The sequence below is a fragment of the Sarcophilus harrisii genome, chromosome 1, assembly GCF_902635505.1.
Source record: "Sarcophilus harrisii chromosome 1, mSarHar1.11, whole genome shotgun sequence".
NCBI classification, from domain to species: Eukaryota; Metazoa; Chordata; class Mammalia; order Dasyuromorphia; family Dasyuridae; genus Sarcophilus; species Sarcophilus harrisii.
Genome location: NC_045426.1, coordinates 342,608,365 through 342,669,781, shown reverse-complemented (window position 1 = coordinate 342,669,781; position 61,417 = coordinate 342,608,365). Strand labels below are relative to the sequence as shown.

General features: G+C 36.8%; 1 protein-coding gene across 1 annotated transcript; it reads left to right on the top strand.

Annotated features, from left to right (window-relative positions):
* The first annotated feature begins 6,079 nt into the window (after nt 1–6,079).
* C1QTNF8 (C1q and TNF related 8) lies at nt 6,080–27,191 on the top strand. Its single transcript, XM_003763110.3, has 3 exons — nt 6,080–6,493; nt 20,028–20,246; nt 25,099–27,191. Exons 2-3 carry the CDS (start codon nt 20,036–20,038, stop codon nt 25,644–25,646), a joined length of 759 nt encoding a protein of 252 aa, XP_003763158.2. The 5' UTR covers nt 6,080–6,493; nt 20,028–20,035; the 3' UTR covers nt 25,647–27,191.
* Nucleotides 27,192–61,417: the final 34,226 nt, after the last annotated feature.

Here is a 61,417-nt window from a genome sequence, read left to right as displayed (position 1 = left end):
ATGAATAGATAGGTGGAAAAAGATTTTGATGAAGCTCATATTCATTTATTTTCTTTATTTATTTTTACAGGCCTTTATTATCTCTCCCACCCAATCCCCCACACATACTATTGAACAATAAAAAGAAAAAGAAAATACTCATTAAATATATATATATATATATATATATATATATATATATATATATGTATGTATAGTTCTGAAGAAAAAAATCCTACATTGGTCAGGCCTAAAATTATATGGGTCATTCTTCATTTTAAGCCTCTCACATTTCTGAGACTAGACTAGTGACATGATTCACCTTCAGTGCTCTGGACTCAGCCCTATCACTGGGTTGATTAGAGTTCTAAATGCCTTCAAAGTTATTTTTCTTTATAACGTTGTCATTGTGAAAATTGAACTCCAATCTCTGCTCAATTTATTCTTTATCAGATAATAAAGAAGTTCCTGGTTTCCTCTGAAGCTGTCCATTTTTTCATTTCTTACAGCACAGCAATTTCCCATTAATTTCATATACCATCATTGATTTAACCATTCCCCCAAAGGTAAATGCCATTTTCCTTCTTAGTTTCCTAGTTTAGGGCTATTGTGAAAGGAACCACTATAAACATTTTTTGTGTGTGGAGGTCATTTCCATTTTCTTTGATTTCTTTGGGGTATTGCTAGCAATGGTATTGCTCCATCAAAAGGTACGCATAGTTCTGTGTATTCTAGCTATGCCCAGGTTATGCTATTGATTTCCATACTATAGATAGTTCTTTCATTTCATAAGGTCCTGCCTCTAGAAACCATCTTGAAAAGATTTCTGAGCTCTGTCTGGCAAGGTTCTTGCCTTCCTTCCATAATAAAGATATTATATAAAGTCATTTTGGATGTTGGGATGGCTGATATTATACTATAATATGACTTCGGAAAAGGGGACAGTACTGAGGAGAATGCACAGAATGAGATGGAAATCCAAGGGTACCTGCCAAAGTCCTAAATAAACATGTAGGCATAGAACTCTGGATTAGGAGTCAGGAAACTTAGATTCTTATCCCAACTCATTCATTGATTTATTATGTGAACTGAAACAACTCATTTCCCCTTTCTAGGTCTCAGTGTTCTATTCTATCAAATAGGTATCGCAATTCCTGCGCTCCCTCCCTCAGAGAGCCATTCTAAAACTTGTAGAAGATCAGAAAACACTTTGTAAACTTCAAAAAACTGCTCACATGGAAAAAAAGTTGTTATTACCATTATCACCATTATTCTTATTATCAGTGAAAATAGAACCACCTTCTTATGATTTCATTATAAATAGCAAGGACTAATCAGTTTATGGGGAGAAACTTGCTTTAAGCAGAATCCTTTTTCTGAAGGAGAAAAAAAAAAGTAACCTCATCTTAACCCAAACCAGCCCACCTGTGCAAACAGTCCTCTCAGTCAGCTACTGTAACTCTAATGATTATTCAGGGAAATGAGGTTTCTTGGGATTTTTAGGAGACCAGAGCTGAGAGGGAAGAGATTGCTGTTTACATTAACAGTCCTTTCTACAATCCTCTCCCTGGAGTAATGCAGTGGAAGGAGCAGATATCTAAGAATCTGGGTTTTTTACTCTCTTTGTTACTTTACTAATCATTTAATATCTCTAAGCCTGTTTCCTTATCTATAAATTGATGAAATCCAGGAGGTTATAGAAGATGATTTCCAAGGTTTCTTCCAGATCTGAATCTAAAAACTACCAACCCACAGAGAGTCACATTCTCAACCCCGCTGCTAACTACCTGTGCGAGTATGAGCTGTGGGTGGGCTGCGGTTTTCCTATCTGTAAAGCTATGGATTTAGTCTAAATGATTCCCCATCCCCCCAAAAAAACTTCCAATTTCTGGTATTTTATTGTTTATATCCTAAGACAGTTTCCAATTATAAAGTGGAAGATTTGAAGATTAGATAGTTATTAAATTAAATTAATAATATGCCATATTTAGAAAATAATCTTCTGAATGCAAAGTCTCTACATCTACAGAAAAGTCACAAAAGGAATTGCTTTACAAACATAACTTTCAGGGCAGCTACATAGCACAGTAGATACAGCACCATCCCTGAAGTCAGGAGGACCTGAGTTCAAATTTGACAGACACTTAATACATCTTAGCTGTATGACCCCAGGCAAGTCACTTAACCCCAATTGCCTCAGAAAAAAAAAAAAAAAAAAAAAAAAGAACAGAATTTTCCAAAGAAAATGATACTGCATATTTTGTTTTGACTTTATATAATTTATATAAAATATATAATTTTATTGATATATATGAGTAATTTTTATATTAATTGCATATAATTTTATTTATTTATCTATAATTTATATAAATATATATAATATATATAAATAAATTGGTGGTTGGCTTGAAATTCATCTTTGTGTAGCAGGATTTGAGATCATGATGCCTACAATAGAATCACTACTATCTTTGGTTATTTCTAAATTGCCTCTATGGATAGTGGGGTATTCAGGAATGAGGGAAGGGATTAGAGCCTAGAAAGGGATGAGACAGAGAGATGGATTTATATCCTGAAAAGGATCTTCTGCCTTAAGGCTATCATTAGTAGTCCGTCTTATTTCTTCATTTTCCCTTCCTCCCCTCTCCCATTCCCTTTCTTAAATATAGGAAACAATAAGCTCTGGAGTGACCTCAAAGATTTTTTTTTTAATCCAACCCCCTCTTTTGACAGATGGGGAAAATCCAGGTCCTGATTAGAGAATTTTGTTAGCAATGCATGTATATGAAAATCAAGATTGTGGATTGAGGACTCATCTAAGTCATACTATAATTAAACTCAAAAGAGAATTGATTGCTGAATTGGAATTGTTGGGAGCTGGAAGTGATAGAGTGCAGAAGCATTCCCTTCATCTTAGAATATTTTTAAAAAGAAGAGAGAACCCAGGCAGAGACATACATACTTACTAAATTTTTGGAGAATGGCTTTTGAAGAGTTCAGGCAAGATTTGTAAAAATCCCATGGATTAAAATTTAACCAAGTTTATTAGTCTACGAGAGGCAGAGACAGAAATGAATATTACTTGAATTGGGGACAGAAAAATAAATGTCTAGTAGAAAATGTAAACTACGGATAAATAAGTAGATAACAAGACAGGATTTAACTGCCCTTGATGATCAACTTCTCAAGGTATTTAGAGAACTACCATCAGTGATCTTGGATAGCTTGTGGAGAGTAAGAGAGGTCCCACAGAACTGGAGAAAGGTACATGTCTCAATTTTTAAAAAGGGCTGAGAGGGTTAAGTAGACCACAGATTTGATTCTAAAACTTGGAACACTTCTGAAAACATCTTGCTAAAGTAATTATTAGTGAACATATAGAAGGGTTAAAGGAAATAGATGCTTACCTTAGAGAATCTTAAGAGGCTGAATTTAGAGGTAGAAGGGACCTTGGAGATCTTTCAATCTAAGTTCACCCTCCCCATTTTCTTTTCTTTTTTTTATTTTCTTTTAAATTTATGGAATAAAAAAAGCATTTCCATAACAGTATAATTTTTTTTAAAAAATATGATTGCACATAAAACTGTAAATCTATCATGTATGTATTATATTTCAGAGGAGGAAACTGTAATCTGGAGAATTGACTTGACCATGGGAACACTCAGGGAAAATTGCAAATCCTTGAATTAATTGCATCTTCTGAAACTAGGCCCATTATCATTCATCCCACTACATCATGCTGCTCCATAGAAAAGAATTCTCATGGAGGACAAGAACAGTTGTCAAGTATGTAAAAGGTTCTCAAGTGGAAGGAGAATTATACTCTTTTTGCCCACAGTGGGCAGAATCAGAAGTAATGGACTGGAGGTGTAGGGAGTTCATTTTAGTTTAAAAAAAAAAAAAGGAAAGAAAAGAAAGAAAAAGAAAAGAAAAACCTTCCTAATCATTAGTACTTTACAAAACTAGAATGGGCTGTTCCAGGAGAAAATGACTTCTCCATCAATGCACACCCTACAGGAAAATCTTGACAAATACTTCTCAGTGTTCTCAAAGAGGAAAGTCTTGGTTAAATGTGAATTGGACTTAATGATCTACAAACTAATTCCCTTTCTTCTAAGAGTCTGAGATCCACAGATTTTGTCAGGTGACTTGGCCAAAATTGCATATTGAATGACTGGCAAAGCTAGAAATCTCCTAGATCATCCTTATGGATGCCATGGCTACAGTAGTGTGCTGGGAACAATCAGGTCTTCCTGTCCCTCTCCCAAAATATACACACAATATACTCTTAAGTTTAATCTTGAATTATTAAGATTTTATCTATACTATCTTAAGCTAAACAATTAACAAAACAATTAAGGTCTGGGTCTATAGTGTTTGCTGATTTCTTATAATGAAAATTTAGCAGTGGATTCTCAAAACCCTGTACCAGCAGTCTCCAGCATAGTTTTGTCTCTCTGCTTCTTTACCCTCTACCCAGTCTGCTCACCTGGAACTTATGATGCTCCATCCTTAGTGTTGCTGGGCCCTGGAACAAAGGAAATAATAGGATCTCTAGATATATACTTAGCACCAAATCACTCTTAGCACTGACCCTGCGCTGTTATTCTCCTCCTGTTCTAGCAAGTAAGCTCCTACTTTGGTTTGAAATAGCCCAGGCAATAAAATCAAGACGGCCATAGTAATTCACAATTTAGAAATAACTTTATTTGTAATTGCCCTAGATGGTCTGCATGGCCAGGACAGACCTCCAGTAGGATTCTGGCATGGCTCCATGTCCAACTGAAGTAGGGACAGCCTTATAAGCATTCTTGTTCACCCTTGCTGGCACATTTGACATTAAACAGTGACTGGACTTTACAGGACAAAAGATACAATGGCAGATGTTTAACATAGTTTATAGGTCAGGGTTATCAAACAGATACCCCTCAATGGTGAGCAGGCACTTTGAAGTGCAAAACACTTCCTTTAATCTAGCTGAGCAGACTTTTCTCTGCGAGTCCCAAGCCCTTTAACCTAAGACTGAAGGAGGGAAGGGGAGGCTAGTCCTTTGTCCATTTCAGGTTCTGATGGTCCCTTAAAAAATCTGATTGTTTTGAGCCTTTTGTTAAAAAAAATATGCCATCATATACTTCATTCCTCACATTTTTTCTCAATTTCCAGAGCCAGAGCATGCACCTTGGCCCCTGCCTGCCCATGCTACTTGCTATAAAAATCACCCCACTCTCCTTGCATGGACTGGAGCCTACATTGCACAATGCCAGGATTCTCTGAAACCATGTCCTTCTGTCTGCTATTGTGATCTGATGCAGTAATTGGCAGTAGTAACCCCACTTAGTCTTTCCCCATGTTCTCCATCAAAATTCATTTGCCAAACTCCCCAGTCCAGAGTAATCCCTTAGCGATTAAGGCTATGATATTTTCCACTGGTTTTTCCTGTCTCATAGGTCTAGCCTCTGGGTCCTGCTCTAGTCTGGCCCACAATCGCTGCACCTTGACACTGATCCTTTTTATATTACACTTCAGCCTTCTTTCCTCTCACTGCCTTCGCCCTTTTCTTCCTCTTCAACTTACTTTTCAGCATTTCCAATGCCTGACTTAGATGTCACTTAATCCTGACAGATGAAGTTGTCTAGGTCAGAGGTGTCAGATACGTGGCCCACAGGGTCACATTCAGGCCATAACACTTCCAAGTGCAGCTGAACCAGATTAAAATGTAATTGGAAAATATTTTACAGAAGAAAGAAAAATATAATAAAAACAGATATTGCATTTTAAAATAAAATTCATATAGGGCTTTTGGGGATCCTTATGTATGGGTTAGTAACCCCCATTTCTAGTTGAGTTTGATACCATTGGTTTAAGAGGTATCTTACCTCTGGACCATTTGGGGCCAGTAGTTTCAGTCTGACAGGCTAGAGAAGGATTACAATTTTCATCAGACTGAGAGGCCTCTGGTTTTGGCAAGATATTCTGGTTTCCGAAGGGCAAGAGCTGTCTAAGGCCAAAGCCAGACTCCACCCACCTGCCCCCCCTTCTCCTTTTCCCTTTGTAAATATCTGGGAATCCTCAGTAAGCTCCTAGCTAAGACACAAATACCACAAAATTGCCCTAAACCAGCAAATTGTTTCCATATGTCTCTTGTATTTGATCAGAAGGTTTCAGCCTTTTAACATTCTGAATGGGAAGCTGGCCTTGATGGAGAGATATTGGTAAAGGTTTGGGGACCCCAAGGGAGAAGGGGCGGAACTCCAAACAAGTCTCAGGCTGAGCTGGATGGAATGCAATTAAATTCCCACTAACACCCAACACACATGGAAGCTTGTAATCTGCCCCCGTGGATGCTGAGTTTGAGGAAAAAGTTGGAGCAATTTTAAATGTTGCATTTGGACACCACCAGGGAATGCATCAGCAGCAGAAGCCACTGGAGGAAGTAGAGGGTGGAATCAACAGCTCTTTCATACTATGAAGCTGGACGGTCAGCAGCAAGAAGCCTGAGTCCTCACTGAGAAAGGTAAAGGGATGGGAAGGACTGACCAGGATCAGTCTGTGGGATGCAAGGTGTGCAGTAGCTGATCGAAATCTTGTTCATTTGCTCATTTGAAACCGGGGCCCAGGGGTTCAGGCCTTGGCTAGATATTGTAGCGTGGTCCAAGGTGGAGCCAGAAAAGGATTATTCATTTTTTCTACAGCTGAGCTCGACTTTTTGTTCCCCATTCATAACCTAGTTCCATCTGCATTTCTTTTGTCATATCTGGTTCACACAAGTAAAGATGGGCCAGTAATTACCTTTCATTTGGGTATAATGACTGAGGAACTCAATCGCCTAATCTTGAGTGCCTCAGTTTTTGAGAAGGCTGAGTTGCTCAGATTTCTGCCATCCTGACTCCCGAATCAAGTGTGATTTGAGATGATATTCCAGGAAAGGGGCAAAGGTATGTTTAAAACAATTAGGCTGAGATGTACAGATGGAAATGCTTATGGCTGAGAGGGTTCCTTGCTCCTCTAGGAATAGGTACTGATCAAGGGGAAGTTCCTACAGATATGGGTAAGTGGGTATGTGAAAACCTACCGGAAGAAATAGAGACAGAGAAAGGATATGTCCTCCTCTGGCCCCCAGAAATTTCCTTTTCTGCTTTGAGAGATGCCATAACAATGGACCCACTATGCCAGGAGTTAAGCCAAGAGAGACAATAGCTCACTTAAGTCTATGAAATCAGATACCAGCATAGAATTCCAGCAATGTATGTAGGAGTGCTTGAGGAAATAGCTATTTTTCTGTTGCTTTTTCCTTTTTTTTTTTTTTTTTTCTGGGCTGCCTCAACACCAAACAAAAATCAAGCAGATCCAAAGAGCATTTGAATCACCCATGAATCACCCAACTTTGTTGCAAGGCAGAATGAGGGAGCCTGGACTCTGACCCCAGATGCTCTAGTCTTCTTGGCAGCTCTGGGGCTCTAGTGTCCTCATGGTGAGACTGACTCATTTTTGCAAGTGACTGGAGAAATGGTAGTCTTTGAGGATGGGCCATCCATAACACATAAAAGCCCTTCCAAGCCATGACAGAGAGATTCCTGGCATGCAGGGACTGCTTGGCCTGTCAGTACATGCTAATGTGTGTATGCGTGTGGCAAGATATTGTCGGGAGAGATACAGAAGCATTCTTTGCCTATAGGGTAGACAGGAAAGACAATGGAAAGCTCTTTTATTATAGGTTGTCGTTAGTGATTCACATACAAATGACCATCCTGATGTCAGGATGTTCTTGATAATCTCAGAGCAGGAGGATAAAAGCTTGACATTGTGATGGAACAGTAGGGATGCCTTGCCCTAAATCACCAAGATTCTTGACCCTGTGACCAACAGAATTAGATAGCATTTGGGGCAGAAAATATACAAGTGGGCTACAGATTAGGAAATAGTATGTGATCAGGATAAAATCTGAGAAAGGGAAGGGCCCTCAGTGGCCATTTAGATCCATTTTATCAGGCAATCAGGGGATATGTCACTTGCCCAGTCACATAGCTACAAAGTGTCTGAAGCTAGATGTATACTCAAGTCTTCCTGATTTCAAGGCCAGTGCTCTTTCCATTGAGCCACCAGCTGCCTCTGGGTCATTTATTCCTACCTATGCTTGAACAAGGATGGATTCCCTCTACAACATTCCCAACAAACAGTCATTCATCACTTGCCTGAAGACTTTTAGGATGAGAAACTTACTACCTCCCAAGATTTTATCTCACTTTGAGCTAACTGTTTGGAGACAGCATAATGTAGTTTAAAAACAAAACAAAACATGAACTCAACATCAGAAAACCTGGGTTCAGCTGTCCACTCTGTCACTGACTTCTTTTTTGACCTTAGGCAAATTTTCTGACCTCTGCAGACAATATAATAGGAAGAAGTTGGATTAGCTGATTCCTTCAGGCTCTGACATTGTATGATTCTCCTAAAATAGCCTAAGATTTTTTGATAACCATTATCCAACTGTTGATTCATTATGAGTTTACAATAAAATGGAGAATCCCTAGATCTTTTTATTTTCTTGCCATTTCTTCCCCTTCCTGTATTTATACAGCTAATTTTTGAGCCACATATAGGAAATTACATTTATCGCTACTGAAATTCATCTTTTTAGATCTGTTTCATCATTGTAGTCTAATGAGATCTTTTAAAATGTTAATTATATCATCTAGCATATTAGCTGCCTCACCCAGATTTGCATCATCTTCACATTTAACAAACATGACATCTATTCCTTTACCCAAGTCACTGACACTGAACAGAATAGGGTTAAGGACAGGTCCCTTAGATACTCCACTACACACTGCCTTCCGAGCTGATATTATTTTATGACTAACCAATCCTGAACCTACTTCGCTGTTTTATTATCCACCTCATATCTTTCTACTTTGTTTACAATAATAAGGACCTTTGTCCTCGACTCTGAAGATATGAGAAAGTAACATGGATTCTCCCTTATCATGATGCTAGTTCCTCATCCAATGTCTCACCTTTGCAGACCCTACAACTCCCAGATGAAGGAGCCAGAGATAAGCAAGGTCTACCCACTCTCTCCTTTCACATGTGGGGCTAGATCAGGGTTTTTCTGGAGAATAAAGCAACCTGCTCAATACTATTTTCTGATTGATTCAAATATTAAGAGTTCTTGAAGGAAAACACTTTCCAATATCTGCTATTTGAAAGGTGGAGGAGACTTCATGACCAAATATTACTTAGCATCTGAAAAGAGTCTTTCTACACCATGGTAGAACTTTAGATAGAATATGTTGTTGAAATCACTTTGCAAAGATGTGCATAGAGGTGACATTATGTATACAATACCCAAAACAATTTGTGCTTTATTTCAAAGTTTAAGGCACTTAAATGACTGAAGTACTTGTGGGCAGAAGCCAGGCTGTTTCTGATGGCTTTACCCCTGACCCAAAGACCCTCAGATTGAGGGGAAAGGGTTTCTGTGTGGACCATCTGGATTTGGCCTCCAGTTCTGAGGATTTAATCCTTCTCATGGAGCAAAGGAATGTTCAGGATTTTCAAGATCTGGATGATAAAGGAAATATTTTTTTCTTCCTACCCTCAATCATAGGAACCTAATCTGGTCATTTAATAGGGATAGGACTGTTGAGATGTGACAATCCCACAGTCCTTTGCCCTGATCTGGCCACATTTAAAACACAATTCTGGGCACCAAAATCAAGAAGGATAATAAAATCACATATCAAGAGATGAAAAGGGACTAAGAGGCCATCTATCCTAGCAGCAATCAGTTATTAAGTAAGTAGCTATTATTAAGATCTATTATATTCCAGGCTTTGTACAGGTAAAAAGAATAAAGCAATTCCTACTTGACAAGGAGCTTGTGTTTTAATGAGGGAGAAAGTACTTATGTAAGTATTTATAAGTATCAAAAGAATAAATATAAATATGTAGAAACATACTATATTTCATAACATATAACATATATTCACATATAATGTATATAATATATTTGAACATATTTTATGTGTGTATGTATGTCTTTCTGAGGTTGAATGATGTGTCCAAGTCCCTGTAGGCATTGTCAGGAGTAGGACTGGAATCCAGTCATTTGATTCTCTAGATGATGCTATTCCCCTGTATTGAAGTATAAGACAAATTATAGAACAGCACAAAGAAGGTGAGAAAACTGGAAACCATGGGATGTGAGGACTGTATGAAGGAATTGAGAATGCTTACAAGACAAGTATCTCTTGGGAAAAAATAGCTGAAAATAGATGAAGAGAATTATGAGTTGGGGACTTATGACAATGTTGAAATGTCTAAAGTGCTGTCATGAAGAATAGGGAAATAGATTATATTCATTGGTCAGCTTGAGAGGAGAAAATCAGGAGCAGCAAAAAGAAATTGTTGTTGTTTAGTTGTGTTCAACTCTTTATGAATGTATTTTGAATTTTCTTGGCAAAGATACTGAAATGGTTTGCTATTTCCTTCTTCAGCTCATTTTGCAATCAAGGAAACTGAGACAAATAGGGTTAAGTGACTTAACAGGGTTACATAGCTAGTTGGTATCTAGGGTGAGATTTGAACCCAGAAAACTGAGTTTTTCTCTCTAGGCCTAACATTTTTTCCACTGTTCCATCTTGCTGCCCAAAATGGAAATTACAGGGTGACAAAATTTTTATTAAATGTAAGAAAGAGTTCCTAAAATGGAAAACTGTCCAAAAGCAGACTGAGTACCCAAAGTAGGGAGGGAATTCAGAGTCATTACTGTAAGTCTTCAAGATGACACTGGATTACGACTCGTCATAAGATGCTGCAGAAAAGATTACCTGCTTGGATGCTGCTTGGACTGGATCCTTTTAAAGGACCCATTACTGAGATTCTATGAGTCTATGACTCAGATTATTACACAGGTGGCTTTATCTCTGCCCAGCCAAGCAGAACTGCTCTGAACTCTGTCCTGGAGTCTGTTCCCCCACAGTGGCGCCATGGGGCAAAGCATGGCAAACACCCTTTGTGTCTCTGAACAGGATGAAGGATTACTTCCTGTCCTTCCTCACTGGCCCTATCCCTGGAAGCATTCTGGAGCACAGCTCGACTGGCTAACAAACTTCCCAGCCACATCCTGGTCAAGCGGACTGGCTGCAAGCAGTATGTGATGAAGGATAATAACATACTACTACAGGCTCTTTAGATATGTACAAACATTCTGGTTTCTATTAATTCTGTTGCTGCTCAAAATATTCAATAATCCTAAGGGGTAGATAGGGCAGATAGCATTTATTCATTCAACATTTATAAAATGTGTGTTCTAACCTAGGTGATGTGCTAAGTACTAGGAATAGAGATGAAATGAAAATCATTAAATTTTCAAGCTGGAAAAAAACCTTGGTAATTATCCAGTTCAATATTTTCATTTTGCAGATAAAAAAATAGAGGCTAAGAGAGGGGAAGGGGTTTGCTCAAGCCATGTAGTAGAAAGAGCACTAGTTTTGGAGTCAGAGGAAAGAGAAGAGTTTGATATGAACTCTGATTCTGCCCTTTACTACCTCCAGAATCCTGGGCACTTAATTTCATGGAATCTCAGTTCCTTTTCTGTAAAATTGGGGTGGAGGGAAGAAAGTTGGATTAGATGATCTTTATTGTTTGTCCTTCATTCTCAAAGGAGACCATGACATTAGGAAGGTGATGCCCTGATATGCAAGTGAGTTGGATTTGAATGAGGGTGAGTTGTATAAAGTCACCTGCCTCACTTTCTCTTCCAGTGCTATCTGGGTGCATTGGCAAGATATAGATCAGGACCACTGGAAATGGCCTTGAATGCAATGGGAGACCTTGGCCTTTTTCAGTTACGGTCTTTCCCAGGTCTCAGTTTGGCCAAGGCAATACCCATTCAAGGATTAATGCTAGGTAAGAAATGAGGCAAAAAAGGCATCTTTTATCTAGTCAAAAAATAAACATGAGAGGGAAAAACCATCAGAATTTCTGACCCAAATAAAACCGATGACTATTTATACTCACTCTGAGCCATCAGGAACCAGTAGATCCCAGGCTTGGGCTGGAACCTATTGTTGGCCATGCAATAAGAGCCAGAATAATCTGATTTTAAGGCATGGTCCTTAAGAAGGAAATTGAGCCCCCAAACCCCAAAATATTTTATGAAGCTTTAGTGATCAAATTTTGCAATCTTTTGGGAAGAGCAGAGAAAAGAATTAAATCTTATGTGGGTAGAGGGAGAGGATACAGGGAGGAAAAGAAGGAAGGAAGAAAGGAAGATAGGAAGGAAGAAAGGAAGGAAGGAAGGAAGGAAGGAAAGAAGGAAGGAAGGAAGGAAGGAAGAAAGGAAGGAAGGAAGGAAGGAAGAAAGGAAGGAAGGAAGGAAGGAAGATAGGAAGGAAGGAAGGAAGATAGGAAGGAAGGAAGGAAGGAAGAAAGGAAAGAAAATAGGAAGGAAGGAAGGAAGGAAAGAAGGAAGGAAGGAAGGAAGATAGGAAGGAAGGAAGGAAGGAAGGAAGGAAGATAGGAAGGAAGGAAGGAAGGAAGGAAGGAAGGAAGGGAGGAAGGAAGGAAGGAAGGAAAGGAGAGAGGATAAAGGGAATAAGGAAAGGAGGAAAAAATAAAGGAAGGGAGAAAGGAATGGGAGGAGAAAATGAGGGAGAGAAGGAGGGAGGGAGGGAAAGAAGGAAGGGGAAGGATAGAGGGAGGAAGAGAGAAAAGGCGGGAGTGAGAGAGGAGTAAAGGACCTGCATTGCCCAATTGGAACTAGCCAGTCGAGTTTCCAGTGTAGCAGCTACTACTATTCATAGGTTGTTTTTTTGTCTTTTCTCGTAGAGGACCATGACATCAGGGAGGTGATGCCATGACATGCAAATGAATTGTACTTTAGTGAGGAAGGGCTGTGCAAGGTCACTTTCTCCTCCAGAGCCATCAGGGTCCAGGGGCCAGATATAGATCAAGAGGACTGGAGCTGGCCCCAGGTGACCTTTAAAGGTCCCTTAAGATTAGTTCCAAATCTGTAATCCTAGAAGACAGTAAGTACCAGAGTCAGTGGTAGAAATCATCACTTTAATTGAACTGTATCCTGCTGAATAGTTGCTTTTGCTTTTAGCTTCTGGGGTTGTTTTCACTTCTCAGGAAACTAATGGTCTCCAATTTTTCTTCTGTAACTAAAAACACTGCCAGGTGATTCTTCTCTTCTCTCTGTTCACTTAGAGGTCTCTCCCTTCATACTACAAGAAAAAAATAACTAATGTAGACTCACTCTAAAATAAAAAATGAAAGAAAAGAAAGGAAAGGAAAAGGAAAGAGAAGAGAAGAAAAACTCCTTTGGTCAGTCAGATATGCATCTCTCTGTCTCTATCTTTTTTTCTCTTTCTCTTTGTCTCCCTCTGTCTTACATACACATGTATATGTGTTTATATGTTTATATATAAATACATCTATATTTTTCTTGATCTCAAAAGAAAGAAAAAATGTTGAGGTACAGAAAGAATTGTAGATGAGAGAGATTTAATTCAGAGCAATCTCTTTCCCTCTTATTTCCTCCATCCCCTCACCATGACCAAATCTACTGTTACTGAGCAGTCATTAAGGAATAGACTGATGTAAATGGACAGATTTACTGCTGTTTCCAGTGTGCAAAGAGCTCTCACTATCCTCCCAGAATTTGTTTGCTTAGGTGTTGTGTTTTAAATAGGAATGCCACCTCCACTATCCAGAGCTGCCACAGATTCTTAGTTCCTGTTTTCTATTACAACCAGCAAAAACATTATAACCTTGAACCATTATTTCCCCAACACTTTGAGTCTCATTTCTGTATTCTTTTCCCATCTGTCCCTATAACCCCTTATCTCCAACCCCCATTCCTGCCTTAATAAAAATTCCTCTTCTCCATCCCATCAAAGAGAGTAGAATCCATTGGAAGCAATGTTGATTTAGAGTGAACAGACTTGATATAGAGGTCTACTTGTATCACCTTAGAGAAGTTATTTAATATCTTTGGATCTCTCTTTCCTTATCTTAAAAAAATTAAAGGGGTTGGACTTGAAGAACTATCAGTTTCTTTTTGTTATAAATCTAGGATACAATGGGGGAAGAGTTTATAGAGTTCAATTCACATAAGAGAAATCATGTTGACAATTAGTGCTATGCCAAAATGGAATGGGTTATATAGTAGAGGAGATGGAGGCAAGAGGTATTGAGAGTCCCATCAGTGAAGATCTTATTGTAGACAAGTGTTGGGTGACCTCTCATCAGGGGTGTTTTATCACTGTTTTTTTCTTGGAATGATAAGTGTCCAAGTGGCAACAAGTGAACTTAACAAACAAACAAAAAAACTTATAGCTTTCTGTCTTGTTCAAATATAATTAGCTGAAATGGCCAAGCTGTTAATAGAACTTTGCCCATATCCTTGTAAATCCTTCTCTCTGCTAGGTAGCTGGCTTCTCTGACAAATCAATAAACACTGAGGCAATGGTGATTGATATGTGTGTGTCTTTCCTTTAACTTTGACTACCTAGAGACCCAGTACCTTCTGTTATAGAAATGAATCTTTAATAGTGAAATTTCAGGCACCATGACAATATTCAAAATTATTATAAGATAGGAAAATTGGTCAGTGATGCCTTTTAAACTGAAGGTAACGCCCTATTCTGTCAATGTATGAGTTCAACTCTGAGTTTGTGATTAGCTAGACTACTACTACAAGCCAGCATTTTTTCTCTGAACTGTAATTTCTCCATGGTCACATAATTAATGAATAGTAGAGGCAAGGTTTGAAACCTTAATGAAAAGCCCATAGGAAATAGGGTGAAGAAGAGAATGGATCATCAACAGGCAAATCAATCTATGGGGAGTGAGGTGGATACTAAAAAAAAAAAAGGAGGGGGAGGAATTTGCTATCCAGAATCAAACAAATGGGAGAACTTCAAGTAAGATTTCTCTATCTTTAAAATTGGTGAATTAGATTAAAGTAACTCAGAGGGCTCATCCAGATCCGGTATGCTATGATGTTAATAGAGCTTTAATTGGCTCGTCAAAGGTCATCCTTACTTTCCCCTGAATTGGTCAGGGAAGTGTTAAGGATATTCCCCTCCCCCCGCCCCCATTTAGAAGGTCTGGCTCAGCTGGAGTAGACAGATTGATGAGTTTTAAATCTCCGGTGTGGATCTTTTCCTGAGCAGGAATGAATTGTGCCCTTGTCTGACCCAGCCAAAGTCAAGTGGTGCTCCTAAGACAGAAAAATATTTGACCAAGGGCTGGACTGGGCAGAGCCTCAGGAGACTGGGCCTTAGAACAGCGTATCCAGAGTTTCAGGCTACAGCTATTTCTGCTCTTCCTTTAGAAAGAGTAGCCAGACAGGGGAGGGCTTCCCCCAGGTCTCCAGACAACTATCCCAGTCCCAGCCTTGAAGATAGTACAGAATTTGCTACTGAGAAAGAATACCAAACACATAGAGCTGTCTTGGACATAGTAACCTTGAGGTCTATACTACAAGCAAATCTGTTTCTATGACTGCCAAATTTGCATTATATTTGGGGCTGTGCAAAGATAGCACTGGTTTCTTGGATGATGCCTGAAGCTCAAATGTTGATCAAAAATAGATTCACAACCTGTAGGCTTGCTTTCTCCCCATCCATCCTCCCATCCTAGCACACATATAAATCAGGGGTTCTCAAACTATGGCCCACGGGCCAGATGCAGTGGCTGAGGACAATTATCCCCCTCACCCAGGGCTATGAAGTTTCTTTATTTAAACAAAGTTTTTGTTTTTACTGTAGTCCGGGTCCGGCCCTCCAACAGTCTGAGGGACAGTGAACTGGCCCCCTATTTAAAAAGTTTGAGGACCCCTAACCATTAGGTAGTGGCTAGAACAGCCACAGTGGGTAAGACAAGGACTCCACTCTTGAGTTTCTACTAGTAGTGAGGGACATCAGTGAGCCTTCCACATTCTGTATTGGGTAACCAAAGATAATTATCAATTCCCTAAAGTAAGATCATTAGCCCAGTCAATCTTCTATGATCCTTCTGGATCACAGCCATAGAGCAACAAGAATTGGAAAGGTCATCTAGTCCAAAGCTTCTTAAACTCTGGTCTGGGACTCCATGTGGGGTCTCATATGAATGAATGAATAAATGTAAGGGTTGTGAAATTATGATTTCTTATCAGTGAATAATTGATTTGTATATTTATTTTATATGCTGGTGTCCTCAAGGTTGCATAAAAATTAGTCGAGTGAAAAAGGAGTTGTGAGTGGAAAACATTTAAGAAGTCCTGATCTAGTCCAATCCTTTTATTTTGCAGGTGAGAAACCAAGCTCCATCATGATGGCTTAAGTGATTTCATAAAGTGGACACAGATGTTAATAGCAGAGCTCCAGTCCTTTGACTCCAAATCCCTCTAATTAGCTCACTAATTAGATAAGAATGTGGAAAGTCCTACCAAATTATAAAGACCTTGAAATGTGTGAATTATTATTTTTTCAGAGAAATAATCTAGTAGGAATGGGAAAAGATCTAGTTTTATTTACTGTTTGACCTTAGACACTGACACACAATCCCCTAAGTGAGGGCCTTACCTCATTTTCCTAAGTGATGGCCCCAGATTGGATAGAGAATTATTTTTTCCAGTTCTGACCTTCTATGAATATGTTATTCTGTAGGCTTATTTCTGACAAGATTCTGTAACCAGAGTAGAAAAACCAAAGTTTTACTCTAGAGTAAAAAACTTAAAGGGTACCAACTGCTGTCAAGAAGCACATTTCTTCCTCTCTGTGGGTCTTCCTGAACCCCTGGGCTCCTCCTACCTACTCTGGAGGCAGGAATACTTCAGTATCATGAAAGTCCCAAAATAGCATTTTTCATGCTTTCTTCCTCCCGGGAGATCACACCAGTTTAGTCTAGTCTATTATTCCCAAACACATCTAGTGCTTACCCCAGGTGCTAAAATTGTTAATGATGGCTCTAGTTGTGGATCTGATACTTGCTAACCACCTAACCATGGGCAATTAACTTCCTTCTTTAAACCTAAGATTATTTATTTATAAAATGGTGCTAAAAACTAACACTTGTTTTATAATCTGACAAGTCTCAAATGAATGATCGCATTTTAGCAGTTCAAGTATAAGGGACTGTTATCATCATCATCTTTATTATTGTTGTTATAAACAGTAATCATAAATCACATTGAAACAAATGAATTCCGACTGAAGAAACTACATTTCCATTGCTGACAGCTGAGCCACATGGTATAAAGAATTAATCTCTTAAAGGCACCCAAGAGAGTGACCCAATCCAAGAGAAACCCTCATTTCATTCCCAGAACTAGGGGTTATATCAATCCCTCATGTTGAACATTCAATAATGTTTCTTCTGAGCTCCCAAGGCAAGACAAAGGAACCCCCAAGGAGAACTATGTAATAAACACATAAAAAATATGTTTCTTCTAATCATTTATTAGAAGTGAACATGGGGTAGTGAGGATTGGGAAAAAAACTCTTTGAAAATAATAGTCTCCCAGAAACTAGAGATGCTATCTAAAAAAGTGATTGTTTTATCCTCTTAATTTTTTATAAGATTTTTGGAACTTGTCACTGTATCTGATTTACACACAAGCTTTGCTCTGCAAGCAAAGAGAGAGGGAGAAAGGAAGGAAGGGAGGGAAAAAAGGGGGTGAGGGAAAGAGGGAGGAAGGAAGGAAGGAAGAAAGGAAGGAAGGAAGAAAAGAAAGAAGGAAGGAAGGAAGGAAGGAAGGAAGGAAGGAAGGAAGGAAGGAAGGAAGGAAGGAAGGAAGGAAGGAAGGAAGGAAGGACAGGATCTTTAGAATAAAAACTATTCATTGTTCTTCAGATATCCAGTAGACTGGTGTGTCAAACCTTTTAGGATACTGGAGTCAGTTATGCAAGGAATAGGAAGAAGTTTATTGCCATAATTCCCACACACCATGCTGGTTTGGTCTTGGGCCACCCTAAGGAGTGAAAACAGTAGAACTAAGATTTGATAAGAGAAGCAATAGATCTGTTTAGGACTTGGTCATCTCCTAAATCTACAAGTGATTCCAGATCATCTCTTACATTCCAACTCCCTTATCTAAATTCCATGGACTCTCTAACAATTGATTTCTGCCCTCCAGTGTGATCCATGATTTCTGCAATTCAGTCAACACTCATTGAACACCTATCAACTAGAAGTCTAGTGTTGTGATAGAATCTTCTATGATAGAGTCAAGAATACCTGGATTCAATTCCTAATGCCCCCAGGAAATGCTGTAAAAATATAAATTTTAAATTAAATTCCTTTCAAGGAGTGCCTTAAAAGCAGAATCCAACTCCAAAGATAGTATCTTCTGGGCTCAATGCACTGTGTTCCATAGGAGGTGAATAAAACAATTCAATTTCTATAGTATTCAGTAGAGACTCAGTGAATTCATGTACACAAGTTAAGAGCAACTGGAAAGACTAGATAATGCTTGCTCAGTTCAGTGGAATAGCACAGACCAGAGTAGTTGATTGGGAATGAAAGTTCTTTGTGGGATTTTGACATGAAAGGTTTCATGGAAAAGACTACACACTAACATTATTATGAAGGATAGATAAGAATCAGATTAGTTATAGAGGAAAAAGGAATTCCAAAGACTTTTGGCAGCTGCTTATTAACTGCAGGATAAAATATAATCCTTAGGCTGGCATTCAAGGCCCTCCATAATTTCACTCCAAACTCTGTAGTAATTTTGTTGAGGTTAAGAGTGGCAAGAAGGGGGGCAGAAATATGGTTCCTGATTGCCTGGGTATTAAGAAGTTGTAACTTAGTCAACATCTGTTAGAGGAAAAACTTGAAGCCAGTTCTTCCTAATAACCTAATAACCCAATAAGGTTGGCTCTCTAATCACTATACTAGGCTGCCTTTCTCTACTTGTAGATCTAGTTCATTTAATTTCCATGACCACTATAAGTGATAACTTATAATAATGATAGCTTAATAATTCACATTCATCTCATACAAGAGATAATTAGGAACTGGGCCAGAGTAGAAGCTTGAAAGACTACCAGAGTGACTGCAGAAAAGCCACTATATCTTCCTTGCCCTCAGTATCCCCATTTAGAATGAGATTTATATGATCTCTGATATTTATTATCTTAAGAATGAAAGGGAAGGGGAAAATATGGGTAAGCTCATCTCTCCCTCTTCTGATCTCTCATAGTATTTACCACAATCAAGGTCAGCTGGAAATTACCTTATTAATCATCTTATACAGTCCCTTTGCTTCACTTGTGTGGAAATTGAAGTTAGATAGGGCAAGTGTGTAATACTCTTTTGTATTTGCTTAGATAGATCTTGCAATGTGAATCACAGAATCTCAGAATTGAGAAAGGCATGGGGAATCATTTGGTTGAACATAGTAGTTCTCAAATTCAGTATCTTTTTACTACTAAAAATTATGGAGGATTCATCCAAAGAGGTTTTGGGTTTTTTTTAGAAATATTAGAATTAAAATCAGCAGCAGCTAGATGGCTCAGTAGATAGAGAATTGGCCCTAAAGTCAGGGGGACCTGAGTTCAAATCCAGCCTCAAACACTTAATAGTTCCTAGCCATATGGCCCTGCACAAGTCACGTAACCCAACTGACTCAGCATTAAAAAAAAGGAAAAAGAAATAAAAACTAATTTTGAATTTGTAGACCTTCTGAAAGTTTCAGAGACTCACAGAATTCTCTGGACCCCAGTGTGAGAACCATTAGTCTAACCTCAACATCTTCATACAAGAATCCTCATCAGAAAAGGGACTGTCTGATGGATATTTGCTAAAAGTCTCTTCCTGTCAAATGGTATTCTTTGCCTGTGTTTCTTCAGAAAATTAATCACCTTAAAGACAAGGACTGTATTTGGCACTCCCCACAGAGTTAGTATAGACCTAAAAAAAACAGATTAGTGAATGATCCCATACACAATACTCTATCTGAGGCTACTGAGGGTCAAACCAGCTTGTGAGAGAATGTTTGGGGCACACCAAATTTGTTGCCTAATTTGGTGATACTCATGCTTCCATTTCAGGAACTGAGATGGGGTTCTTCCTCTTTATGCTGTTGTTTTTGGTGATACATGCTGCGACCTGGCCAGACCTGGGCCAATCCAAACAGAGTGTCCAGAAGTGTGTCCGATGCTGCAGCCCCACAGGAACTCCAGCTGCTGCCACTTCCAGTAGGATGAGTAACTATCCCTCATGGGTGATGCCCCGGCTGCAACCCACAATTGACATCACCATTCTTAAAGGTTAGTTTGTGCTACTACATCCCCAAAATGGGGAGTCCAAAGACCTCACACAGTAGGAAGGCAGAATCTGGATTAACCCCCAGAATTCAACTTTTCCATTACTGAGATCAAATAAACTTATAGAGTGATCTTTTGATTGATTTTTTTTATTCTTAAAGAAAATATTTTTTAATATTTTTAATAATGTGACTTGCCTCAAAAATCCAGTTTGGTGTAATGGAAATATTGCTAGTTCAGACTGTGTATCAGGAGACCTGAGTTGAAACCTTGGCTCTATGATATACTATGTGTGTGACCTTAAGTCACTTAATTTCTAGCTGCCTCGGTTTCCTTACCTTAAATAGGAATAATGATAATTGTACTATCTATTTTATATGGTTATGAGAAAAGCTCTTTGTAAGCCTCAAAGTACTATAGAATATGTTCTTTTATGATGATCATTTTCATTAAATACTATTGGGTAAGCAAAGTTCTCCAATTGTAGAAGCATAGGTTCGTAGGCATTGTTGCAGATCTTTCCTAATAGAAGGCTCTAGAAAAGAAAGGAAGGGTTGAGGAAGAGTAAGGAAGGCATAAAGGGTGGGGAAAAAATTAAATTGAGAGAGAAAGGAGACAGAGCTTCTTATCTAGTCTTTATCATAGTTCATGGTGACATCAAAACCTAGTACCTTTTCCTTTCTTAATTTACTTTTTCTACTATAAAAATGAGGGAGAGTGGAAACAGTCCTGAATTTGTCATTTTCTATCTTTTGGGGATAGAACAGGTCATTTAATCTTTCTAAGCCTCCACTTCCCTAATAGTAAAAGAAAAGGGTTCAAAAGACTCATAATGGAAAGTGCTATCCACATCCAGAACTATGGAGTCTGAATGCAAATGGAAGCATACTATTTTTGTAATGCCGAAGAAACTGAGCAAGACAGAGATTAGCGACCAATTCAATAATTTATTAAATGGAGAGAAATACTGAGACCAGTTGATCCCAGGGCTAGACAAGACTATCATCTCAAAGAGTCTAGCCCTGAGTATTGGGGCAGGGAGCCTTTTATGGAATAACAAGAACAATAACATAATGGAGGGAGACCTAGGTGGGGATAACCTCATAGAAAGAGGTTACTGATATTCTAATGACATTAAGGAATGTCTATAAAACCTTTATCTCAACCATTAAGAGGGGACGGTCATAACCTAAGGCAGAATTACGAAATAGGACAATTGGAGGAACTGATTACCCCATTAAAAGGGAACTTTGGCATAACATTCCGTCCCCCTTTTTCTCTTGGAACTATTCAAATCTTTGAATTACCTTCCTCTAGAAGGCCTTAGCACTATAATTTGAACAACCCTATGTGAAGTAAATCAAAATCAAAATAAAGCTAGACCAATGCAAGGACTTATGGCAAGGTCAAGTCTCTCCCTGATAACCCCAGAATTAATCAGCAATACACAAAGTTCCTTATTTCAATTATTTCTGACAATTAATTGTCAGATCCTCTGCAGTTGGGGAGCATATGGACAGCTGTGGTCATTTGTGCATGACTCGGCTTCTGCTTTACGGAGAGCAGAAGGCTCAAGGCAGTTGCCCATTCAGAGGGCTGGCTCCAGGAGAGAAGGGTGAGGCTTGGAGCGGCTCCACCTGTCCTGCCCAGAGGAACAAACAGGGCTGCCACTAGAATACAGATTTCTGAGCCAATTATGCACAGTTAGACCAAGGCAGGCAATCCCAAACTTTTAGAGGTCTTGATATCAACAAGGTCCTTTTAAGTACGCTGAAATACTAATTAAGGACCTTGGGTAACAGGAGTAGAGAAACAGCTCAGAGAGACTGCCAGTTCCAAGACAGGTATCCAATTTCTGGTTGTTTCTAAAAAATAATCCCCCAAAACTGAGTCTACCAGGGCAATTCCAACAGAATAAGGGATTTCTAAGTTAAAGCACAACCAGCAAATCGTAATCTAATAAATTTAAGCAAGGAGTAAGTAAAGGACTTCCAATTAAATCTGAACTAGCAAGATACCAGTTTTCCCAATTTCCTATTTCTTCTCCTCCTTTTTTTTTTTTCTTTTGGAAAGGAATTATCAAATGACCATCCCACATATAAATCATACACATATGCATATACATAACAGATCAAACATAACAGCAATAGTTATACAAGTTTAACAATTTCCATTCCAAGTCTTAAACACAGCACAATAATAGAGTGAAAATTCTAACAAGTCGACCACTTTCCCACTCCCCCATATCAGTCCGAATTACATCAGGAAAAGTGGGTGATGGCTGTCAATTGCTTCTTCAAACTGAACAGGGACAATGCTCAGTCTGCGAGGGGGATGGGTCTGTAGTGTGGCGAGCTGACAAACAAAGGTTTGATCTAGGTCCCAGAAGCAAGTCAAAATATCTGCAATTTGACCAAATCTAGAAATAAAAACAAATCTAACAAAGAAAAGTTAGAATAGTCTGAGATAGAAAGACCGGTCCACAAGGACTGCTACAAGATGTGGCTTCTCATTAGTTAAAAACCTTTAAAAAAAACTTGAATATCCAGACACAATATCTAGTAACCAATAGATGACCAGACCAAATACTTATTTGCTCAAGTATTTAGGATATAATGATTACCGATGACCAGATTGGAAGGGTGGGGAGCAAAGTCAAACTAAATTTCACTCCAGGCTAACTAAATGGCTCCTATAGCTGAAGTAGCAGCAGTGGGGGGGGGGGGGGGGGGGGGGGGGGGGTTTAAATCTTTACAAAAGATCCCTTCCCCACCCAACATTTAAAGTAGCAGAAATCAGTGGGTGGGTAGGGGAATCCCATAAAACCTACATGTCCAGCAGAGCTGGATTTAAAGCATATAATCCATTTCTATCTCATTTCAAATAATAAAACAACATAGTTTCTCTCCTTCTGGCCCCATGTGGCCATTATTCCCAATGGACTTCTCCTAAGTTCCAAACTTGGCCATATTTGAAACTTTCAGAAAAGTCCTTGTTACATACTTTAGGTAAAATTAGAGGCACATGATCGATCTCTTTCAGGCAAGTTAACAGAACTTCTTTAACAAGCTATTGTTCCTTTAAGATCTTATACTTAAGGATAACCAATTTATTTCCCAAATTTAGAATCATCTTTTAAATTCCTAATCAAATGTTTTCACCAGCTGGAGTTCAGTATTGAAATAACCAATTCCCAAATTTGATCATTATTCTTAAATTTAACAGAGCTCTTAAGTTACCAAAACAGACAAACAAATTATAAACAATTTCACAAAAATCACATAAAACACAGAGCACAACTAGATTGTCTAATAACATACAAGAATACAGAACGCTGATCACACTTAGACTGCACAATTACAACATTCAGTAGGACACTAACATTAAAGCCAAACCAAATGGCATTTTTAAAACCCCCAGTCTTTGTAGATAGCCCTCTGAGCATGCAAAAGCCAGAGGGGTCGGCATTACTCTAACTAACACAGGATGACCCAAGCAGGAAAACCAAACCGAGTCCCATTTTCAAATGTATATACTTCCCATTCAATGGAAGAAGTGGGAGGACCTCTCTTAGAAATGCATTGAGATGCAAAGGACGGGCCTTTGTCTCTGGAAAAGAGTTAGACAGAAAGAGCTTCCTCAAGCAAAGTATCTGCTCCAGGAAAAGAGTTTTGAGGTGTCAGAGTGTCTAGATCACACTCCAGTAACAACCCCCGCGTCCAGTAGGCCACTCATCAACCAAGCAAATAGCACCCCCCAAAAGGGCACCCCAAGTGACAACTGCGTCCGGTTATTCACTAATCAACCAAACCAACCGGTACCCCAAGGGTACCCCAAAAGTGACAACCATATAACTGTGCAACCGTGTCCGGTTAGTCCAGTTATTTACTAATCAACCAAACCAAACATACAAAACAAGTCTTAAGACATAACCAGATGGTACCCCAAAAGGTACCCAGACAAACTTACTCTCCTGTGGCCGAAATGGGGTTGTCTACCATCAAGCTATGTAGCTGGAAACTGCTCTCTTTCCCAGAGGCTCTGGAAAGAAATCCAGGAGGGTCCGACCTCTCCGGGCCAAGAATTCAGATTTGCAGCCACCCTGCCCAAGGCAGAGACCCGAAAGTCTCATCTCTAATCCTGCTCATTTTCTAATTATCTCACTGGGGCCTGCAAATGTAATGCTGAAGAAACTGAGCAAGACAGAGATTAGAGACCAATTCAATAATTTATTAAATGGAGAGAAATACTGAGACCAGTTGATCCCAGGGCTAGACGAGACTATCAGCTCAAAGAGTCTAGCCCCGAGTATTGGGGCAGAGAGCCTTTTATGGAATAACAAGAACAATGACAGAATGGAGAGACCTAGGTGGGGATAACCTCATAAAAGGAGGTTACTGATATTCTAATAACATTAAGGAATGTCTATAAAACCTTTATCTCAACCCTTAAGAGGGGGCAGTCATAACCTAAGGCAGAATTACGAAATAGGACAATTGGAGGAACTGGTCACCCCATTAAAAGGGAACTTTGGCATAACATTTTCACTTTTTTTTTCTTTCTCTTGGTTTTTCTCTTTTGTTTTAATTCTTCTTTTACAACATAACTAATTTGGAAATATGTTTAGTGTGATTGTACATTTGTAACCTATATCAGATTGATTGCTGTCTTGGGGAATGGCAGGGAGGCAAGGAGGGAGGAAAAAATGGAAATCAAAATATTATAAAATTATAAAAGTAAACATTGAAAACTAGTAAAAATTTTAAGTGAAAACAAAAATAAAATAAAAGGGTTGGACTGACTAATCTCTAAGGTACCATTTAGCTCTAACATCTATGTTTTATTTGGATTGCAGGCGAGAAAGGTGAATCGGGAGAAAAAGGACAATCTGGAGTGAGTGGGAAGGAAGGAATACCAGGCCAGCGAGGGTACCGAGGACGGAAAGGCCAGAAGGGACAAATAGGCCTGCCAGGAAATTCCTGCAAACATGTCTACGAAGCCTTCTCAGTGGGACGGAAAAAGGTCCTTCACAGCTCTGACTACTTTCAAGATGTCACATTTGACACAGAATTTGTGAATCTCTACAAGCATTTTAACATGTTCACAGGTCGGTTTTCCTGTTATGTGGCTGGCATCTACTTCTTCAACCTGAACGTGCACACGTGGAACTTCAAGGAGACTTACCTGCACCTGATGAGGAATGACCAGGAAGCAGCTATTCTGTACACCCAGCCCAGTGACCGAAGCATCATGCAGAGCCAGAGCCTCATGCTAGACCTGGAGGAGGGAGATGAGGTCTGGGTACGGATGTTCAAGCGAGAACGAGAGAATGCTATCTACAGTGAGGAGTCTGACATCTACATCACCTTCAACGGCCACTTGATTAAACCTGCTGAAGACTAACTTCCTGCTTTCCAACTCCCCTGAGACCCAAAGTCAGGAATACATGGACCAAGTACCAAATGCAGGCTGTGGTGAGACATTGTCTGGGGAATAGCTGAGCCAAGTGGACCACCCATCCCATGTCAAGGAAAATTATCTAAAAATCTAAAGCCTGTAGAGACAGAAAAGACAAATGCAACATCCATCCCACATCCAGGGACATTATCTAATCAGGTAGCAGGTTGGGGGTGGGGGGATGGAATGGATGGCACTTCTCATGTTGTAGACATGAGACTGAGATAGATTCCTACCTCACAGATTAAGTGAGCCAGGCAACTTTTATTAAAGGTATGGTGTGAGGTGCTTTATTGTCCCCTTCCTGGACAAAATTAATTGGAGTGAAATTGGATGCATTTTGGTACTAAATGACTTGAGTTGTCTACATAGACACAGTTTAGCAGATGACTATCCACCTTTACCTTTTACTTTGTACTATATGGATCAAGGTCTACAATTCTCAGAAAATTGCTTTTTTCAAAACTCCTACACAGATAGTTCATTCAATTTGTCCATCTGTCTGTCTGTCTGTCTCTCTCTCCATATACATATATACACAAACATATGGAAAACATCATTTTCAAGGAGTTCATTCACTTGAAGATCTTATTAGGATCAGCATCACATTTGCAACAATGGCCTAATTGAAACTTAACTCTTCATGCCTAGGAGTCTTGTCCTCCTTGACTAGACTGTCAGCTTCTTCATCACAGGTCACCTACTCCATTTCTCAGTGCCTTCCTCTACTGAATGGTGACTTTTATTCTCTGCTGTTCTCTTACTGTGTAATCACTTAAGGATTATAATAAAGTAAGTGTTTAAAATATCTTTGTGTTGGTCATTGGGAATTGATGTAATGGACTCATTAGGAAAGGATGTGGATCTCTCCAGGATAGTCCCTGATTTTCTCCCTCTAGACTACATGTATCTTAGATTCTTTCAGTCTCTATTGATGCAATAATACAACTAGCCCAATATTCTACATACACTTTGCTTTATACTACTACTAATAATAGGAAGCATATAAAACATTTGCAAAGCACCTTACTCATGGCATTTCAATTGTCCATTCAATCCTGCTATGTGCCAGGCATTGTGCTAAGTGCTTTACAATTATTGTTTCATTTGATTCCCACTGTACCCCTGGAAGGCAAGTGTGATTATTACTCACATTTACAAGTAGAAAACCAGGGCAGAGAGAGGTTAAGTGATTTGCCCAGAGTCATAGTATAATGCCTCAGTCTCCTTGCCTCAGTTTTCCTGGTGGCCATCCCCCTTCCTGGCCATTAGGACTAAGAGAATTAGGGCCTCTGAAGCTCTGGTCACTCTCATATTCCAAAGAATCATAAAACTCCAGATGGCTTATTTCAAATACCTAAATGGCACTCTCTATCTTTCTGGTCTCAGACTTCTCTCTTGCTCGACCATTTTCTTGACCCCCAACCTGTCAGAATTAAAAAGTCTTTCCTGGAATTTCCATTCACCCTGCCCCTTGCCTTTGTTTCCCTGATAGCTGGAGCCCTATTAAAGTCTCTGGAATTACTTACTGGTTGTTGGATGCTTTGAGACAAGAGTTCAATCCAGCCAGCTGGCTATGGCTAATATGGCTTCGCTAGTCCAAATTCTTCACATTAAAATATTAAAAACCCTACTATCTGTCTTGCCTCATTTTCTCCAGCATTACAATATGCTTAATAAATTTCTGAGGCCGAATTTGAACTCAGAGCTTCCCTATTCTAGACCCAGTTCATTATACTACTGTCTCCATTTTATAAATGAAGGAAACTGAGAATGTTGTGATTTGCCCAAGGGTACAAAGTTGGCAAGTGAGTTAAAGTACTGGTACTCCTCCATCTTCCTGCTTCCAGGTGACCACACTCTGGCACCTACTTTCTGTTTCCATTCTCCTTTATTATGCATTGTAAATTACACAGGTACTTTTACTAGGACTTATTAACCCCATCTCTCTTTTAATGCGCATTCCAGCAAAATACAATTTCTGAAGGAAATTGGCATGCTGGAACCACCTGCAGGACACATCGGGAATCAACTTTATTTCTGTCCTTTGAGCCATCCTAAGCTCAAGAAAGCACCAAGCTTAAGGGCTTTCCTCTACAAAACACTATTGTAGGGAATGGAAGGGTGGTGATCTGAATCAATTAAGGAAATGAATGTTCACATAGATGAAGTCATGTCTTCACAAAGAAAAAGAAGACCATTCAGAATTATCACAACAAGATATAGAGAATAAAAGAAATCTCTCTAGTAACAACTGAGTTCCATGCTATTGATCTATATCTAAGCTAGCTAAACTTCTTATGCTTCATCTTGATTTATGCAGGAAGGGAATTTCTTAACACAATACCTCACAAAGAAGTTTTTAGCTTCCTAGTTTAACTCATTTTTCTTGCTACATGATAAACTTAAATGTTTCTAGGAGACCACTGTCAAATTTTGGTAGTTGGGGCAAAGCTTCTATTTCCTTGTCCTAATTAGAACTTTGTACCTATATAAAACCTATGAGGCAGGCTTCTGTTCTCCCTGAAAATGACTTCCAACTCTTCTCTTTACTCCATCATTATGGATCATTAGGGCTCTACTCTTCTGTTAAAGGTTAGAGTACTTTAATTCAAAGGATTTCCCCTAGATAACCCAATCTATACAAAAGAACTTTCACTCTACTAGGTGGTACAATGGCTAAATCACTAAACTTGGAATCAGGAAGAAATGAATTCAAATTCAGTTTCAGACCACCAGCCATATTACCCTGGAAAAGTCATTTATTATATAGAGTCAATAATAATCCTCTTCAGAATTTTTGTGAGGATCAAATATAAGTGAAGCACTTTGCAAGCAAAGTATTAAATGAATGCTACTACTAGTACTATTACTACTAGTATTGTTACTGCTGTTGAGTCTACTACAAATTGCAGTTCCTTTTGTTATATAAACTTTAAGCTTTATAAAGTTTTTTCCTCACTTTAGAGGCAGATAATAAAAACATTAATAGGTTTAGGGGACAGAGTATTGGATTTGGAGTTATGAAGACCTAATTTCAAATCTTGCTTCTGGCACATAACTAGCTGTGCAACCTCGAATTTGTATCACTTTACTTCTATATCTTATATTCTTCATTTCAAAAATTAAGGGGATCATTATGGTGCATTATAGCTCTAAACTTATGATACTGTGATCCTTTAACAGATGGGTAAACTAAATACCAACTAATTGTGATTCCCAAGAAAAGGCATCACTACTTCAGGATATATACAAGAAAAAGTAATCATTCTTAAATCACACAAATAGTCTATGAATAATTACAAAGATACCTGCTCCATTCTCTTTTATTCATCTTTTTTCATTGTTCCCTATGATAGCAGCTGAGGCTGATAAGGGGATAGAAAAGTCCAGCACAGTTTAGCACAGACCACTTGCCCACCATTTGGCCATAGAAGAAAAACCAGTGTGCCTTCTCCTCAAAATAATGTTGATATTTGTAGAGGTCTTTGTGGTTTTACAAAGGGAGGTTATTATTTTTGTGGTTGTTTGAGGGGTATTTTTGGTTGGTTGGTTGTTTTTTTTTTTTTTTTTTTTGTTTTTTTTTTTACAAAGCAGGATTTTGCTTTAGTCTTGTGATGAATGGCTGGGTTGATTCACCACTGTCATCTGACAAAGAGTCCTATACCATTCTGCAATAAAATGATAACATTAAAATATCCACTGTCTTTCAGATCAGACAGGAAATCCTTCAACTGGAAGACTATGACTGAAGTTATTTACCAGATTGAGTCAAGTCACCAGAGGCAAGAACTCTGTAAAGAATAAAATAAAGGGGAAAAAATCACAAAGATTAAAAAGGGCTATTTTAAATATTTAGTCAAGACCTTGGGGATAGTCAGTCCTGGCAACAAGTCAAAATTGAGTTTTTAATAGAGAATCAAGAATGGTCATTAAAATAAATTGCTCATTAAAAGATAGTAAACAATTAGGATATAGTCCTTTCTCCCTTTTTTATTCTCTTTAAACATACAAATAATTATTCCCCATGGATTCAAGTAATATAACTGATACCCAGTGTATCAGCTGAGGTCCTATCAGAAAAGTTCACATTGATTAGTAAAGATTTCCTCCCTTTATTATCTTGCAATATATCAACTTAGGCTGGTCCACATAGCCCAGAGGCAGCATCATCATGTAGTGAATAAAGAGATGGTCCCATTTCTGAACTGGAGAGTTCAGGCCAGTCACTTAAATGCTTAAATGTTCAATTTTCCAGGCCACTCTACCTGTCTGTCTCTCTCTCTCTCTCTCTCTCTCTCTCTCTCTCACTCTTTCTCTCTCTCTCTCTCTGTTTCTCTGTGTCTTTCTGTCTCTCTGATTCTCTCTTTAATAATATAATAAAGAAAATTTTAACCATTCATTTTTAAAATTTTGAGTTCCAAATTTTCCCCCTCCCTCCCTAATGTAGTAAGCAACTTGATATAGATTATACATGTGCAATTATGCAAAACATTACCATATTAGTTATCTTGAGAAAGAACAGAATGAAAGGAAAAAAATAAAGTGAAAAATAATGTGCTTTGATCTGTATTCATACTTCATCAATTCTTTTTTTCTGGAGGCAGATAGCAGTTTTTCATCATATGGATAACTCTCTTAAGATGGAAATTTGCAGAAAAGATACCAACCTACATCAGTAGATGAAATTTCTTTATTTGAAAGTCTCCTATACCAATGAAATCAAAAGAGCAATTCTACTAAATAATTTCACAAACACTTCTTAAGTTCTTACTATATGTAGAGTAGTGTGATTAGAACTTGGGGAAAGAAAATGTATAGGTGAGCTAGTCTCTACTCTCAGAGAGCATATGGTATAATATACAGTCAACTGGCAACTATAGACTAAACATTTGTATCATTTGCATTCCTTATCTCTTCCCTCCTCTAGATCAGGACTTCTTAAACTTTTTTATAACCCTTTATTGCTCAAGAAATTTTTACATGTGTCTGAGAATATAGATATATACAAAATAGGTATGCAAAATCAAGCATATACTGATAATAAATCACAATTTTGCAACCTGCATACATGATCAAAATTGGTGTTGTGAACCATAGTTTAAGAATCATGGCCTAACCCTTCCCTCTCAATTTGACTGTATAGAAAGTATGCCAGGCATGAAGTATCCAAATTATTCGACCATCATTTATTTTAGCATGATGCTATTTTATGTACATACAATTTACTAGCAATTATTCCAGGTGCTATAGCTAACAAGATTAAAATGAAATATATTCTTTGATCTTAAGGAGTTTATATTCTACAGGGAGATAAAGCATAAAACATGATAGGTAAATATAAATACAAGATCATTTGAGGAATGATGGAGGCACTAATAATTAAGAGAAGGAGAGAAGACTTTCCAGAAATGCACATAGTAGAAAGACTCCTAGACTGGGAGTTGGAAAACTCAGGGTTTGATCATAATTCTGCCCCTAACTCACTCTGTAAATCCTTGGCTCTTTTTGGGCCCCAGTTTCCTTCTCTTTAAAATAAGAGTTGAATTAAATGACATCTTATAATTCAAGATTCCTGAAATTATGGAATCTGAGGATAAAATCATATCAGCCTGTTACTGGTCATGGGATTCAGCAAAGAAATCTGATTATTTTTGAAAGGTCCATAAATTGTGGATCCCAAGAAATTACTTTGAATTTAGAATTTTTCTATGGTTTCTACCCAGGAAACATTGGAGGTGAGAAAATGGTTCTTGCAACCCAAGGAGAACGTTATATACAGGGAACAAAAGAAAAGGGGAAGAAGGCACCAAGTTATATGCTAAGTAATTTATAAATGTTATCTCATTTGATCCTGAAAAACCCCTCTAAACTCAGATCTTCTCCATTCAGCCCAGCACTCTGTGCAATATGGTGCCTCCTACCTGTTTCATCTCACAAGATGTGAGAATAATTATGACCAACATATGTAGATCTCTTTAAGATATAAAATAAAGGTATGTAAGACATAAAATAAGGTAATTAAAAATGTTCCATATACCATGGTATTGGAAAATCACAGAGGCCTGGCTTTTCTGAGTGATAGTAGATTCTTCTATGACTGAGAATTTTCCCAGTGAGATCCTTTGCCTTCTTTTCTGGTTTAGGTTGATTTTATGGGAGTGGGGATGGGAAGATTCTGAAGTGACTAATCCCAGTGTGTAAGGACTAAAAGCTGCTGATTTTTTTGGAATCCAGAAATCATATGTGTCTCTTTGGGTTTCCATGAGAAAGGTCTTTGTTTTATAGAACTTGAAAAAAAGGAGTAGGTTCAGAGGCTGTCCCTAAGGTTTCTCTCTCACCAGCTCCCCTAGGAGCTGTACCCTTTTGGTTGTAGAAATATCCTTTACTCAAATGGTTGTGTAAATATCAAGACTTGTGAGAAACTTCAACCTGCTAGCCGGGAAAAAAAAATGAATAATTTTGTGGAAGGAATCACTCAATCAACAAGAATTTTTTAAACAATTTATTTAATGTGCCTGCCAGTTAGACAAAGGGGATACAAATTCAAAGGATGAATATACATTCCCTCAAAAGCTTATATTCAGTCAAAGGAGACAATCATTCATCTATTAAGTATGTTTTAAAAAACCAGAATTCCACAAGATGATGGATTTACCCTATATTTTTGCCTATCTGCATTTTTTATTTCTTTCACAGGCTAATTGTACAATATTTCAGAGTCTGATTCTTTTTGTACAGAAAAATAACGGTTTGGACATGTATATTTATTTTGTATTTAATTTATACTTTAATATATTTAACATGTATTGGTCATCCTGCTATCTAGGAGAAGGGGTGAGGGGATGGAGGGGAAAAATTGGAACAAAAGGTTTGGCAATTGTCAATGCTGTAAAATTACCCATGCATATAACTTGTAAATAAAAAGTTATTAAAAATTTTTTAAAAAGATGATGGATTTAAGTCACACAGATAGCTTATGAATAATTACAAAGATACTTTTCTTCTATGCTCATGACTTCTTAAATCTCTTCAAAACAGGAATTATGCACAAGAAATAAAGCAATATAAGACAAAAACTTAACAAAATAATAAAGAAGGCCAATCCTTAACTCCTAACAATATCTCTCAGCATCCCTTCCCTTACCATCCACCAGAGTCAGGCAACAGAGATAAATAATCAGACCAGAACTCAACCCTGCCCTATCCTTCCTTCAAATTGTCACAAAAAATAAAAAAAAGAAGTTTGATTTCTCTGGGAAAGCAATTTAGTAGCCTTCTGTATTGCAATAGAAATGAAATAAAGAATGAAAAGAAGGGAGGAAACTGAGGCAAGACAAGTATGACTCCAAGGCACTTTACTAAGCCTGAGGGAAAGAGCATCCAGCATCCAGTTACAGACAATTTTGAACCTCTAAAAAAACAGCATGTTAGAGATTTACATCCTTATAACCTGGACTGCACAGCTTAGGAAGAGACTATGCAGGTTTAGCTGTCCAACCTCTAGAAAACTGCAGTTAAAGAGGAAAGGATTAGAAAGTGAGCAAAGGAGGAATATAAGGGAATTAGAGATCTTGAGCATTAACAGATAAAACAACAGGGGGAAGACATTAATAACAAAGGAATGTAGCTTCTAGGTCAGCTAAATGAACACAAAAATCTATGATTATTGCCAAGACAAAGAAAAAAGGGGTCAGCACCTGATGAGGTGAATTTCCAAGAGAGCATGGTACTGTAACAGGATTTTTGAAAGTAAAATAAAAATTGTGAAAGCAGAATTTATTGTCTGCATAACAGAAATAATGTCAGAATAGAAAGACTTGAATGCATGTCACTAAAGAAACAAAAGAGAAAATAATTGATTGGGAATGCAAATACACAGAAGTAAAGAATAATCTGGAAGAAGATAAGCAAAAAGCAATGATGTTAAAAGCTCCATACAAACAAAGCACATTGATCTTGAAGATAAAATGAATATGGACAACTTAAAAGTTACAGGTCCCACAGAAGAACAGTAAAACTATTTGAACACTGTAATGCAAAAACATAAGAAACTTCACAGAATTGAATGAATAAAGAAAAAAAATTAATTAAAAGAATCCACAGAATCCCCTCTAGAACCAAAGCAAATCAAACAGAACTTATGCTGCAAACTCCAAGGCATATATAGTGGTGAAATTTAACAATTCCAATGACAAATAACAAATTCTTTGAGCAATCAAGAGAAAAACATGCAAATATAAAGGAAAGTAAATTCTAATAATAAAAGACTAATGAGACAATTCTGTACCCAGAAATAGAGATATTCAAAATTTCTGAATTCAGAAATTTTATATTCAGAAATGGAGAATAATTTCTGAAAAGCAAAGAAACTCAAAATGCAACCCAGGGTGACATACCTTGAAAACCTAAATCTAATCACTATTTTAAAAAAGCTAGACTTTTAATTTTTAAAAGAAGCATTCAAAGCATTCTTAGAAAGAAAACCAGACCTAAACAAAATATTTGCTTCAGAAACATATTGGAATAGAAAAACAAGAAAGGTAAACAAATCCAAAAACTGAGGTCAACAAAAAAATTGTTAAGCTATTAAGCTTCTAGAGTCTATTAAGCTATTAAGAGTCTAGAAGTACATAAGGAAATAATGATACAAGCAAAAGAGAAATAGAAGGTAAGTGAAGGAGTGTTTTTAGTGTACCAAGTCACAAAATATGAAGAAGCATAAAAGGGAAAAAAGGAGGAAGAAGACAGAGGAAAATATGCAATACATCCTTAATTAGTGAAAAGTTGACAGTTGAAGGGAAAATAAATCATGTAGGCTCTCAGGAAAAAGGCAGCCTACAAGAGAATATTTGAGAAGGCAAAGGGAGATCTGCCTTTATGTCTGATTGATACATGGGGAAAGGGAGAAACCTTGTTTTTGTGGTGGAAGAGAGGGTCAATGCTCACTGGGAGAAATATTTCCCCGTCTTCTTTAAAGGTAGTGTCTTCCCTCTGAGGGTTTCCCCTATTTATCTAGCATATATCTTGTTTCTATGTAATTGTTTGCCTACTCTTTTTCCTGTGAGACAGTGGAATCTCTGAGACCAAGGACTGTTTTTGTTGTTGTTGGTGGTGGTTTTGTTTGTTTGGGTTTGGGGAATTTTTTTTTTTTTGCTTTATTTTATATTTAGCACAGTGCCCAGCACATAGTAGGTGCTTGGTAAATGCTTATTGACTGATGTACTGATTTTGCAAAAGTGAAGTGGGATGCTTTAAGAATCCATGAAAATTTCCCTCATTATAAGAATTGACATAGAGTCTTGATGACTACTTGTTGAGTGAAAAAATCCCTGATCTCTTATGATCTCTTGTGAATTCGATTCTGTGATCCCTGAGGTTTAATCCTTGAGATTCATTATGATATATAATGTTCAAGGTACTGGCTTGACTTCTTACCCCCAAAAAAGAATTATTGCTTTGCAACCCTCCTCCTTATTATATCCATGGTACCAGTCATTTTTCACGGGACCCAGCTCTGCCTATCCGCCCTTCAATGGATGGGGTCAAGAAGGGTATCCAGGGTCTTCTGGACACAGTAGAATGAGTCAGAAACCACGAGGATCACAAAAGGACATGTCCTGTCATCCCAAGGAAGTGCATATATGAATAAATTAACATTTGAACTTTACCTTTCCTTAATATCAACAAATTCCTTTTGCCAACATGTTTATCTCCCATCACTCACATTTAAATGTCAGAGAGACTGCTTTGTCCCCCTGCTTTAACCTAATCAAAGTCCAAGAAAGCAAAAACCGCATGAAAATAACAGAACCTCAAGGGACTCTGAAAGGATTCCCAGTTGTCAGAATCTGGGTATTTTAGAAAGAAAATATATTTCTTTAGCAATACAATCCTAGTAATATATAAAGAAAGCCCCTTTAAGTGATCATGTTTATATCTTTTCCCAATCTTACTAGTACCAGGTAAGAGTGATTTTGAACCATTAGATTAATGGCATTTTCTACCTTGAATTCTAGGGCATTTGGACAAAGAAGTAATCATCTTCTTTAGTTAAAGAAAGAGGTTTTTTGTTTTGTTTTGTTTTGTTTTGTTTTTTGTTTTTATTTCACTGTTCAGAATATGCCCACTGGTCAATTCATAAAGAATGTTCTGTGATCATGACTCTGCAATAGTATGACATGACAACATAGTCTGAATGAGACACCAAGAGGCAGATCATCAGTGACTGCAGGGAGAATGTAGTGAATAAAGTCCCATAGAAGTATGTCCTGAAGCTGATCTAAATATATGGCATAGTTATTTAATGCTTTATAGCTAAGTTTAATTCATTTGAACATTTACTAAGTGCCTATTGAGTATCTATATCTGAAGTTTTGTTCTGGGAAAAGAGAGTACTGGGATAGATGAGAAACAGTTTTTGCTACCAGGGAGTCATATAAATGCAAAGGAGAGATCAAGCCAAAATTCCAGGCAAATTTTGACAAAGGAAAATTATTTTCATCTAGGGTAGGTTGATGATGGAGTCAGGAAAGGCTTGATGGGAGAGCTGACATTTTAGTAAGGCTTTGGGGAGCAAAGATAGTTTACTAGACAGATAGGAGGAAGAAGCCATCTCAGATACCAGAAGGTGATGCAAAATGGGGATTGGGGAGAGTAGAATGAAGATGATGAATCGTAGTCCAAGGATTATCTTCATTTTACAGAGGAAGAAACTGAAGCTCAAAAAAGGAGATAGTTTGCTCAAGTTTGTTGTTGCTTGGCCTTCATTTTCTAAGAGTGTCATGACATTAGGGAAGTGATACCATGATAGGGAAGTAATACCATGACAGGGAAATGAATTGAAGTCATCTGGGTCCAGTGGCCAAATATAGATCAGGACCACTAGAGGTGGCCTTGAATTCAGGGGGAGACCTTGTCCTTTTTAAGCTCTTTAACAGGTCTCGGGTTTGACTGAAATAACTCCCATTCAATGATTAAGGCTAGGTAAGAAATGAGGTAAAAATAGTTTCTTTTACCAAAACAAACAAACAAACAAAAAAAAAACTCTGAGTCAATTATAGCCCAAACATTGACCAAGTGGAACTTGTTGGCTAATCAATAAAAGAATATATATATATATATATATATATATATTTGTGTGTGTAATACATATGTATATATAGAGAGACAGAGACATAGAGACACACACAGAGAGAATGAGAGATATGTGTGTGTTCACACATATATGCACACACATGTGTGTTTATAAATATTTATGTATGTATAAAAAGAATCTGGGAGAAGACCCTCAGGATTTCTGTACAAAACAGAAACAACTGCTATTTACATTTACTTTGAACCAATCTGGACCCCAAACAATGACCAAGTAAGGACTGACTAAGACCCATTATTGGCCAATCAATGAGATTTAAAATATGGTCCTTAAGAAAGAAATCTGGCTAGGAAACCCCAAGATATCTTGTGAGGTTTCAGCAATCAAAATATACATTCCTCTGGGCAAAGCACCTACAAGTAGTTGTTCATTATACAATGTTGCTGTTACTATGTACAATGTTCTCCTGGTTCTGCTCACTTCACTTTGTATCAGTTTATGTAAGTCTTTCAGACTTTTCTGAAATCCACATACTTGTCATTTCTTGTAGCACAATAGAAACCTGTTAAAGACTTTAGCTTAAAAAGACCAAGGTATTACAGCCAAAGCCATCTCCAGTCATCCTGATATATATCTGGCCCCTGGACCCAGATGGCTCCAGAGGGGAAAATGCCCAGCCCTCCCTCACTTAATCCAATTCACTTGCATGTCATGGCATCACCTCCCTGGTGTCATGGTTCTCTTCTAGAACGAAGCACAAGCAATAGCCTCTGTGAATTGTAGTAGGAGCTGAACTGCTAGGGATCCAATTGTAACTGACATTTAGGCAACACAATTCTTTCTTTTCTTTTCTTCTTTTTTTCTCTCTCTCTTCCCTTCCCTCTGTCCACATGGGGTATCATGTTCTTCCCTGCATGTGCTCTGCTCAAGTTTACATGATTAAGTAATAGCTTAGCCACAATGGAAACCAAGATTTACTTACTTGGTCTGGTATTCTTTCCATTGTTTCACATTCCAGATACTATCTTGCAATAGTATCACTGATGACCTGAATGAAGGATTTAACAATACACTCATCAAATTTAGTAACAAGCTGAAATCAGGTTGGAATCATCTTGACAAACAAGAAAATCCATTCTTCTGAAACAGAATAAAAATCCAAGAAGAGTGCAAGACATCAGGGATATAATGTCTTTGTGAGGCTAGGGATAATTTTAAGATTTGAAAAGGGATCCCATTTCTGCCAGTTTAAATTCCTCTATTCCTTCACAATCCAATTCAGGGGCCACCTCCTCCGTTCAGGAAGCCTTTTAAAATTTCCCATTCCCCAAATTGTTCCCAGCCCTACACCTCGGCCCTATATTTCTTGTGTGTCTTCATTCTGTTTTTCCTTGAATCATTATTATTTGTGTCCATGTTTTAATATTGCACCAGACTGTAATATCTTTAAGGGTAGGTCTGTATATTATTTAAATTTTTGTACTTTACAAAGAGTAGGCCTACAAATAATAAATCTTGAAAACTGTAGGAATCAACCTACATTGAACTGAATTGAATTGAATTGAGATAAATTGTGAAATCCTGGTCATGGCAGATGTTTATGCTCAAACTTGATGCTCAAACAAGATTGACAGGATTTCCATTTCATGTAGAATTTGCATTATGTGAATCTATTATGTACAACTTGCTATTCCTTTTAAATAGATAATAAAGTTCCTTTTTTTTCTTTCTTTTTTCTTTTTTTCTTTCTTCACAATTAGGGGTGACTACCATTAGAGAAGAATATATATGTGTATGTGTTTGTGTGTATTTAATTAATAAACAAGGATGTCTTGGTCAAAAGTAATAAAGAAGTAAGAATAAAGAAGAGGAAGAGGAGGATAAGAAAGAGAAGAGGGAAGAGGAAGAGAAGGAGAAGGAAAGGAAGAAGAGAAGGAAAAGGAGAATATATAGGTATGTATGTACATATATGTATATATACATATATAAATATATACCCATAAATATACACTAAATATATATTGTGTATATATATGTGTGTATATGTAAAACCATACTATACATACTTTTATTTATCAGTTCTTTCTCTAGATGCAGACAGCATCTTCCTATGCCCTTTATAGTTAATTTGAATATTTATAACTTAGTCATTCAAAGTTTCTCTTAAAACAACATTGATGTTACAATATACAACATTCTCTTGTTCTGCTCAGTTCATTCTTCATTATTTCTAATGAGAAAAACTAAAAGGAGGGAAGGACAGAGGGAGAGGAAAAATTATCTGAGCCTTGTTAAGGTGGAGATAGAGAAAATCTAGAGTCAAGAATAGAAGCTAGAAGAATATGAAGATATTCCTGATCAGGCATTTTCCTTAAAGTAGAGGTAGTAGAAGAAGCCAGCCAGTCAGAGGAAGGAGATACAGGGACAAAGTTTAATTTTAGTATGAGAAGAGCAAGATAAGGAGGTTGCTGTGATATGGTGGATAAAGTTCAGAGAATATGGAGAAGAGCTAGTGAGGAAAGATGACATGACTTGTCTGGGTACTTTTCTTAAAATAGAGATTCTGAAAGGAACTAGACAATCAGAGTAGGGCATCATGGGGGTACATAGGAGTGCATAGAGTATAACTCCAGTGTGAAAAATTTAAAGGTGAAATGAACCAACAGGGAGAGAAGATAAAAATAATGGGAAGATGGGAAAGTCGAAATATTATTAGCTTTTGCAAGGTCATTTTATTCCAGGCATGACTGTATTATTAACTCAGTAGATTTGTTCTTTTTCATGTGGAACATAATTGCTTGAGGGTTTATCTTTCTTATTTGCATCATTCTCAGTTCTACCTGGAATATTTTGGGGTACTTCCTGCTCTTTAGCAACCAATTCAATTACATTATTATTATTATTCTGTTGAGTCTTCAGGGCTTCTTGCTTTTTGTTCTTATTAAAACTGGTCTGCTAACTTTTTAATATTTTTTCATGCTGTGCTCTTAATTTCTTGATCTGTTGCCCACACTAAAAGCTTTTATATTCTAACCTCTTCCCAAGATATGTATTGTTCTTCTTATAAAATAAAATTGGTTCTCTTGCTGAAGGAACTCTTGAAGAGACTCAGAAAGTTATTCTTTTTAACAAGGCATGTCTGCCATCTGATATGTTATATTGTTACTTTACAGAGCTGTGTATAATGAAGGGGTTAAATGTCTAAAACACTGTGGCATGTACAAGAGACATACTTGAGGCAGAATTGAAATGAAGGGCTGAAGTAGAGACTGTTATGTGTCAGCTGAAGTGAAGAAGGCAAGGGTGGCAATCGTGATCTTAACCAAATCAAAAGCAGAGGAGGAAAGAAGGGGAGAGAGACAGAGAGAGAGAGACAGAGAGGGAGACAGAGAGAGATAGAGAGAGACAGAGAGACAGAGAAAGACAGAGATAGAGAGACAGAGACAGAGTCAGAGAAAGAGAGAGAGAGAGAGAATCAAGGAACCTACATTTTACTGGAGGGTACCATAGACAATGAAATAATATCAACAAATTTTGCAGCAAGTTTCCCTGATAAAAGCCTCATTTCTCAAATATATAAGGAACAGAGTCAAATTTGTAAAATAAATAAATAAATGAAAACCATTCCTCCATTGATAAATGGTCAAAGGATATGAATGAGCAGTTTTCAGAAGAAGAATCATCAAAACTATCTACTGTCATATGAAAAATACTCTAAATCATTACTGATTAGGGAAAGACTAATTAAAATAACTATAAGGTATCACCACATACAGAATAGAAATGATCAGTGCTGGAGGAGAAGAGGGAAAATTAATTAATTGTTGGTGAACTATTCCAGTCTTTCTGGAGAACACTTTGGAGCTGTGCTCAAAGATCTATGAAACTTTGCATACCCTTTGATTCATTAATATCACTACTACAGATGGCTATGACCTGAAGAGATCAAAGGAAAAGGTAAAAGCCTTATATATATAAAAATTATCTGTACAAATTCTTTTTTATGCTGGCAAAGAATTGGCAATTGAGGGGATGCATCAGTTGGGGAATGGCTGGACAAGTTGTGGCATATGATTTTGATGGAGTACTACTGTATTAAAAGAAATAATGAGATGGATAGTTTCAGAAAGAAAAACAAGGCAATATATATGTATATATATATATATACATTATATATATGAATGGATGGAAAGTTAAATAAAAAGAACTAGAAAATAATTGTGCACAGTAATAGCAATGTTCAAATAATGTTCAACTGTGAAAGACTTGGCTACTCTGATTGAATGGTAATCCAACATAATTTCAAAGGACTCATGATGAAAAAATGCTATCCAGTCCAGAAAGAGAACTGATAAACTCTGAGTTCAAATTGATGCATAATTTTCTCACATTTTTTTTTTTGCTTTTTATGATATGGCTAATATGGAAGTGTGTTCTACATGATTTCACAGGTATAATTGATGTCATTTTTTTCTCGATGAATGGGGGAGAGTGGAAAGGAAGGAGAAAATCTGAAATTTAAAATTTAAAGAGAAAATAATGTCAAAAATAAATAAAAATAGACCAAAAATGATCAATCCTATTTATATTACAATATACAAGAGATATGGCTGAGTAGAATGGGAATTCATTTTGACCTTACCTTTTTATGAATGCACCTTTTTTTGCTGAGGTAATTGGGGTTAAGTCACTTGCCCATGGTCATACAGCTAGGAAGTGTTAAGTGTCTGAGGCCAAACTTGAACTCGATCCTCCTGACTTCAGGACTAGTGTTCTATCCACTGAGCCACCTAGTTACCTCTGATTACATATATTTTTAGTGCAAGAAAAGTCTGTTTATATTACATGATGATCAACTCTCAATGACTTAGCTCTTCTAAGCCACACAAAGATCTAAATCAAGTACAAAGGACTCAAAATAAAAAATGCTAACCACATCCAAATAAAGAACTGATAAACTCTGATTGCATATCAAAGATTTTTCCACTTATTTTATTCTTTGTATTCTTTTTCCTTTTAGTCTGTTTTTTTCACAAATGTAACTAATATGAACATATATTTCACATAATTGCACATATATAATCAATAAAAATTGACTGCCATTTTAAGAAAAGGGGAGTGGAGGGAGGGAGGAAATTTGGAACTCAGAACCTTGTAAAAATGAATGCTAAAAAATTCTCTTAACATACAATTGAAAAAAAATGCTATTTAAAAAAAGAAAGAAAAGTCTTCTTTCTGGTCAAACAAGTATTTATTTTGCGATAAATCAAATTCCATGCGAGGGATGGCTCAAAACTTTTGCCCCATTGATAATTACTCCTAATGGACATAATTTTCAAATGTTGCTTTGGGCAGTAAATGCCTTCCCTCTACTCTGATAGAAGGTTTTTTCCAGTTCTAATATTCCAAGGCTCTTTGTTCACCCCACCTTAATAGGATTTATTTCCACCCACACTACTTGTGCTGAAAAACACAAATATCTGACCCTGGGTTGAGTGATCCCATGGATGGAGCTTATAATGAATATATAATATTGGACTGAGACTAAAGCATTACTATTTCTTTTTTTATTATTATAATAACTTTTTTATTGACAGAACCCATGCCAGGGTATTTTTTTACAACATTATCCCTTGCACTCACTTCTGTTCTGATTTTTTCCTCCCACCCTCTACCCCCTCCCCTAGATGTCAAGCAGTTCTATATATGTTGAATATGTTATAGTATATCCTAGATACAATGTATGTGTGCAGAACCAGTTTTCTTGTTGCATAGGGAGAATTGGATTCAGAAGTTAAAAAGCATTAGTATTTCTTCAGAGCACAGATTCCTTCCTGTTTTTTTTTTAATTAAACAGATATATTAATGCCTAGTTCTTGAGCCATGCTGAGGTATCCATCAGTGTCAGGTTCTACACCTAGATTTTATTTTTCACTTGTCAAAAGTTTTGCCCAAAGGTCTGTTCTTGTTTTTATTTCTTTACATATTCATGGACCTGTTCCTGAGAGTTCTTCAGGATGCTTTCACTTCCCTCCTAAAGGAAAAGGAATTAATATGCCTGGGGAAGTAAAGAGTTGAGTTTTTCAGGATGTGAGTTCTTATTGAAGCAGGAAGCTGGTGATCTCAAGAGATGAAGGTCAAGAGTTTGTGCCTTTAAGATGTCATAAGTCTTTTATTAGGAGCAAGACATCCTAGAGAAATATCTGTTCCCTCAGGGTTTGATCACCACAGAGGTCAAAAAGTTAGTTCTATAGTCTAACAGAAAATACACCAAATTAAGCCCAATCCTTTTGCTAAGATCTCTATGGTCATAAAGAACAACTGACTATCTGGCCTCCAACAGAGACACAGTCACACGTACACAGACACACACACACTCACACACACACACAGAGATAGAGACAGAGAAAAACAGAAAGAGAGAATCTCTTCTTGAGACTAAATAAAGTTATATATATATATATGTGTGTGTGTGTGTGTGTGTGTGTGTGTGTGTGTGTATGTATGTATGTACGTATAACTATGCACTAAAAATGCTTTGGAAATTATAGCTATTACTGTTTTAGAAACAGCTTACAAGTCACTCTTCCACTTAAATGAACTTTAAAGTCCCTTCCATCATGATTCTAATTGTACTTATTCTTCTTCAACTGGATGGAAATATACTGAAGAAGATCTGGAGGTAGGGAGAATGTTTGGGTTATACCAGTAGGCCAGGAGACTGGCATTGAAGATGAGGCATGAGGAAATGAATGGTTCATATTTTTTTCTATATCCCAAGGGTAAGATAAAAAATATTCATTGAGAACTGGTTTAAATTATGTGCAGCTCTTTCATGCTTTTTCTAACAAATCCTCTGCTGCCCTTTCTGATACCTTGCATAATTCCATCACCTTCTCCCAAGTCTCCACTCAGTGGCTTGTAACAAAACCCACAATTCCTGCACTGAATCAAATTTTTAGAGCTAACAAAGATCTCAAAAAGCATTTAAGCATGTTCTTGCTTAGAAGTAACTAACAAATAATTTCATTTGTTATTAAATATTCCTTTATATTTATCCAAAATCTGTCTTTCTACAACTTCCATATGTTTTTCCTGGGAACCAGACAACCATGGAAAGAGCAATGGATTTGAAGTCAATTGGGATTCCTGCTATGCCACTTACTACTTATTGATAGTGTTTGGCAAATTGCTTAATTTTTTGGACCTCAGTTTCTTCATTTGTAAAATAAAAGGGTTGGATAATATGGTTTCTGAGTTTCCTTCTAATTCTAATTGTATGATCTACAAGTCTGTCCTCAGAATGTGGCATAAACCAGAACTGGTGGCCAGACAACATGAGAATTTTTCTTGTTTGTTGGGTGGAAATGGACTCAACCTATGATGCATCTATCCAGAAATCTGCTTGGTATTCTAGAGCAATGATCTTCAAAGTTAATACACTAAAATTGCCAGAAGAAAAGCTTAGAAATTCTATTTGTATGTTAATCTAAAAATTAAAAAGTTTACTGATATTTAACATATGGATTAGCAATGGTGACCATATAAATGTCAGAAAGCCACACATCCTCTAGAGTATAATGGATATCCTGAGGAAAGAGGGAGAGTTCCACAATGAAAAGGAATTACAGTAGTGCCCTTACTCATTTTCTCACTATTAATGTATTATATAATATGCTGCAGCTTATCCACGCCCAGCTAAGAGGACTTAGGTTTTAAATTCCTAGTTCGAACTTAATTGTCACCAAATGGACAACTGGCTTATAAATATTTCTGCAAATGAACCTCAGACTGAAACACTGATAATATGAACACAAGCAAAAAAACAATAAAATGGCAGAGTCAAAACGTCTCCTAATAGAAGTTCTTCATCAGCCATATTACAAGGAAAAACAGCAATGATCTAATTAGATTTGACCCGAAAAATCTACAATTTGAAATTATCAAAATGATCATTTGGAATGTGAGTTCATAAGGGTGGAGCTAAGATGGCAAAGAGGAGACATGTCTTTTTCTGAGCTCTATATAGGGATATAGATCCCTCAAATTAACAGTAAATTAAGGCTCTGAACTGGTTTTGGAGCGACAGAACCCACAAATATTTGAAGTGTAACAAATTTCCAGTAGATGATAATTTGGAAGGTATTCAGAAAAAGGTATGTTTCAAACAGGGCATGGAAGGAGATGGGTCAAGCACAGACAGCCAAAGTCCTGAGCTCAGGCAGTGCAGAGATCCATGGTGGTGTGGACTCTGTGGCAGGGAATCTATTGGAAGGAATCTACACCAGTGTTAGCTACTCTGGCTTGATTGCAAGCCAGTAGAGAAGAAGATTAGCTGTAAGACATCTAACACAAATACAAAAGGCAAATAGTGAGGCCCTGAACCCCAAAATATCAGAACCTGGCTATGCCCACCCATTATCAGAAGTTAGCACTAATTCTGTGTAACCACTGTTGCTTGTAGAGAAAGCCTGGATAATCTCCCCTTTACCCTAAATAGGATAGTGTACCTTTCAGATCTTTGGAAAAGTCAGGAATTTGTGACCAAAGAAGAACTGGAGCTCATTATTAAACACAAAATAGATCATTTTGATTATATTAAATTAAAAAGTTTTAGGACAAACAAAATTAATACAGGCAAGATTAGAAAGGAAGTAAAAAACTGGAAAAAACATTTTACGTCTAAGGGTTCTGATAAAGGCCTCATTTATAAAATATATAGAAGATTAATTCAAATCTATAAGAATTCAAGCCATTTAGCAAAATAACTGCATGGATATGTATACATATATTGCATTAAACATATACTTTAACATATCTAACATGTATTGGTCTACCTGCCATCTGGGGGAGAGGGTGGGAAGAAGGAGGGGAAAAGTTGGAACAGAAGATTTTGCAAGGGTCAATGCTGAAAAATTACCGATGCAAATATCTTGTAAATAAAAAGCTATAATAAAAAATAAAAAAAAGAATTCAAGCCATTCTCCAATTGACAAATGGTCAAAGGATATGAACAGACAATTTTCAGATGAAGAAATTGAAACCATCTCTAGTTATTTGAAAAGATATTCTAGATTACTATTGATCATAGAAATGGAAATTAAGACAACTCTGAGGTACCATTACATACCTCTTAGACTGACTAAGATGACAGGAAAAGATAATAATGAATGTTGGAGGGGATTTGGGAAAATGGGGAGACTAATGCATTGTTAATGGAATTATGAACTGATCCAACTATTAATGGAGAGCAATTTGGAACTATGCCTCAAGGGCTGTCAAATTGTTCATACCCTTTGTTCCAGCAGTGTTTCTACTGGACTTATATCCCAAAGAGGTGTTAAAGGAGGGAAAGGGACCCATATATGCAAAAAGGTTTGTGGCATCCCTTTTTGTAGTAGTAAGAAACTAGAAACTGAGTGGATGCCCATCAGTTGCAGATTGGCAGAATAAATTGTAATATATGAATGTTATGGAATATTATTTTTCTATATGAAACAATCAGCAGGATGATTTTAGAGATGCCTGGATAGACTTACATGAACTGGTGTTAAGTGAAGTGAGCAGAACCAGGAGATCATTATACACAGCAACAACAAGATTATTCAATGATCAATTCTGATGGATGTGGCTCTTCTTATCAGTGAGATGATTCAGGGTATTTCCAATGATCTTGTGATGATGAGAGCCATCCAAACCCAGAGAGAGGCTGTGGGAACTGAATGTGGTCACAACATAGGATATTCATTTCTTTTGTTTTCTTTGCTTGAATTTTATTCTTTCTCTTTTTTTCCCCTTTTTGATCAGGTTTTTCTTGTGCAGCAAGATAATTGTATATCTATATATGTATATCTATTAAAAAAAAATATCCATTTCCAGAGAAGGAATACAAATTGAAGGACAAAAAAAGAAATGTGAGTTAATATTATTATTAATGTTGTGTTTTACTCTAAATGCATGTTGGACTTTGAGATACCAGCTAATATAATAGAAAGTCATCACAATTAGCAGGTCACTTTAAAAAACTAAATTTTTATAGTCAAAAAGTCACCTATAAAAAAACCTATAAAAATCTTGGAGGGGCAGCTAGGTGGCACAGTGGATAGAGTACCAGCCCTGAAGTCATGAGGACCCGAGTTCAAATCTGGTCTCAGACACTTAACACTTCCTAGCTGTCTGACCCTGGGCAAGTCATTTAACCCCAATTGCCTCAGGAAAAAAAATCTTGGAAACCAAAAACCTTTTGAGGAGTTTCTGGGGAAGTTTGAATCCATCTATTAAGAAAATAAGAATGTAATACCTTCCAATTAGTTTGCTAGAAAAACTGACTGGCATCAGAGAAGATTACATTTTACTAGCTGAATTTCAACAGAAACCTTTGCATAATTGGTAGATGGAATTTTAAAATGAGGATAATGATTTAGCAAGCATAACCCATATCTCTTTCTTCCACTGGGTGTTTTTGTAAGACATCTTTTTCCATCTATTTCATTTAGGCATTAAAAACAAGTTCCAAAATAAACAGAATTCAGCAGTGGGAATGAATGAAGGAAGGAAGAAAGGAAAGAAGGAAGGAAGGAAGGAGGAAAAGGGAGGGAGGGAAGGAGGAAAAGGGAGGGAAGGGAGGGAGGGGAGGTAAGGAAATGAGGGAAGGAAGGGAGGAAGGAAGGAAGGAAAGAAGGAAGGAAGGAAGGAAGGAAGGAAGGAAGGAAGGAAGGAAGGAAGGAAGGAAGGGTGGGCCTGCAGCTTAAAGAAGAAAGTTTATGGATGATTTTGAAAATCAGTCAGTCACATTGGGTATTAATGGGACACCTATAATACAATGAACATGGGGGCCTGCATTCACAACTAGTTCTGACTCTTCCTGTTGATGGCTGACTTTTCCTCTCAACTTCTGATCCCACTGATGGAGATCTTGAAGGAGTAGAGAAATAGGATCTGAACTCTTAATGGGAGTTAGGTTATGGAAATTAGACTTAAAAGCCATCTAAAACTAGTGGATTTTTCCTGAAAGAAATGGGAAGCTATTGAAGGTATCTGAATAGGAAATGACACGACCTGAGTGGTACATTAGAAGCACATTTTGGGGGAACCAGAGAAAGGGAATATGAAAGGTAGAAGATAATTTAGATTTGCTAAAGGAGGGGGGAAAAAGGTATATTCATTGGAAGCAAGTTCCAATTAAGAACAAATTCCTTTGTTGTCTTCTCTCACACTGCCTCCACTTGCCCTCCAGACAATCTTCATCTTTCTATCTTCTTTTCCTACTTTGTATTGTGCTAGAATTCAAACCAATGTCTTTAAAATTCCATGAGTTCATTGGCAGGAAGGAATTCCTGATGTGGAAAATCTTTTCAGATATATAGATCAGTAACTCCTGGGCAACTTAAAAATTTTAGACTGGTTCTGGCACTAAATTAATTGAAAAGTTTGATCTACTTTTTCATCCTTAATTCATACAAAATTATATTATATTATATATATATATATATATATATATATATATATATAATATTATGTGTAGCACACATTGTTACACATTATGTGTGCTACACACAATCCAAATCGGGCTATTAATTGATTCCAGAATTCCATATTCTAACTTCAACCTCTATCCATTCACAGGAGCCATTCTGCAGCCTAGAATGCATTTCCTCCTCATGTCTACTTCTCCAAATCCATATCTGCTTTCTAGGCTTATCTTAGGGGTCACAACCTTTGGGAAACCTCTATTTCTGTCAACTGTGAGTGTTTCTCCCTCCACAAATTGCCTATCTTCATAATTATCATAATCCTCCCACAAAATACATTTCCCTCAGGACAGAGATTATCTTGGCTTTTTCATCTTTATAACTCTACTGTTTTACACATTAAAATGGTTCTCCATTTGCATCCTTCTCTTCAATCCAAACCTCCTTTATATCTTCTTCTATTCACTCCTCATTTTAGTTAGTCCTTTTCCATATCAAGATTACATCTTGACATGTGTCTTTTCTCCTAACCCCTCATGTCTTCTACAGATTGCAATCTTAATCATCTCCTCTACCCTATTTTCCTCTATTCATAGGAAATGCCTTTCCTGTCTACTGGCTCCTCCCATGCATGCCCATGATTCACCCACTCAAATAAAACACACACACACACACACACACATACACACACACACACACATCTTCAGTAGATCTTACTATTTCTTCAGGCTATCATTTTATAATAACTCTCTTCACTTTCTCAAACTTAAAAAATCTTTCTACATTATCTGCCTCTGTTTCTTTTTTTTTTTTTCTTACTCCTCACTTCTCACTCCTCAATCACTTTTCTCACTCCTCACTCCTTAGTCCTTTCATGTCTGGCTTTTTACCTCATTGCTCAAATGGAACTGCTCTTCCCAGTTACAGATGTTCCTTAATTGCCAGATTTGATGATTTCTCTTCAGTCCTTATCCTTCTTAACCTATTTGTCCCATTTGACACTGTTAAACACTCTTTCCTCCTCTATACTCTGTCCTTACTGGGTTCCTGAGACACTGCTTATTCCTGGTTCTACTCCGAACTGTCTAACTTTTCCTTCTCAGTCTCCTTTGCTGACTCATCTTTTATATCATGGATCCTAATTATTGAAATTCCCCTTTGCTTTGTCCTCTACTCTTCATCAGCTGCCTTAGCTTTACCATCTCTATGCCATTTCATTCTCAAGTAACCAACTGCTTGTTGAACAATTCACTTCAGATATATTGGAAATATCTCAAACTTAATAGAAAATTTAATTCATTATCTCTCCCCATCCCTACCTTTATTCTAAATTTTCCTATTTCTGTCAAAGTTTCGAGTTTCACAGATAGCAGGTGTCAGGAAAAAGAGTTTGCCTGAGTCTGGATCTTTCTGATTCCACCTGGCCTTTCTAACCCATTCTTTTTATAGGTAAAGAAATTGTGAATCAGGTAGAAAATAATGAGCTTAAAGCTACACAGCTACCTTCCAGACTACAATGCTTATTCTCCCTGATTACAACTAAATAAAGTCATTCAAATGAGATTATAACAATACTTCTATGAATCAGTTTGGGGAATGGGGGCATGGCTGGAGAAATGACCCTAATGAAAGTTATTTGGCAAATCAGAATTAGTAGAAAAGCTAATCTTGGAAATTAGTTTCAAGTGCTTTAAAGAGCTTGTCCTTAGCTTCTACCTTAAATTGAAACCAAAGATAGAGATTTGGGAAAAGAAGATAGAAAGATGCAGATTGTCTGGAGGGCAAGTGGAGGCAGTGTGAGAGAAGACAACAAGGGAAATAGTTCTTAATTGGAACTTGCTTCCAATGAATATACATTTTTCCCCCTCCTTTAGCAAATCTAAATTATCTTCTACCTTTCATCTTCCTTTTCTCTGGTTCCCCCAAAATGTGCTTCTAATGTACCACTCAGGTCGTGTCATTTCCTATTCAGATACCTTCAATAGCTTCCCATTTCTTTCAGGAAAAATCCACTAGTTTTAGATGGCTTTTAAGTCTAATTTCCATAACCTAACTCCCATTAAGAGTTCAGATCCTATTTCTCTACTCCTTCAAGATCTCCATCAGTGGGATCAGAAGTTGAGAGGAAAAGTCAGCCATCAACAGGAAGAGTCAGAACTAGTTGTGAATGCAGGCCCCCATGTTCATTGTATTATAGGTGTCCCATTAATACCCAATGTGACTGACTGACTTTCAAAATCATCCATAAACTTTCTTCTTTAAGCTGCAGGCCCACCCTTCCTTCCTTCCTTCCTTCCTTCCTTCCTTCCTTCCTTCCTTCCTTCCTTCCTTCTTTCCTTCCTTCCCACTGCTGAATTCTGTTTATTTTGGAACTTGTTTTTAATGCCTAAATGAAATAGATGGAAAAAATGTCTTACAAAAACACCCAGTGGAAGAAAGAGATATGGGTTATGCTTGCTAAATCATTATCCTCATTTTAAAATTCCATCTACCAATTATGCAAAGGTTTCTGTCAAAGATACCACCATTCTTCTGGCTCCCCATATTCATAATTCCTCTATTATTTGTGATTCCTCACCTTCTCTTACCCAACAGATCCAGCCAGGTGCTAAATGTTATTTCTACTTCCATAATATCTCTTACATCTGACCCCTTCTCAAATAGTCACAACTTTAGTTCAGTTTCTTATTACCTCTTCTTGATATTATTGCAGTTGTTTCCTAATTGGTCTCCCTGTCTCAAGTTTTTCACCACTTCAGTCCATCTTTTACTAGATAATTTTCTTAAATGAATATATGACTATGACACTCCCGTACTCAACCAGCTCCATCTCCATCTCCCTGTTTTCTAGGATAAAATAAATCCTTCTGTTTAGTTCTCAAAACACTTTACAACCCATCCTCAATCTACCTTTTAAATCTTATTGAATATTAAGTTTCCTACTATACTCTGAAATCTAGCCAAACTGGTCTCTTCGCACCCGAAACCAATATCCCACTTCTATAATGTTTCAGTGAGCATCACTGGAATGTAATTTCAACTAGACTCTGACTATCCTTTTATCTTTATCTCTTTTTAAAATGCAGTTCATGGAACAGAACCAAGATGGTACAGAAAAGACAGCTACTCACCTGAGCTCTTCCCCAAACCCCTCTCAGTACTTTTGAATAGTGCTGTAAAACCCAAAAAAGAAAAGGATGAAATAATTTTCCAACCAAAAACAACTTAGAAGTTCAGCAAAGGGGCAGCTAGGTGATGCAGTGGATAGAGCACCAGCCCTGAAGTTAGGAGGACTTGAGTTCAAATCTAGTCTCAGACACTTAACACTTCCTAGCTGTGTGACCATGGGCAAGTCACTTAATCCCAATTGCCTCAGCAAAAAAAAAGAAAAAAAGAAGAAGGAAGAAGGAAGAAGAAGGAGGAGGAGGAGGAGGAGGAGGAGGAGGAGAAGAAAAAGAACAAGAAGAACAAGAAGAACAAGAACAAGAATAACAAGAAGAAGAACAAGAACAAGAAGAACAAGAAGAAGTAGTTCAGCAGGAGAGGTCTGTCACATCTGGGTGAATATGGAACACAGTCCAATGCAAGTAGCACTAGCACAGACCCAGAAAATCAGGAAGACATTAGGAGCTACTGAATGAGCAGTGGTAGCAACTTCTGGAGCTCTCAGACTACAGATGGTAAAGAAGTTGAACCACTGATCAGGAGGAGATTACAGGGGTCTCTTTGTTAGCACTAAGGCAGGACTCCATTGCTTTGTCTATTTTCAAGTCCAGGTCACAATCCTGGCTGGCAATCGTAAGGTGAGGAGGAGCACTAGCACACCAGAGTTTACAGCCACAGTGGAATGCGGGCCCTCCTCACAGTTCTAAGGCAGAAAAGGGTGTTTGTGGTCAATCATAGATCAAAACACAGGCCAAGGGAATAGTAAACACACCTCTCTTTAGATCATATCACCTTGGAAAAAGGAATAGGTCTTTAGAAGTACCTTTGAAAATAGTTGTATAAAACCCTGAAATTGGAAAGTGTACCCTCTACCCTGGAAACAGAGCCTTACTTTAACAAAGAGTTATTAGTCAAGAAATGAGCTGGAAAAATCAGCATGCAACAGAAAGAACAATTCTGACTATAGAAAGTTACTAAGATGACAAGGAAGGTCAAAGCACACATCCAAAAGATGATTGGGGGAAAGGGTAGTAAGAAGCACAATATTAAGGAAGGACAGAGTGAAAGAAGAAAGAAAATAGAATAAATGGGGGATATGTGAAAATAAGATGGAGGAGAATACAAAATTTGAAGCAAGTTTCTCCAATTAAGTTCTCATTTCTTAAACACATAAAGAACTGAATCAAATTTATAAAAATAAGAGCCATTTATCAAATAACAAATGATCAAAATATATGAATTAAAGGTATCTATAGCCATTTTTAAAATGCTCTAAATGACTATTGATTGGAGAAATGTAAATTAAAACAATTCTGAGGTATGTGTATTAGATTGGCTAATAGGTCAGTAAAGGAAAATAACAAATTTTGGAGGGGATGTGGAGAAAATGATACATTAATACATTGTAGATAGAGTTCTGAACTGATTAAACCATTTACATAGAGCAATATGGAACTATGCTCAAAGGGCTATAAAACTATGCATACCTTTTGAGGTAGCAATCCCACCACTAAGTCTTTAACTCAAAAGAGATTTAAAAAAAAAAAGGAAAAGAGGAAAAAGACCTATTTTTTTAAAAAAAAAATAATTATAGCAACTCTTTTATGAGTGCAAAAAATTAGAAATTGAGGGAATGCCCATCAATTGGGCAGTGGCTGAACTGTGAACACATAATTGTGTTATGTGATTATGATGGAATATTATTATGCTATAAAAACATGATGATCAGCATGCTCTCAGAAAAACCTGGAAAGACTTCCATGAGTTGATGCAAAGTGAAGTGTATTGTGTGCAAAGGAATAGCAATGTTGTAAAATTATCAACTGTGAATGACTTAGCTATTATAGCAATATAATGATCCAAGACAACACTTGAAGAACTTATGATAAAAATTGTAATCCATCCCCAGAGAAAGAACTGAGAGTATTTGAATGTAAATTGAAGCATGCTTATTTTACTTTATTTTTGAGGGTTTTTTCATCTATGTTTTCTTTCACAATATGACTAATTAATGAATAATATGGAAAAGGTTTTTAAAACAAATGTAAAAAAACTATTTTTAAATGTAACTGAAGAAAAAAATGCAAAATAAATTAAAAATAAATGTATTGAAAGGCAAAAAAAGAAAAAGAAAGTAGAAGAGAAACAAGAACTTTAGGATTCTTATTTCATATTTGGCCCATTTAAAAAATATTCTACATCAAAATTTATTTTATTTTATTTTACTAATGGGCTGCTACTACAGCACATAGAGTCTAACCTAGAACCATTAAGATGTGATTTTAACCTCCATAGCTAATGAATACAACTCTAGATAAGTGATTTAATAGCTTAGTACTCCAAATAACTCTTTAATATTCCAAGTTAATCTGCATTGTTAAGAGGAATTTTTATGGGTAATTATTTTCTTATACCAATGAAATAACAGACCTAGGGAAAAAACAAATAATACAAAAGAAAACAAAACAACAACATTTTTAAAATTGCAAATCATAAATTATTATTGGGGAAGGTAAAGAGACCAAAACTTAAAACTAAGAAATTAGCATCTTATGTTCTTTGAAAGTTAATTAGGATTTAAGGAAAGAATCTCTAAATAAAAATTTAGTAGAATTAAATTTCAATTTACAACCTTTCATAAATGCATTTATTATATAAGGTGAAACATTCTCTAAAATGAAAATAAGAATACTAATCTTGTACCCAAAGCAAACTTTATTGTTGTTTTAAAAATATGTATTCCATCCCAACTTCCTCAAGAAAGTTAAGAACATTTTCAAAAAAAAAAAAAAAGATACTTGAGAAATGAAGCTATCCTTTGTAACTGAAGAATTTGACATGGTTTCCTTCACATTAATGTTTAGATTACAAATGCTATTTGCAACATATTAAAATTACATGCCATGTAATATGGCTTGGTTTTATCATTTAATGAAACAGAAATTAAATGTGAACAGTCTAGGTGATTCTCACAGTACAAATTGCCAAAATTCCTGAAAAGTTCTATGTGAATTGAAATTTTATAAATCAAATCAACACACAAAGAATTATTTTATCATGGAAGTAATTACTTTCTGATATAATACTTCTCAAAATTCTGGCTTTTGGTGTACCAATTTATTTTCTTGTGGGAATGATGAATTGTGCTAAAAAAAAAAAGATAAATACACATAGTTTTCCTTTAAATAAAGTGCAGTTCAAATATTAACTTTTACAAGAAGCTTTTCCCAATTCTTCCAATACCTAGTGCCTTCCAACCAGAGATGTGCTAATAAGTGTTTAACAACCCCTCTCTGGAAGATGAAAAAATTAATTACAGCATACTTTAAATTTTGATCACATTATCAACACTTTTTATATCACTTTCAGATATGAACAAAACAACAAATTAAGCCCTGGCTTTTTAGCATTTGCCAAATTCTGAAGTGCACTAAAAATTGAACCTCTCAGAGCCAGTTCTAGAACACCTCCCCTTCAAATTATTTCATGTTTAACTACTTTGAATTTGTTGTTTTCTCTAAACTTCTCTAATACATTTGTTTCTCCAATTAGAATATAAATTTCTAGTGAGTAGATATTCTTTTATTCTCTGTTTGTAACTTCAGGAACAGCCTAAGGTAAGACACACATTAAGTAGATAACTTAATAAATATCTGTTGATGATGGATTCTCACTGCCAGTTAATATCAAAGTTGATCCCAGCATCTTTATCTCTTATTAAAGGAGATATAATCCTACAGTTCTTCTCATGACCATCCAGGACTCAAAGGGTGAGCTTTAAGCCTGGGGAAGGGGAGAACAGACAACTAGAAATGAAGCTCCTAGCCTCTCTCTCTCATCAAAGGGGAACCAAAGCAGAGAGTTCCTAGAAGTGATTATTTACAGTATAAAACAGGCTTGTCACACGTGGCAACGGCCACTGTCACCAGAGCCTCACCTCATTAACCTCCTGTTATTCTAGAGAAGGCACACTGGGCTTAATTTAATAATCAATTGAGCCCTGGCTGTGCACAAAGTACACTGTCCTGTGGGTTTGGGAACACAAAAGATAGTGGCCTTACTTCCCATCAGTTTTGTTTGTAGGTTAATTAATTTAAAATGAAAATCAAACAGGCATTTTCTTTGCTCCCCAGGTTTCATATCTTTATTCATATGGTCGATTTTCATAAAAATGAAAGAGAGAACTGATAACAAATGCTGATCTGAGCTAAGAGGTCAGTCTAGGCCTGGTGGACAGGGACAACTGGGGTCAGTGCAAGCCCTGTCCTTCCCTGCCCTGGACCTCTTTTCCCATAAACTTTACTGATGACTGAGCAGCAGCTAATCCCCCCCTTTTCCCCCAGTCACTCCCTGATCATGGCTAGGCCTCAGTTGACCTGTCCCTACTCTAGTATCAGGTTATTGCTGAAGTAAGTATCTCAAGAATAAGTTAGAATGGTGTACAGGGGATAGGGAATGAAATTACAATGTAGATAATAGGTGCTTAATAAATGTTGGTTATATTGAATTGAACCATTGTCAAATCTAAGAGAAAAGGTAGAAAAAACTTATTTCTGGCATTTGAATCTCTTGGCCAACTAATTTCCTAACTAAACATTCTTTTCTTCTTGCTCTCTTCTAAAACAAATGACGAAAATAATCTTTTATTTAAAAAAATGTTTTAGGTTTACTAGTTATGAGTCCACAACATATGTTACTGCTATCACCCTAGTTCATGCACTAATTAATTATTTTAATGAAAATAAAGTTTATTTTTAATTGATTAAATTAATTAAAATTTAATTAGCTACTTTAAAATTAATTCAAAACTGTGATGGATAATTTTCTGTATTTTCCCTTGCAAAACCTTGTGCTCAAAATTTTTCCCTCCCTTCCCCTCACCCCCTCCCCTAGATGGCAAGTAATCCAATATATGTTAAATGTGTAATTCTTCTATAAATATTTCTGCAATCATTGTGCTGCACAAGAAAAATAAAATCAAAAAGGGAAAAAATGAGACAATAAAGGCCAGGAGTCGGAGTTGAGCTAGAGGAAGAAACTGGAAGAGCTCTTGGAACCAAGGAGGGAGATAGGCCTCTAAGAAAACTAATCAGGCTATTTTGGAAGAGACAATAAAGGATTGTACTTTAATCCCTGGCTGCATTTGAGGTGATTATTGATCTGAACCGAAACTAAGGCTGCCTCCAGAAACCTCCCCAAGAAACCTGCCCACAGAGAATGATCATATTATAGAAAAGAAGAGAACACCACAATGTTTGATCTAATGGTTCTGCTCATTTCACTTAGCATCAGTTCATTTCTCTCCAAGTCTCTCTGAAATCATCCTGCTGATCATTTCTTATAAAACAATAATATTCCATAACATTCATATATTGTAACTTATTCAACCATTCTCCAACTGATGGGCATCCATTCAGTTTCCAGTTTCTTGCCATTATGAAAAGGGCTGCCACAAACACTTTTGCACATATGGGTCCTGGGTCCTTTTCCCTCCTTTATGATCTTTTTAAGATACAAACTAATTAATTCTTACCTGTACTATGTCAACTTTTCCCCTCTCTGCCCTCTCCTTTCCTTTCCCTTTTGCAGAATTATCATCTGTGACCTACCCTCTATGTATGGGTATGCTCCAGGGTTCTGTCATAGATTCCTCTCTCTCTCTCTCTCTCTCTCTCTCTCTCTCTCTCTCTCTCTCTCTCTCTTTCTCTCTCTCTCTCTCTCTCTCTCTCTCTCTCTCTCTCTCTCTCTTTCTCTCTCTCTCTCTCTTCCCCCACTCTTCTCTCTCTCATCCACCTCTCTCTCCATCTCTCTATTTAATTATCACTTCTATGCACCTAATTCCCAGATCTACACATCCAACTCCAGTCTCTTTCCAAAATTTCAGGCCTGCTTCATCAACTTTTTAATGGATTTCTCCAAGTGGATGACTGATAAACATCTCAAATGCTACAAGTCCAAAATAAAGCTCACTATCTTTCACCTCAATCTCTAATCTTCCCCCATCTTTCCTCTTCCTATTGACCTGAGGTGGGAGGAAGTACTGAGATCATGAAGAATTTCCATAAAATATCAGGGTTGGAAGGGACTTCAATGACCATGTAGTATAACCCAGAGTCCAAAGGAAGCTTTACTTATAACTTAACCAATAAGTGACTATCTAGTTTCTGACTGAAGATTTCCAATGGAAGCAAAACTACTATCTCCGCAGGAAATGCACCCAAGTTTTGTTCCAATCCATAGAAATAGTAATAATCACCCTAATATTCCATGGTAATCCATGTAAGAGACAAAGCTTCTTAAAGACCTGCTGATAAATCCAGGGAAGGATTTTTTTTACATTCTTGCAAAGAGAGGGTGTCTAAGATAGTAGGCACACTTAAAATCAACAAAGCATGCTTCTTTATATGCTCTCCCAAAAACTCAAGTCCCTCCTCTGATTCCCCATTGACTGGGTATTATGCAGGTTACAGTTTATCTTGAGTTTCTAATTCTGTGTGAATGCCCATCCCTGATTACATTCCCACTGGCATTCACTTTGTTTAGACATAGTCCAATCCCTCCCCTGATTCCCCATTGGCTGGGTTCTACAGAGATTTCAGCCTATCTAGCTAGACTAATTCCTACAGGTGAGTCTCCACCCCCAATTACATGTCATAGTGTTTTTAATCATAATTTATGACTTCTCTCTATAAATTTATAACCTTTAGATTTCATTTCTTAGGTTTCAGTTTCATTTCTCTGATTTATGTTTCATAACTCTGTGGAAACTAAACCCTCATCCAACTCTCACATCCACACAGCAGCTAGCAGGCACAGTCGATAGAGTTCTGGGACTGCAGTCAAAAAGACTCATCCTCTTAAAGTCCATCACAATCTAGATTCAGCTAATTTTCCCAGGGATATTTCATGTTATTTTTTGGCATCTACTATCAATGACCAGACAACCAAACTGTCCTATTTGCTGTTATATATATATATATATATATATATATATATTCAATTAATTATCATTTCTTTTCTCTCCCATTCCCACTTACCTCAGTTTAAAAGAAAAATAGAGAAATGGTTTAGTGGTCTAGTTTCTATTCTAGTTTCACACAGATCCCTAGGAAATTACATGTTGACATTGAACCACTAATGACCAATAACTTTGAGGCTGGCCATCCAAATAGAATCCATCCACCAATCAGCTAATCAATCAATATTCTTTAAATCTTATGTCCCTAGCACTGTGTTTAGCACTACCAAACTGCATTACTATCTCATAGATCTCTCTTCATCTTCTCCATAAAATTCATATAAGATAGTTTATCAAAAGCTTTGGTAAAATACATTTCTATATCCATAGCTTTCCTCTAACCTAGTTTTGTAATCTGGGCAAAAAGTATTTTTCCCTTTATCTCAACTATATTTTTATAAAGTGCTAAGGAGCTACAATGTGTATGAAAATATTCACATCACATATAAAAGGACAAACTTATACCTTCTTTTTGACAAATTACTTAATATGAAGAGCATCTAATAGGTTGTGAAGAATTGCTACTTGAATCACCATCTTGATTTGAAATAAAATTTTAAAAGATTTGTTCATTCAAAATAACTCAGAAAATTTAAACTCAATTTCTGAGGTGTTCTGCTTGAGCACCTAAGGACTGAAAGCAGATTAATAATCCAATTCAAATGATTGAACTAATATTATGCTCGTAGGAACATAGGCTTAAAATTTGAATATATATATATATATATATATATATATATATATATATATATATATATATATTATATATGTATATGTACATATGGCCTGGCTTGAAAATGTCACATTTTAGAATATAGTCTGCTTAGAAACTACTTCCATTTCATCTTTGTATTTGTATTCTGAACACACAATTGGTACTTAAATGTTTCATGATTGTAAAGCATCATTGTGTTAATTCCATCTATTAAATAGTTTTGCTAACAAAATTATTAAGATAGATACAACTTAAACATGGATATTACAATATGAAAGCATTTAATAAGGATAAAAATGTAACACATTTGTAACATAAAAATTCTTTGTCTCATACAGTTTTTATGACCTTGGTCTTTCCTTCATGCCTTTGTATAAGGCCAGAAGAGAAACATTAGTGACTATAGAGCTTTGAAGTGGACTCCAGTAATATCAATAGTATGCCTTTTATAATGTAATATAACCATGAAAAATTCATTGTTTTCCTCAACAAAATTCTAGCATTATCATGGGGAAAAGTGCATGCCATTGTTTCTTACCAATTTTAATTAGTTGAATATTGACACACTTGCAGAATGGTACTTATCCTCTTTATAATCCCTCCCTCCCCCCCTTTGAGTCTTTCCCCCTTCTTTCCCTTATTACTCTTTTTCTTTTCCCTTTTCCTCTCCCCCGTTTTTAATGAGGCGAGAGAGAATTTTCTCTAAAACAAATGCCAATTATTTTTTCTTTGAGCCAACTCTGATGAGAGTAAGATTCACACAATGTTCCTCCCCTCTCTAAATTCCCTCAGATATGATGAGTTTCCTTAGCCTCTTTGTGGGATGTGGTTTCCCTCTTTTATCCCTCCTTCCACCTTATTCTGCCATCATCCCTTTTCCATATCTACTTCCCTTTTTTATGTTATATCAGTACAATCAAATTATACATGTATTCTTTTGTATTCCACAACAAATACAATTCTCAAGGTTATTTTACCTTTCTGCATCTCTTGAGTTCTATTCTTGGAGATCAAATTTTTGTTTAGTTCTGGTTTTCTTCAGAAACAAATGGAATTCATTTGTTTCATTAACATCCATCTTCTTCCCTGGAAGAAAATGCTCAGCTTAGCTGGGTGTTTATTCTTAGCTGCATCTCAAGTTCTTGTGCCTTTTGGATATCATATTCCAGGCCCTTCTTTCCTTTAATGTAGAGCAGCCAGATCTTGGGTGATCCTTATTGTGGCACCTCGTATTTAAAATGGTTTTTGGCTGCTTGTAAAATTTTTCCTTAATCTTATAGTTCTGAAATTTTGCCACAATATTCCTTGGGGTTTTATTTTAGGGTTTCTTTCAGAAGGTGTTCGATGAATTCTTTCAATGCCTATTTTACCTTCTGATTCTATTACATCTAGGCAGTTCTCTTTGATGATTTCTTGTAAAATAGTATCTAGGCTCTTTTTTTCATCATAGTTTTCAGAAGAGTCCAATAATCCTCAGATTATCTCTCTAGATCTATTTTCAAGTCTGTCGTTTTGCAAGTAGAAAATTCGTGGTTTTTCAGTTTGTCATTTTTTGTTTTGCTTGACTGATTCTTGCTGTCTCAATGAATCATTAGTTTCAATTTGTTCAGTTCTAATTTTTAAAAATTATTTTCTTCAATAGCTTTTTTACTTCTTTCTGTATATGTCAATTGAGTTTTGAATGTATTGTTTTGGTCTGTGGAATTTTTCCATTTCACTAATTTTTTAGTGAATTATTTTCTTTCAATTCACAGATCCTACTTTCTTACGTGTTCTTTGTCTTTTCAATTCCACGGATCCTACTTTCTTGCGAGTTCTTTGTCTTTTCAATTCACAAATCCTACTTTCTAGTGAATTCTTTATTTTCAATTCACAATTCTTACTTTCTAGAGATTTTTTACTTTTTCAATTCGTATTTCAGGAAGTTGTTGCTCTCTTGTGGGCTTCTCTTTCCTTTCCCCATTTATCTTCTAACTCTCTTTTGAGACTTTTAATGGTCTCTTCTTGTAGAACATTATGTAAGGAGGACAGTCTGATGCATTTTTGCTGTTTGAGGGTCTCTTCAGGTTTGCTGACCTGCTCTTTTCTGCATAGAAGCTGTCGATTGTTCTTTTCATCTTTTTATTCATGTTTGAAAGCCTTTAGGGTGAGTCTCCTAGGCAAGGGGTTACCAGCTTCCTCTGCAGAGCAGGAAAGATGTAAACCGATTTCTGGCTCAGGTATGGGAGTGCTCTGGGTGAGGTTTTCCCTTCC

Coding starts and splice junctions, on each gene's coding strand:
- C1QTNF8 (XM_003763110.3), top strand. CDS start 20,036: ATGGGGTTCTTCCTCTTTATGCTGTTGTTTTTGGTGATACATGCTGCG. Junction 20,247..25,098: donor TGACATCACCATTCTTAAAG/GTTAGTTTGTGC, acceptor TTTGGATTGCAG/GCGAGAAAGGTGAATCGGGA.